At 35.7% G+C, this 72,089-nt stretch overlaps 1 protein-coding gene across 1 annotated transcript; it reads left to right on the top strand.

Annotated features, from left to right (window-relative positions):
* Nucleotides 1-21,808: 21,808 nt before the first annotated feature.
* Nucleotides 21,809-37,496, top strand: LOC149161489 (cinnamoyl-CoA reductase 1-like). Its single transcript, XM_089434897.1, has 7 exons — nucleotides 21,809-22,111; nucleotides 35,919-36,056; nucleotides 36,170-36,388; nucleotides 36,513-36,698; nucleotides 36,774-36,936; nucleotides 37,045-37,241; nucleotides 37,350-37,496. The coding sequence occupies exons 1-7, from the start codon at nucleotides 21,809-21,811 to the stop codon at nucleotides 37,494-37,496; spliced, it is 1,353 nt and encodes a 450-aa protein (XP_089291023.1).
* The last annotated feature ends 34,593 nt before the right edge of the window (nucleotides 37,497-72,089 follow it).

Here is a 72,089-nt window from a genome sequence, read left to right as displayed (position 1 = left end):
AAATTCATTTTCCTTTCTAGAAGCACAATGATGACAAACGGTGAGCAGTAAGCACCGAAGTGAGGAGAGAAACCAAACAAGTCAACAGCATAACAGAGCAAGCCTACGGGAGAAACAAGAGAGCCATAGTAGAAGGAATACCAAGAAAACAAGCTAAAGGTACAGAAACGAATGCTTAACCATTTTCCTTGCAAATTTTTAACAATCGAAACTACTGTATATATATATATATATATATATATATATATATATATATTTGTCAAAGCCGAGTCTCCATAGTTCATTGTTCAGAGACCAACAAATAAAATAGAGTTGACAAAACTATAAACCACCGCGAGGTCATCATAGGACAATATCAATACAACCATGGTTACAATAGTAGAGCCATAAAAATATACAGTAAAGCTACAGGCACAATTAGACCAGGGTGTAGCAAGGCCGAAGCCAAATCTCAACTAACGACCCATAAAACCGTATGAACAGCGAAACCCTCAAACAGTCAAATAAGGAAAAACATCGAGGAGCGACCCTACCCGATTTAGGTGTAGGAGACAAGGCATGAGAACGATGAATGAAGCCCATCACTCACTTGCATTGGTTAACAAGCAGGCCATTAGAACCGAAGAATGAAACCACAATTACAAGAACAAACCAAAAAGCAGAGGAAAGGGTTACTGAGAAACTCATCGAGGAAAAGCTGAGACCGTGCAAACTAGAAGAGAAGCCATGGAATTAAGGTTATAGTCGTAGAGGTGCTTGCTACCCACAAGGAGCTAAAGACTGTCAGCGATGGAGGAAAACAAAGCAGAAAAGATGAGCATGGAGAGAGAACTCACCCTTTGGATGACTGTCGAGTGAGTTGAAAGTGAAGCCACTCCACAACCGCAACCTGTGTCAAAAAACCAAGCAAACAATTAGACTGCAAAGCAAGTGCATTGAAGACAATCGTATACAACCAAAACCTACAACTGGAAACATAACCAGAACTGAGCGAAACTGATAACAGAGACTAAGAGCAAGGGTCCAGACCTAGAGCCTCAAAATCAAGCACGGAACAAGAAGCCTTAAGAGCATACGTAGGTGGAAACCTCACAGAGTTGCACACCCAACCACAGTGAAACAAAACACCATAAAGCTAAAAGAGCAGACCCTCGTTTCGCGAAACCGTAGACCTCGTAGGCAGCATAGTGAAACAACAATGGAATGAACAGTTTAGGGTTTCGGAGGATAGTAAGAGCAGGAAAAAATGAGGCCCAAGGCTGGGACACATGTCCTCATGACAATTAAACTATAGTACAATACCATAAAGGTCAACCAACCACATCATTAATATCATTCAATCAATAGTTAAATATTAACACGCAGATATAAAGGGCTAGTCCCATCAATTTTGGTATCAGAGGAGGTTCACTGAACTATTTTTCTCTATAAAATGGAAGCTGGAAGAAGAGGTCATGGCAGAGCTATTCGAAGAGTAGTAGATGAAGGATTGAGGGAAGATATTATGATCCTGAATGCCCATTTGGCGGCAGTAGAAGCTGGAAGGAGAAGGGATTCGGAGGTAGGGTACGACAGAGATGAAGAAGCTGTAGTTACGATAGATGGATCAGATGAAGAAGGACCTGAAATCAAATTGTTAAGGTTAGTTTTGCTGGCTAGCAATAAGCCAAAGCCTGAAATTCCGAACTATGATGGTAGTTTGTCCACAGAAGTGTTGTTGGACTGGATTAGTGAATTAGACAAATATTTTGAATGTGAGGAGGTCAGCAAAGATAGGAGAGTTAAATTCGCTGCCACCAAGCTAAAAGGACACATGGCCTTATTGTGGGACAATGTCCAAGCATAGAGGAGAAGATTGAATAAGCTACCCATTAAAAAGTGGACTAGAATGGTCACCAAGATGAAGGGTAAGTTTTTGCCCAAAGATTACCAGATTGCTCTGTATCGGCAGGTGCAGAATTTGAAGTAGAGGGGAATGACGGTGAAAGAATATACTGAAGAATTCTATCGGGTGAATTTGAGAGCTGGTTATACTGAAGACACCCCAGAAAATACAGCAAGGTTCGTGAATGGTCTAAGGCTGGAGATATTGGACGAGATAAGTATTCTTTCTCCAAAAACCATAGAGGAAGCATACCAGAGTGCCTTAAAAGTAGAGGAAAAGATCACAAGGAAGAAGAATGTCGGGATAGGACGAGGAACTGGCAGAGGGAAAGGACAATCCTTTGGCAGAGGAAGAACTGCCAACAATAGTGAAGAGGGCAGCAGTTCAAAGACCTCAGGAACAACAGAAAATGAAGGTAGCACTAGGCGACGAAGGCCATACTAGAGAGGAAGGGGAAATGATAGGGACAGAGGAGCTGCCTACCAGTGTTACAAGTGCCACAAGTGGGGGCACAGGTCTTTGACTGTCCTGAAGGAGAACAAGCTGGTAAAAGAGGAGCATATGTTTCTCAGACAGAGGAAGCAGAGGCATCGCCTCAAGAGGTAGAGAATGTACTTGAGATAGGAGAGGCCTTCATCTTGAACAAGGTACTACTGAAACCGGCAAAGAAAACAGCTGAACAAACCCAAAGAAAGGCATTATTCCGAACTGTGTGCAAGTCACATGGAAAATGCTGCAAGCTGATTATAGATAGTGGAAGCACTGATAATCTGGTTGCAACAGAGATGGTGGAGAAATTGGGCTTAAAATGGTTGAAGAGCCCAACTCCCTATAAGGTGTCTTGGTTATAGAAGGGTCACCAACTGCTAGTTGATGAGCAGTGTGAGGTGGAGTTTCATATTGGCAGGTATAGGGACAAAGTGATTTGTGACATCATGCCCATGGGTGTGTGTCATATTCTGCTAGGTAGTCCATGGTAGTATGACTGAAAAGTTGTTCATGACAGGAAAGAAAATTGTTAAACGATTGTCAAGGATGGGATTAAGCATACACTAGTACCCATCAAGGAAGAAGAAACATCAGAAACTAGTGGGAGAAAAGTACTGCTGGTGGGTGGGAAAGAATTTCTAAAACAGATTGAAGATGATGAGGTAAAGTATGTTGTTGTAAGGAGACCGAAAGTAGTGTTGTTGCACATTAAAATTTCTGACTTACCTAAAGAAATCCAAGAAATGTTGCAAGAATTCAGCGACATTGTGGTGGATGATTTACCCGATAAATTACCACCAAAGTAGAGTATCAGTCATCACATAGATTTCATCCCTGGAACTAGTTTACCGAATAAAGCTGCTTACCAGATGAGTCCTAAGGACAATGAAGATATTAGGAAGTAAGTACAGGAATTGTTGGACAAAGGCTTGATATGGGAAAGTTTAAGTCCCTGTGCAGTTCCGACAGTTCTAGCTCCCAAGAAAGGATGCGAGTGGCAGATGTGTACAGATTCACAAGCAATAAACAAAATTATGATCAGATACAAGTTTCCATTGCCACAAATGGATGACATGATGGACTGCTTGAGTGGGGCCGCATATTTTTCGAAGATATATCTAAAGAGTGGATCCACCAGATTAGAATCAGATAAGGGGACGAATGGAAAACAAATTTCAAGACTAATGAAGTGCTGTATGAATGGCTGGTGATGCCATTTGGGTTGAGTAACACCCCTAGTACTTTCATGCGCCTGATGAACGAGATTTTGAAGGAGTTCATTGGGAAATTTCTAATTGTGTATCTTGACGATATACTGATTTTCAGCAAGACCAAGGAAGAACATTTTCGACATGTTCAATATGTTCTAGAGAAGTTGCAGCAAAACAAGTTGCTGATAAATTTGAAAAAATGTACTTTCCTTCAAAAGGAGTTAGTCTATTTAAGTTTTGTGATTGCAGAAAATGAGCTGAAAATGGACCCAGAAATAGTTGCAGCTATACTTAGCTGGTCATACCCTAAGAGTCTGTTCGAAGTTCGAATTTTTCATGGGTTGGCAAGTTTCTATCACAAGTTTATAAAGAATTTTAGTGGAATCTATGCACCTATGTTGGATACAATCAAAAAGGAAAGTCAACCTTTTTAGTGGACTGAAGCTGCAGAGAAGAGCTTCTAGATATTGAAGAAAAAGATCACTAAGAGGCCAATTTTGAGGTTGCTTGATTTCAACAAACTTTTTCAAGTTCGTTGTGATGCCAGTGGTACAAGCATTGGAGCCGTACTCAGCCAGGAAGACAAACCAGTAGCCTATTTCAATGAAAAATTAAATGAAAGCAGGAAAAAGTATACGTCTTATGACAAGGAGTTTTATGTCGTCATCCAAGCCTTGAAGCATTGGAGACATTATCTGTTGGGTAATGAGTTTGTATTGTTTTCTGGTAATTCTGCATTACAATATGTTATGCAACAACATAAGTTGAATCACAAAGAAGAAAAATGGGTGAAGTACTTGCAGAGTTTTACATTCGTATTGAAGCATATCAGTGGTCAAGTGAACAAGGTAACAGATGCACTAAGCAGAAGAGTTCTACTCTTGCAGGAGAGCAGGATACAAATATTGGGATTTGAACACCTGAAGGACTTGTATTAAAGAGATGCATATTTCAAGGAGGCTTATGAAGCTTGCCAGAATCCATTGTTGAGGAACAATAGTCCATGGCTGGGCTATAACTTGCAGGAGGAGCTATTATTCAAGGGACGATAGCTGTGTGTACCAGAATGGTCGATGAGGGAGAACATCATCCGAGAAAAATATAGTGGAGGTCTAGCTGGATGATTTAGCATTGATAAGACCTTGGATCAGCTCAGTCATTTCTATTACTGGCCGAAGATGCAAAGAGACGTGCAACGGTATGTGAGCAAGTGTAATATATGTTAGTTGGCGAAAGGGCAAAGTGAGAACATGGGGTTGTATACACCCTTGCCTATTCGAAATAGACCGTGGGATTCAGTCAGTCTGGGCTTTGTCTTCGGTTTGCGCAAAACACAATGGGGTTTTAATCCCATCATGGTGGTGGGGGACCGATTTTCGAAGATGGCACACTTTATCCCTTGCAGAAAAACCAATGACACTACCCATGTAGCACACTTGTTTTTCACTGAAGTCATCAGACTACATGGCTTACCCAAGTCCATTATTGCCGACAGGGCTATGAAATTCACAGGGAATTTTTGGTGCACCTTGTGGAAAAAGCTGGACACGAAGTTAAATTTCAACTCTGTTTATCACCCACAAACTGATGGGCAGATGGAGGTAGTGATCAGAAGCTTAGGAAACCTGCTATAGAGTCTAGTTGGAGAAAATTCACGAATGTGGGATCGTGTACTTGCTCAAGCGGAATTTGCTTACAATGGTTCACCGAATTGAAGCACAGGAAATAGTCCTTTTCAGATCTTCTATGGAATGCATCCCCGAGGAGTGCATGAGCTACGAGATTTGGGACAGTTAGAAAGAAGAAGTGCTGACGGGGAAGAATTTGCAAGAACAATTAATGACCTAAATGAGCAGGTGAAGATGAAATTACAGGACAACAGTCAAAGGTACAAACAGAAAGCATATTTGAAACAACGAGAGGTACAATTTAATGTAGGGGATCAGGTTCTAGCACAAAGAAAGATTTCCTAAGGGCGAATACAATAAGGTGAAATTCAAAAAAATTGGACCTTGTAAAATTCTACGTAAATTTTCTCTAAATTTCTATGAGCTGCAATTGTCTCCAGGTATAGGAATATTGTCCATCTTTAATGTTGCAAATTAATTCCCATACACTTCCCGTCTGCAAGAGGACAGTTCAGCACAACCGAAGCTGGATACCCAGGAAGAGAGTAGTTCATGGATGAGACAAATGCCTTCAACTCAGCCACTTGAAATCGAAGGAATCCTCGATACGCAGGTGGTCGGGCGGGCTCAGAAAAAGGAGTACCTATAGTACCACATCAAGTGGAAGAATTGCCCTATTGAGGACAATTCGCGGCTTGATACAGGACATATACAACGTGCAAGGTATTCTATCGAGGAGCTCATGGACAGGAGCCATGAATTTTCACCTACCCAGGGAGCCTGATGCAGGAGCATCTAGCTCAAGGAGGTCATGGCTGGGACTTTGTCTCTTCTAACAGTTTGAGTTTCATTAGTTTTTATTTTCATTTACATTTCTAGGAATGGTTGTCTCAGCCACTGTTAGTGTTTTGCTTACATGTTCTTTTTACCTTTTAGTTTTATTTAAAATTTGCTTTTAGTTTACAAAACAAGAAAAGACAGTTATTAAGAAACCACTTAATGTAACCACATAATGTAACTACTGGCATTTTTCTAATTGTCCAGTGTTCTTTATAAAACAAAAAGAGGAAACGACTATTGTAATCTTTTGACCATCATAGAACTGAATGAAGAAAATGCACAATAGCATTCTGAAGAACAACCACATCTAAATCCATTCATATTATAGCTTTAGCACCTTTTCTTCGAAATGCAATTAAAATCATTTTATTTTCTATAAGCACAATGATGACAGGCAGTGAATAGTAAGCATTGAAGTGAGGGGAGCACCCAAACAAGATAGTAGCATAACAAAGCAATCCTACGGGAGAAACAAGAGAGCCACAGTCAGAGGAATACCAAGAAAACAAGCTACAAGTACAGAAACAAATGCATAACAATTTTCCTTGCAAATTTTTAACAATCGAAACTACTGTATAAATAGATATATATATATATATATATATATATATATATATATATATATATATATATATATATATATATATATATATATATATATATATATTTGTCAAAGTCGAGCCTCCATAGTTCACTGTTCAGAGACCAGCAAATAAAACAGAGTTGACAAAACTATAAACCACTGCTAGTTCATCACAGGACCGTATTAATACAACCATGGTTACAATAGTAGAGCCATAAAAATATACAGTAAAGCTACAGGCACAGTGAGGCCAAGGTGCAGCAAGGCCAAAGCCAAATCTCAACTAACGACCCATAAAACCCTATGAATAGCAAAACCCTCAAACAATCAAACATGAAAAACACTGGGGAGCGATCCTACCCAGTTCAGGCATAGGAGACAAGGCATGAGGACGATGAACGAAGCCCATCACTCACCTGCATTGGTCAACAAGCAAGCCATTAGAACCGAAGAATGAAACCACAGTTACAAGAACAAACCAAAACGCAAAGGAAAGGGTTACTGAGAAACTCACCGAGGGAGAGTTGAGCACGTGCAAACCAGAAGAGAAGCCATGGAATTAAGGTTACAGTCGCAGAGGTGCTCGCTGCCCACAAGGAGCCAAAGATTGTTAGCGATGGAGGAAAACAAAGAAGAAAAGACCAGCATGGAGAGAGAACTCACCTTTTGGATGATCGCTGAGTGAGATCCGAAAGCTGAGCCACTCCACAACCACAAACTCTGTCAAAAAACCAAGCAAACAATTAGACTGCAAATCAAGTGCATTGAAGACAATCGTATACAACCAAAGCCTGCAACTAGAAACATAACTAGAACTGAGTGAAACTGATAACAGAGATCGAAACCAAGGGTTCCAGACCTAGAGCCTCAAAACCAAGCACAGAACAGGAAGCCTTGAGAGCATACGCAGGTGGAAACCCAGGCACAGTGAAACGAAACACTAGTAAAGCTAATAGAGCAAACCCTCATTTCGCGAAACCGCAGACCTCGCAAGCAGAATAGTGAAATAACAATGGAATGAACCAGTTTAGGGTTTCAGAGGATAGTAAGAGTGGGAAGGAACGAGGCCCAAGGCTAGGACACATGTCCTTGTCACAATTAAACTGTAGTACGATACCATAAAGGTCAACCAACCACATCATTAATATCATTCAATCAACAGTTAAATATTAACCTGCAGATACAAGGTGTTGGTCCCATCAACTATGTATCATTTAAATGTTGTACAAAATATGCTAAATCATTCTCTACAAAAAATTCAATTAGCTTGGTCAAACCCATTAAATATAATGTATTTTGAAGAGGAAATCAATATTAACTTACAATTTAATGAGTTGGATTTAAAGAGGCCTGAGTAAAAGCTTGTTAATGTGTCTCATTATATGGCAAAAGCAAAAAAGTACTCAAATGAAAAAAGATAAAAAAAATAATATAAAAATATCAATTAAATGAGTTGAGTTTCATACTTGTTAATTATAAAAAATAAATGCTAAATTTGTAACAAAGCTAACTCACAATAAATTTTGGTAAAAGCTATAGTGAACCTATTTATTGGGTTTAGAAAATATAAATAATGTTATAAAAAGTAAATACTAAATTTGCAAATAAGTCAACTGATAGTAAATATTGGTAAAAGCTATGGTTAATCACTCCCAAAATATAAATAACTTTATGTAAAGTTAAATGAAATGCTAAAACTTTTTAAAAATATATATAAAAATAGAAGTAGAATTTCTAAACAAATAATTTTCTATATTATGTTTTGAATAATATAAAATACGTTATTATAATCATAATTAAAAATTTTGTTATAAAAAATATAAAATATATTTTAAAATTTTTCAAAAAATAATTTTAACATTTTGTTATATGTTATTTTCAAATTTCTATTAAAAAAATTTGATTTTATAAACTTGAAAGGGTAGTTTCTTGGGTCGCGGTTTTATATATACGAAAATATGATCATTTTTACTAGTATTTTAATAATAATTAAAAAATATGCTTATTTTTTATTTTTAAATTTGTTTAGCAATCTTTAGAATGTTTACAACACATCTCTTAAAGAAATTGGAATTAAAAAACATAAATCAATAGAGAAATGGGGGGTCGCGTTTTTGTCACTACTTAAAAATATAAGTAAAATATTAATGATACCTTTTAAAGAAAATGAATAAATTAGATAAAAATTATATATTAAATTCTAAAAAAATATGACATGAAATTGAATTTAAATTGACATGTTTTGTCTTCTTTTACCACCACCTAGTTTTTGATGATTTTGTAATTTTAAGAGTAAACATTCCAGCTCCATTTATTTTTATAAAACTTCTTTGCCACAAAAAGGGAAAATGTGATACACATTAACATGCTTTCTATAAATAATAACACAAGATTGAAGCCACTTTTAACTAAGAATTTGGGAGGATTATAGTATTTAAAGCACTAACCAGCATATATCCATTTTAAATATGGATCTTCATGAGCCAAGAAGGATCCAATTTCGTCATGTGAAATTTTTTTAATGAGACGACATTATTTAAATGTTTTGTATAGTTATTTTATTTTTTTAATTTTTAGATTTTTAGATTTTTTTAATTTTTTTATTTTGGTTGACATGAGCGAAATTTCAACTTTGATGATAGATGAACATCCTTACACATCATACTAGATTCTACAATGAGCCTCTCGACTCAATAATATGTAGACATGAATTTTGAAGAAATTCATAATCTTCTGAGGAGGCTAACACCTAAAAGCCTCACCTAAAAGGCACAAACCTAGTTGTGTTTAGATTTAAGTGTGAATGTATTAACATGATAGCCTTAGTAACCACACATTTAAGATTTTAATATCCAACCAAATTTATTTGTCTTTTAATCAAACTAACAAATAGACCCATTTTATAAAAACTGACATCTATCACCAATGTGCCGACACTAAAGAAACTACTAAAACTCTCAAAATCAAACAAAAAGGTAATGTTTCAAGTAAATAAAGAAGGAAAGTGGATTAGTTATTTATATAGAATACCAATGGCCCATGGGTGTGGACATGTCATATAAGTGTCAACCTTTAAGCTTTAGGCGTCAATGTTCATGCTCTATGATTAAGTGTGTACAATGTAGGATCACATGGTGTCACTAAAGATTGAGAAATAATTTTTTAATAAGATCAAAGATCCACTATGAATGAGTCTATGTTTATCTTGAAGTGTCATCTCAAAGTCTTAGTCTTATGGGTGTTGAATAATGTGGTGCCTATCTTGAAATCTCAACCAAAAAAATCATTAACTTTTGTTTTCTACAAATTTATTTGAAATTGATAATATACGAATAATTTTGTCATTAAATAATTTTTTGAAATATAAAAATTAAATAATTCTTTGGAATAAAAAAGTGAATTTAATGTTTGGGAAATTTGTAAAGTGATTAAATTATATAAATATAATATGTTCAAATTATAATTTTTCGGAGTTGTCTATAGATGTTGAGAGATTCCATGGACTATCAAAAGTGGCTGGAACCAGGCAAAAAAATTTCAAAAAATCTTGTAGAGGTAGTCTTTGAATCATGTTTTTGATGGTGGAAATAGATTCATCGTCATCAAAAACTTCTAAGGCACCTAAAATTATGAAGTTTGACAATTTTTACTTAGATTTACAAAAATCCATATTGGATTTTTTCAAAATATGACTGAAATTTCTATAAATTTGAAGGGAAAAAAACCGTCGAGCTTATCTCGATTGCATATTTCTCAACCTAGTTGATGTGGCTAGCGGACCCTATTGTCTTCGTTACTAATTCTGTTAATAGCGTCAATATTCCGACACTCCAAAACTCCACTGATTTCCGGCACCTTTGACAGCTCACTGCCATAAGTGAATACAAGTGGTGGATAAGACATGAAATTAAATTCATTCAATGATACCTCCGCACCAAAGGATTTCAAAATTCAAATGCTTTCTCGCTTGGGATTTTAAATTGAAAAATTGAGCGCTGAATTTCTGCAGGGTGTTGAATAGGTAATAGATGCTTCTTTGCTTCATTTTGAGCCTCTCCAACACCAGTCGAAGCACTGTCCCTCACTATAACAACATCCAAGGTAACTCCATAATGGAAATAAGCAGGAGGCTCCTCATGGCGAGATCTCTTCTCAATATGAAGGTTGCGCCTGCAGGTGCTCTTTCTCGAGTAAGGGGCATGGATATGATTTGAGATCAAATTTTGGCATTCAGGTTATACAAGCTCCCTTCACAATGCCACTAAAATCCCCTCTAATAACATATTATGATTTCTAACACTTGTAAATTAAAGTTTATATTGGGAATAAAATACTAATTTACTTGATTATGTTCTCTTTTAATTGATGTTACTTTGCAGGCTAGGATATGCAGCAGTAGCATTGAAGGAAGAAAGTACAATTAATTTGAGCAGAACCAAAACAAGTTGATGTGGTTATTAAAAAAGGTTTTGGAGGTAGAACACTGTAATGGATTACCATCTCACCGAATATCACTTTGGTGAAGCCGATGTAGCTAAACAAAATATTCTTCGATTTGATTAATTCCAACCAAATACCAAATTAAGGCTATTGAATTCAATTTCAAATATAAAGCTTTCATGATGTGCAAGTACAACAAACATTCTTGGTAGGAAAAGGTGCACTCTCGATGCATTTACATATCATTTGTATCATTTTATTAAGTTGTTGTTTGAGATAAACTATTTTGTGTATGAGTATATTATATTTAATCTATAAAATTAGCCTTAATTTTCAGAAAAATAAGTTCCCATAGGTTTTCTAATAAGTTTTCAGTTAGACTCATTGACTACTATAATCCTAAAAACAAGAGCTAGTCCTGAGTACAAGTCCTGAATACAGCAGGTTATTGATGAATTCTGGAGCCAAGTACAAATGTGTAAATTATTCACAGTCCATTGAAAATTTACTAAATCACTCTCAAGATCAGTTGTACACTATAAGATTCCATTCACATCATATTCTTATGTTGGTGGTAGGAATTTCTCTATTTAGTTGGCAACATTTTTTTGAAATTGTTGGTTCAAATAATGTGTTAATTTTTTTCATCGAGAGAGAATATTTTAATATTCTAAATGTTTTAGTGATTTTTATCAAAATTGAGTTCTTCTGCGGCCCGAGTTCTTCTGCGGCCGAGTTCTTCTGCTCTCTGCGGCTCTCTGCGGCCCGAGTTCTTGGGTCGAGTTCTTCTGCAGCTCTCTGCGGCTCATCTGCGGCCCGAGAGAATCATTTTATGTAATTCCCTCTCAGTATATCTTCTCATCTTCAGATCGGTGGCTTGATATCTTCAGATCTGCGGTGGCTCGAGGTTGTATTTTCCAGCTGTCTTTTTCACATTAAAATTTCTTAAGCCCCTAGATCTGCGATGGCTCGATAGATATGCGGTGGCTCGATATCTTCAGATCTGCGGTGGCTCGAGGTTGTATTTTCCAGCTGTCTTTTTCACGTTAAAATTTCTTAAGCCCCTAGATCTGCGGTGGCTCGATAGATCTGCGGTGGCTCGATATCTTCTCGTCTCTGTGGTGGGCACGATCTGGTGCAGATCTGCATAAAATATGGCTCCGAGCTTCGCAAAAATAACTGGTGGCTCATCCGCCTCTGGAGGGCAATCTCCTGCCCATATCGTGAGTGAAGCCCCATCTCCCATTATCCAAGTGGTCCAGGACTCACTCGATGAAGCTTTGAAGTTCTCCGAAAGTGCCCTAATTTGCCGGTTCAATGGTTTTTGGCTGCGGCTGATAGCACTCCACAATTGGATCTCGGAGGTATGGAAGCCTATAATTTCTGATGAAATTAATATCTACCCCTGTGCTAGAGGTTTCTTTATAGTAGATTTTGAAAATCCTGAAAGCAGACAATATATTCTAGATTCCGGCCCTTGGTTTTGGGAAAAATCAGGCCTATTCATGAAGCCATGGAACCCATCATTCGATCCCTCTACAGCAGTGATAACCTCAGCACCAGTTTGGGTGAGATTGCCAAGCCTACCCTTGCATCTCTGGAATCTCTCCTCGCTAAAAGCCATCGGAAATGCAATTGGGAAATTTTACTACAGGTGCCCAGAAACAGAGGAATATGCCAGAACCACCTATGCACGCATCTGTGTGGAAATGGATTTCAGTGCCGGATTCCCAGCTGAAATAAACCTAACAAGTAAAGACTATGTGTGGAACCAGAAGCTTGATTATGAAAGTGTCCTCTTTAGATGTCGATCATGCTTTGAGACGGGGCATCTAGCCAAAAATTGCCCAAAAGCCTCTCAGAAAAATTTTGCTAGAAAAAACCACCACAGATCTACATGGTGGGAAGGAGCACAAAAAGAACACTACACTGTCATCAAAGAAGAATATTCTAGAGAAAACTCTGAGTCACAAGAAATCAAGGAAGAAGGAAACAACTCTCAAAGCAAGCAAGGAGAAAGCCCGCCCCAACAAATCAACAGTTATGAGGATTTGAATACCGCAGAAAATAAATCTTCATTTAACAGCAAAGCAGATCTCCTGAACCAAACTTCTCCGACTATAGATCACGAAGCTAAGACACCAATGTCCCAAGAACCAGAAGAGATGAAGGAGATGCAAGACAAAGGAAGTTGGAAGACCGTAGAGAAAAGAAAGAAAGCTACAACACCAATCTCGCCAAGAAAGACGAGGAGCCAGACAAGTAAAAATTAAGAAAATTGTAGGTCCGATAGACCAATTTGGTCTCAGTGGACGTTAACCATCATCATCATCATCATCATCATCAAGAACCTAGCCTTCTTGATTCCAGAACTTCAAAGTAATATTTTTGACAAATTAAATATACAATAAAAAAAATATTCATTTACTACCAAAACTAACTTAACTTTGATTCCATAACTTCAAAGTAATGTTTTTGACACATTGAATATGCAATAAAAAAACTATTCATTTACTTTTATGGCAAGAACTACGACCAATAAATGAATAAAACTCAATCCACCTGTGATCAATAAATGAACATTAATGAATGAATAAAAGGAACGAATCCAAAATGCGAAAGTTCTCTTTTTCTTGAAATTTGTAAGACCTTTGGGAGGGTAAATAAAACAAGGGAAATTTTTTTTTACTACAAAATTGAAAAAACCAAGATGAATATTTCTTATATTAAATAATTTATTTATTGTTTATCTGTCATATATATTATTTTGAAATTGTCTTTTGAAATTAAACATTTTTTTAAAGATCCTATTACATTATACATAGTCATAAGAATATGCTTAGTTAAATTTATTTAGCCTCCCAATATGTTTAGTTATAAGATTTACATTATATCTAGTTATAAGAATATATTAGACAAGGCTTTTCAATAAATAAGATAAATGAGAAAATAGTTTAACTATTAAAGGAGGGTAAAATATTTAAGGATTTTTAATTGAAATATGCCAAGTCATTCTATAATACTCAATTTATTTTTGTTAGTTTGACTTTAGAAAAAAAGACATAAATTCAAAATAAAAATAAAAATTGTTAATACATTGTTGTATGGCAAGGTTCTATGTGGTGATAGGAATGTAAAGATCTTGTTTGGTAATTACAAACTCTTCAACCTGATTGGTATTTAAAATAGTGAAGTATTTAAATCGTGTCTGCCATATTGTGAACTATAATTGTTTTAATTGATGAGTTTAAAATTTGTAAAAAGCTTTATAGTAATTCAAATTAGTATAAAACTTAGATAGCAACAAATTTTCTTGTTGAAAACTTACCATTAGAGGTAAAATAATTAAGAAAGAAAAAAACTCATATAAATTTAAATAATTTAATAAATGTCTTGCAAAATAAAGATAACTTATCAATTAAGTATATAATAAGGATATAATATTTTCTTTTCAGTTTTTCCTTACTATTCTATATTTCTCTATGTGTGGGGCCCTAGTCATGGAGATAGACTCCATTATGTTTAATTGGGCATGTGGTATTTACATGCCATGGTATTGTAAAAAAAGTTATTTACAAATTAAGAATTTTTATAATAAAGTAGAATAAATACTTATGGATGAAAATAATATTACATGTTTTAAAATGCATATATGATTAACTAATATATTAATTCTTTTTATAACTAATAATAGTAATAATTTAAAATAAATTTATATTTTAGCTAAATTTTAGGAATTAAATATTGAAAATGTGAGATTTATCATAGTATAAGTGTTTCGATATCTATATTGTAAAAAGATCTACTTACAAATTAACAATTTCTATTATAAAATGAGGTGAATCTCCATGGATAACAATAGCATTACATGTTTTATAATGTGTATATGATTAGATCATATATTAATTCTTTTTATAATTAATAATAATAATTTAAAGTAAATTTATAATTGTTAAACACACATGGGCAACAATAGAATATGAAAGATAAAACATGAGAGTACGATTTTATTTAACAAGAGATATACATTTATAGTACATAGTTTGACCATTGGGTTTCACATCCTAGGGTCTCTTGGACTTCTTTTTGTCTATTCGGCTTCCACACTAACCCATTGAGGATTAGGTGTCCAACATTCCCCCTTTAATCCGAAGGGTTATGTATGAGTCTAAGAAGAGAGCTGTAATACAAAATGTGCAAAAATGCATGGCAGCACTAGGCTGAATGTGCTCTCTAAAATGTTGGTATAAAGGGTGGTGGTTTAAGGATGACCACTAACACTGGAACACTTAGTGTAGTTCCCGGAACTCTTCCAAAACTGGCAAGAAGCTGAAGTCTTCTGCTAGAGGAAGTGCTCCTATTGTTTTCAAGAGGGAAACCTTCAATCATGGAAGGGAGGTATCACCCCGCATAAAAGGGAGAACTTCAACCTGAAAAGGCAAGTCTCAACATGTGATGGTTTAAGGATGATCAACAACTCTGGAATGCTTAATGCAATTCTTGGAACTCTTCCAAAACTGGCAAGAAGCTAGAGTCTTCTACTAGAGAAAGTGTTCTCAATTTTGTTCCTAGAATTCTTCCGAAACTGGCAAGAAGCTGAAGTCTTCTGCTAGAGGAAGTGTCCCAGATTACCAACTGAAGGCATGTTCACGAGCATCTTTGTCTCTAGCTACAACTCTGAAACTGGTGTGGCAGGTTGTGGCTCAGGCTCGCTTGATGTGACTTTGAAGCTTGTAGATGACCATCATTTCCCGCCTATCAGATACAAGGTGAGACGATGGAGAAAACTCAAGTGCAAGACTGTTCAATACTCTGGAACAAGTTCTGACATGTGACTGGAATATCTTCTTGGCTGTTGATGCCCATTACCAAGAAGCGATCCATCCAAGATGAATCTTTGTTCTTGTAGGACGTTTGTTCCTGAAGCATTTGTGTGAAGAATGGTTGATTTTATGACAGTGCTTACATGGATGAAGATCAAAACAGTGATCTTTTAGATGGCCAACTGGGTCACAGTGTTGGCGTTTTACAATCTGTTGTTGTTGTTGCTGTGGAAGAGGAGCAGAATATGGAATAGTTGGATGTGAACTGTCATGAATGAATCCAACACTCTGAAACTGGATGGGCTTTCAGTAGTTTGGAATATGAAAGGACAAGTCCTTGTCATATCCAAGACCAGTTCTGTGCTTGTTGTGGACAAGTTGTTCCCAATGTCTGATGATGGGCTTGGGAAGTGCAGACTGACTTTCTGCATCTGCATGTACAATTGCTGCTTAATTGGGTACTAAATCTGAACCAACTGTAACATTACTGACTTGCTCCTGATGGGTTGCAGTCTCAATGTTCTAAACAGAAACATGTTCAGAATGACTACTCTGTTTTAGTTCTTCTTACTGTAACTGAGATTCGAGCTGCAAAAAATCAATTTTCTCTTGTGCATTTTGTAGACAGCCCTGAATGTCTGTGAGAGAAACTTTGCTGACTTTTAATGTATCATGATTAGTAGACAATATGAGAGTTTTGAGGAAGTCTAATACTTGACTGATTCTGGCCATTTTTTCTTCAATGCCAGATTTTACACCTTAAAAAATTGATCACAAATACTACTCAATGCAGAAAAGTAATACCCACTCACAGTACATAGCAATATCCTTTATAAATGTCAGCAAATGATCAGTGTGTAACCAGCAAGCACCAAATTTCTCTTATGCAACAGTTGAATCAAGGAATCAATGCATATATATGTAAACAAAAAACTATAATGAGTTTTAAATACAATGCCACAGTGGGGCAGCAGCAATTGCAAACTTCTTCACTCTTCACTGAAATACATGTTCAGAATTTACACAATGATGTAGATGCTAGCTTCAGGCCCTATCGCACATCACAAGTAGTGGCTACATTATTTGGCATAAAATGATCACTCCACATGCATAGTTCTTCCCAGTCGCATGTGTTGTATATGCTGGAAAATTGGATTATCTCCCAACGCATAACAAGGATCGGTGTCAACGATGTAGGAAGTCGGAAGATAACTAGCTAATGTATATGAGAAGAAGGTGGTATTGTGGGGACAATCTCAAACACTGGATGCCACTGGTATGATGCTAGCCACAAGAATAAAACTGTTACCTATCAGAAGGACCATACATGCTACCACGTTTTAGAGATGAACCTGCGTATGTGCCCTCAATAGTGTCACCAAGTGTGAGGTTGTTTTGAGGCGAACATGGGGTGAAAACATAGCTTACGCCAACACTAACAGTAGGAATTTACAGGCTTGTATTATGATAAATGCTCCATCTCTATTTGTCGACGGTCAAATGTTGAGAGGTATTGCATGTACGCGCAAATAATATTAGTAGGAGAGTGCACAACTACGGATTAGTTTGAGGTTTTAGTGTGAAGGAAAAAATCAATCAGGACGACATAAGGAACGACCAGTTAATTCAAGAAGCTGAGGTTGCATATTGCATCCTTCTGTGCGAATCAGTACCAGTTCAACATGCTTAGTTACGTCTTCCTTTCTGGTCATACTCGGTCCGTAATGCCTCTTGATTACCACCAGAACGATGAATATCTTATCTTGCTCGTGCCATGGGAGAAGTGGAATTCGTTACTGGGGTGTTAATCAGGGAGCATGCACAAGATAGCTCGAAGGTGTTTGCGTCTTCCATCCCCAGTACTAATAGTTTGGTCATCGGCCTCTACCAGCCCCTGGAGTAATGGAACATGGCCGAGAACAAGAGTTTGACTAGTCCTACTCTTGAAGGTCCCATTGTTGCATCAGCTACTTCTAAGGTAACAAAGATGGTTATTCCTGCAAGTCACGCCAACAAGTGTGATTATGGGTTGCAGAATCCCATAGATAACTCGAGCAGAGAAACGACATCCCAAGCAGAATCTCAAGGGTTTCATGGATCCGAAATTGAAGGATGAGTATCCGTTGGATGTGACTTTCGCCATGGTAGAGCTAGCTAGGGCATGCATGAATGAGGATTTGACTCACTGGTTTTGTCTACCACAGCGTCATCGACAAAACCCCGGTGGCCATGAAGCAGATTCAGGGTGACGTCTCTCAACAAATTGGGATTCTTCAAAAGCTAAAGCATTTCAATGTGGTGCACCTCTCGGGGTTCTGTGTGACGGAAAGCCATTCATATCTGGTATTCGAGTACGCCGACAATGGCTCACTCGTCGACTATTTACAGAGCAATTTGGTGCAGCATTGATAGACTATTAAGGTAGGCACAGATAAGTAGTAATAATGTACTGCAGATAGTTCTTTGCAAGGAAACTCTATTTTCAGGAAGAGCGAGTGTTTATGAATCAGGAGCAGTTATGAACCAGCTATGAACCAGAAATAAAATGTTCAAGTTTTGCAGAAGGAAACTAAGTTTGGGAAAGAAACATTGTACATAGTCTGTTGGGGCAATAGAAATGTCAGAGGAGTTACATTATATAAAACTAATTTGAGACCTGCACTCTAACCAGAAGAGAATTTGTTGCAATTTCGCTGACAGAGAGAGGAATGTTTGCTGGCTTGATGGGTGATACAATGACACACTAATAATTCTTCTGATTCATGGGCAGAGAACAGTGGGCACGTTTGATGGATAGTAGCAGAACTGACAGGTTGCACCTAAAATTTAGTTGAGAAAACATTCATGAAATGTAGAATTCATGGCAGAAATAACCTACACAGAAATGCCATAAAACAAATGGCTTAAATTAATATTGCAGGGAAGGAATACACCTGCTTTGATAACATGTTAAACACACATGGGCAACAATAGAATATGAAAGATAAAACATGAGAGTACGATTTTTATTAACAAAAGATATACATTTATAGTACATGGTTTGATCGTTGGGTTTCCCATCCCAAGGTCTCTTGGACTTCCTTTTGTCTATTCAACATCCAAACTAACCCATTGAGGACCAAGTTTCCAACATTCCCCCCTTAATCCGAAGGGTTATGTATGAGTCCAAAGGGAGAGATGTAATACAAAATGTGTAAAATTGCATGGCAGCACTAGGCTGAATGTGCTCTCTGAAATGTTGGTATAAAGGGTGGTGGCTTAAGGATGTTCACCAACACTGGAACGCTTAGTGCAGTTCCCGGAACTCTTCCAAAACTGGCAAGAAGTTGAAATCTTCTGCTAGAGGAAGTGCTCCTATTGTTTTGAAGAGGGAAACCTTCAACCATGAAAGGGAGGTCTCACCCCGCATAAAAGGGAGAACTTCGACCTCAAAAGGGAAGTCTCAACCCGTGTTGGTTTAAGGATGACCAACAACTTTGGAATGCTTAATGCAATTCCTGGAACTCTTCCAAAACTGGCAAGAAGTTGGAGTCTTTTGCTAGAGGAAGTGTTCTCAATTTTGTTCCTGGAATTCTTTCGAAACTGGCAAGAAGTTGAAGTATTCTGCTAGAGGAAGTGTCCCATATTACCAACTGAAGGCATGTTCACGGGCATCTTTGTCTCTAGCTACAACTCTGAAACTGGTGTGGCAGGGTGTGGCTCAGGCTCACTTGATGTGACTTTGAAGCTTGTAGATGACCATCATTTCCCCCCTGCCAGATACAAGGTTAGATGATGGCGAAAACTCAACTGCAAGACTGTTCAATACTCTGGAACAAGTTCTGACATGTGACTGGAATATCTTCTTGGCTGTTGATGCCCATTGCCAAGAAGCGATCCATCCAAGATGAATATTTGTTCTTGTAGGACGTTTGTTTCTGAAGCATCTGTGTGAAGAATGGTTGATTTTATGACAGTGCTTAAATGGATGAAGATCAAAACAGTGATATTTCAGATGGCCAACTCGGTCACAGTATTGGAATTTTACAATCTGTTGTTGTTGTTGTTGCTGTGGAAGAGGAGCAAAATCTGGAATAGCTGGATGTGAACTTTCATGAATGAATCCAGCACTCTAAAACTGAATGGGCTTTGAGTAGTCTAGAATATGAAAGGACAAGTCCTTGTCATATCCATGACCAGTTCTGTGCTTGTTGTGGACAAGTTGTTCCCAAGGTCTGATGATGGGCTTGGGAAGTGCAAACTGAGTTTCTGCATCTGCATGTACAACTACTGCTTTATTGGGTACTAAATCTGAACCAACTGTAACATTACTGACTTGCTTCTGATGGGTTGCAGTCTCAATGCTCTGAACAGAAACATGTTCAAAATGACTCCTCTACTTTAGTTCTTCTTGCTGTAGCTGAGATTCGAGCTGCAAAAAGTCAATTTTCTCTTGTGCATTTTATAGACAGACCTGAATGTCTATGAGAGAAACTTTGCTGAATTTTAATGTATCATGATTAGTAGACAATATGAGAGTTTTGAGGAACTCTAATACTTCACTGATTCTGGCCATTTTTTCTTCAATGTCAGATTTTACAACTTAAAAAACTGATCACCACTACTACTCAATGCAGAAAAGTAATACCCACTCACAGTACACAGCAATATCATTTAGAAATGTCAGCAAATAATCAATGTGCAACCAGCAAGCACCAATTATCTCTTATGCAGCAGTTGAATCAAGGAATCAATGCATATATATGTAGACAAAAAACTATAATGAGTTTTAAATACAATGCCACACTGGGGCAGCAACAACTGCAAAATTCTTCACTCTTCACTGAAATACATGTTCAGAATTTACACAATGATGTAGATGCTAGCTTCAGGCCCTATCGCACATCACAAATAGTGGCTACTTTATTTGGCATAAAATGATCACTCCACATGCATAGTTCTTCCCAGTCACATGTGTCGTATATGCTGGAAAATTGGATCATCTCCCAACGCATAACAAGGATCAGTGTCAATGACGTAGGAAGTCGGAAGATAATTAGCTAATGTATATGAGAAGAAGGTGGTATTGTGGGGACAATCTCAAACACTGGATGCCACTGGTATGATTCTAGCCACAAGAATAAAACAACTACCCGTCAGAAGGACCATACATGCTACCACGTTTCAGAGAGGAACCTGCGTATGTGCCCTCAATAGTGTCACCAAGTGCGAGGTTGTTTTGAGGTGAACATGGGGTGAAAACATAGCTTATGCCAACACCGATAGCAGGAATTTACTGGCTTGTATTATGATAATCGCTCCATCTCTATTTTCCAATGATAAAATGTTGAGAGGTATTGCACGTACAAGCAAATAATATTAGTAGGAGAGTGCACAACTACGGATTAGTTTGAAGTTTTAATGTGAAGGAAACAATCAATCAAAACGACATAAGGAACGACCAATTAATTTTAGAAACTGAGGTTGCCTATCACATCCTTTTGTTCAAATCAGTACCAATTCAACATGCTTAGTTACGTCTTCCTTTCTGGTCATACTGGGTCTATAATGCCTCTTGATTACCACCAGAACGATGAATATCTTATCTTGCTCATGCCATGGGAGAAGTGGAATTCATTACTGGGGCTTTAATCAGGGTGCATGCACAAGATACCTCGAAGGTGTTTGTGTCTTCCATCCCCAGTACTAATCGTTTGGTCATCGGCCTCTACCAACCCCTGGAGTAATGGAACAGAACAAGAGTTTGACCAGTCTTGCTCTTGAAGGTCCCATTGTTGCATCAGCTACTTCTAAGGTAGCAAAGATGGTTATTCCTGCAAGTCACGTCAACAAGTGTGATTATGGGTTTCAGAATCCCATAGATAACTCGAGCAGAGCAACGACATCCCAAGCAGAAGCTCAAGGGTTTCATGGATCCGGCATTGAAGGATGAGTATCCGTTTGATGTGGCTTTCGCTATGGCAGAGCTAGCCAGGGCGTGCGTGAATGAGGATTTGAATCATTGGTTCTGTCTACCGCAGTGTAATCGACAAAACCCGGTGGCCGTGAAGCAGATTCAAGGCAACATCTCTCAGCAAATTGGGTTTCTTCAAAAACTGAAGCATTTCAATGTGGTGCACCTCTCGGGGTTCTGTGTGACGGAAAGCCGTTCATATCTGGTATTCGAGTATGCCGAAAATGGCTCACTCGCCGACTATTTACAGAGAAATTCGGTGCGGCATTGATAGACTGTTAAGGTAGGCGCAGATAAGCAGTAATAATGTACCGCATATGGTTCTTTGCAAGGAAACTCTATTTTCAGGAAGAGCGGGTGTTTATGAATTAGGAGCAGTTATGAACCAGCTATGAAACAGAAATAAAACGTTCAAGTTTTGCAGAAAGAAACTAAATTTGGGAAAGAAACATTGTACACAGTCTGTTGGGGAATTTGAAATGTCAGAGGAGTTACATTATATAAAACTAATTTGAGACCTGTGCTCTGACCAAAAGAGCATTTGCTGCAATTTCACTGACAGAGAGAGGAATGTTTGCTGGCTTGATGGGTGATACGATGACACAATAATAATTCTTCTGATTCATGGGCAGAGAACAGTGGGAAGGTTTGATGGATAGTAGCAGAACTGACAGGTTGCACCTAAAATTTAGCTGAGAAAACATTCATGAAATGCAGAAGTCATGGCAGAAATAACCTACACAGAAAGACCATAAAAAAAATGGCTCAAATTAATTATGCGGGGCAGGAATACGCCTACTCTGATACCATGTTACACACACATGGGCAGCACTAGAATATGAAAGATAAAACATGAGAGTATGATTTTTATTAACAAGAGATATAAATTTATAGTACATGGTTTGACCATTGGATTTCACATCCCAAGGTCTCTTGGACTTCTTTTTGTCTATTCGGCTTCCACACTAACCCATTGAGGATTAGGTGTCCAACAATAATTTAGTTAATTTTTATGATTTAAATTTAGGCAATGTGAGATTTACTATAAAGTAAGTGTTTTGATGTTGATCACATTGATGCCTATCATTGTTTACTAAATTATTACGAAAATATTAATAAAATAAGAAATACTAAAATAAATATGTTTTGGAAATATAGATTTATTTTAAGATATTTTTAGGTTAAAGTTTATTTGATTAATATCATTTGTAAATATACAATTCTTATATGTTCTAGACATTTATATCTTACTTGATACTAATAACTATTATTTCATAGATTAAATCAGAATTGATTCACGATCTCTATTTAAAAAGAGTGAAGGGATAATATATGGGAGGTTGGGGGGGAATCATTTATGTACAATTTTTCTTTTGTACTAATATATTGTTTCAAGTGTTATATTAACTATGGCCATAGATTATTTTCCTCTTAAATATTTTCAATTAAGTATTGTGATATTTGATTTGGCTATGTGAATGGTTGGTTAATACATTCACATTGTGTGGAATACTTTATTAATAAAATGTGTCTTAGGATAAGCTCATTGTTCCATTATGTCAATAAGGTTACTTTTAGTTGTAAATGCTTTGAGATATATTCTTTGAATATGTCATTTAATTTTTTTTTATTAAGATAATATTTTAAATTTTCTATTTTTATTCTTGGTATACAAATGTTGTTTCTCATGTGCTATGTGTGATCTCAACAAATAAAAAATAAAGACAAATTTATGGTCATGATTCTTGTAAAATAAAGTCATAGTTCCTAATTGACAAGGGAACTATGAACAACAAAGGAATGATTTCTGAGTTCATAGTTCATGAGGGTCAAAGTTCTCGAGGTCATAGTTACTATGCGTCATAGTTCCTAAGGGTTAAAGATCTCAAGTTCATAGTTCTTGTATGTCATAGTTACTATGGTCATAGTTCTTGTCGGTCATATTTTCTATTGGTTAGAGATCCCAATGATAAGAAAGCTCATAAAATTTCTTCAATGAGAGTCGATGAAGTGCTCGTTACAAATTGAGAGGGAGGGAAATATAAATAGAGAGAGAGACCAGAAAATGTCTAAATGGGAATAGAGAGATAGAGAGTGTTGGAAATAAATTAGTCATAATGATATAAACAAAAATTACATCGATATGATTCCATTCAATCAAATTCCACAATACGGGGGTTTTCAAATTCCATAAAAGCAATGTTTTCAAATTGCAAAAAAGTAATGTCTTCAAATTTCACTTCAATATACATCCAAAAACATCGCCAACTTGTGATGCATGGTCAATATGGTGTGTTTACTCACATTTTCTAATTATCCACTCAAATTTGAACTCACTATGTTGGAGTTTCCACATTCCACATTGGTAGGGTTTTCAAATTCCACAAAGCTAATTTTTCATAGTGGATAAGACTAAGGTTTTCAAATTGCATAATTATATTTCCTAATTATGCACACACACTTTTGAGCGATGCTAATCAGGTAGCCTCGTTGGGGTCCTAGTTGGTAGCTTGGGCCTTACAGAGCCTAGACAAAAAGGAACATGTGTGAACTCCTAAGAACGAGCACACATTATTGTGGGCATGTTTTCCTCAGATATCCCCTCCTCCAATTCTAGGGTAATCATTCTTGTGCAAGTTCCCTTAGTTGATTCTCACTAGTTTTGTCAATTGGGCATAGTCCTTCTCAAACTTTCATTATAGAACTTCTCACAACATTCCTTCATACACTTCACGCTAAGTGTTTTCTCATTAGTTTACATAGTTTCTTTCTTTTATGACATATGTGATTCTAGAACCACTTGCCACATGCTTATTTACAACATAAAAATAGAGTGCTAAGTTATTTCATCATGACTATTCCCTATTTACAAAAGTCTCCATCATGTTTTGGTTGATTTCTTACACTTGTTTGAGAAACTTCGACATATTTAACTTTATATATCTATATATTACTCTTTTATGTTTATCTCATCATTCTAGATTTGTCATGGTTATGGGCACTGCAATAGGTTATCATCATTCATTTCTTAAAACCCCATTTCTTTATACTATTTTTCTATCTTCTCATAGGTTTGTATTCTTTGAGGGGTAAGTTTGTTCCAATTTTGACTTCATTCACATGTAATTTATGGAATTGCGATACTATTTCTCATTTATAATTTCTCTTACTTCAGATTTAACTATTATATTGTTCTTCATCTATCTTAATTATTTCAGAGTGGAAGAATTAAATGAATCAACTTGTACGGTCTTTTTTATCAATGGGTCCTAATTTCAAATATTTATGTATGAATTCTTCCAAAGCCATTTTGAGGCATTAAACAATTTTGTCTGTGGTAAAAAAAATATTGTTTGTGCAATACCATCTGGTACTTGAAGTATGCAAAATTTATGCCTCTCGCAAGTTGATATACCATACTGACCACCATGGTACAAGTCAATGTCACATTAATCCCTGTTACTCATGCATATGGGGCTAGCCATGTGTGGAATTTAAAAAAGACTCTAGAAGGTCCAAAATCGTAACTTTAGTTGAGGTTTGAGGGAGTCAAACCTTTCATATAGTTAGCTATTGGGTTATGTTAAATACTAGGCCACTAGGAGGAGTAGGGGTTACATTTCATGTTATTATATTATCTTCCATATTTGAGAAAATAAATTGGGAGTGGGATGTTAGAGAGAATAAAAAAGGGCTTGAGATTTTGTAGCAACTTTATAAGCCATAAGTCTTAGGTAACTCTATAGAGAGTACCTCTTTCTTTGTATCTACACATTTTTCCATACTAGAGAATAGAGATCAAATCAACCTCACCTTCTAGCTAGGTTTTTCCCATAAGGATTTCCCAAGGGAAAAAATGTGCTTATTTTGGTTATTGTGTGTATTTATTTTCACTCTATATTTCTTAAATTTCAGATAATTTATATTTAAGCATACAAACAATAAATAAAGAATCTGAGATCTAAAAAGAATTAATATTCGCAGCAAAAAAATTCAATATTTCTTAGATCTATTATGATGAATTCTTCCAATGGAATATCCACGATAATTTTCTGATCATCTCCACATGTTGCTTGAACGACTAGTGTCTTCTTTACTACCACATGTTACATCGATTAGTTTAACATATTATGTGATTGTATGTTACATCATCTTTGATGTCCTTTTCTTAATGTCCATAGTTAGGCTTTTATCTCCATTCCTCCTATCTTCAAAATGCAACTTACCCAAAGCAAGAAAATACAATAACCATTAATTAGGAGTTAGGACCAACAACCATCTTGAATCCATTTTATATTTCAACCCATCATTCATATCAACTCGAATTGTATTTTTAAACTCTGCCATGATCATGAAAAGTAAGAAAATGTTCGATAAAAATCACATCATCAGAGTTATGTCGGCGCGTTTCGAACCAACTAGTGTGGTTTATCTCCAATACAAGATAAAGAACCATATATTGGCATTCAATTAAATAGATGAATAGAAAAAATTTAGTCATTATAATATAACAATTAGATTTGATTGAATAAATAATATTTTAATATAAGGAAATAATTGTTAGAATATAGTTGTTAATATTGGCCACGATTGCCAAGTTGTTACTGTCATTAATCATATAAAAAGATTCTATTATGAGGACAAGTATAAAAGAAAAATAATACATAAAATATTTGCTAAAATTTATTTTCCCACACATTACAACTATTTATTGGTCGTATCTATGTTCCATTGCCCTTGTAGCACTAAATAAGGTTCCAAATTCCTTTATCCCCCATTAATTAACTACATAAACCTCATTGTGTCTAAAATATAATAATAAACCTTTATATTCACATAAAATTACTCATATTCATGAAGTCATATAATTTCAATTTACTTTTGTTTTTTAATGGTTATACACATTTATCAATATTAACCAAATTATCCTCATCATAACTTAGTCGATAATAGTAAAATTAATATTTAAACAAAAATATAAATCACAATAAAGATTAATGTAAAATGTTTCCCAAAAATTTCAAATGAAAACATTAACTTCTTACATATTAACTTGTTGCATGTCTTACTTTTTTTTAACTTGTTATAGAATATTTGAATTCATTTTAATCATTCTTCCGAATTGTGGAATATGCAATTCTATAACTTTAAAATGTTGTTAAAGCCATTACACTAAATTATATCTTAACAAATATCATATAAAGACATTACCAATTAAATAAAAATAGAAATAAAATAAATCTCATTTAAACATATTATTAATTAAATGAAAATAACAATAAAACACAAAAACATTAACAATTATGCTTTACCAAATGTATCATGAAAACATGTAAATCATAATCATTGGAAAATATTAAAAGAACATTACCAAGTCAGAATTTATAACAAGAGATAAATAAAAAGGTACTCGTTCACTTTATAAATAATTTATTTTCCTCTTTTAATTTTGCATCAATACTTTATTTAATCACTAGGTGTCTTATATATAAGAAGAAGTTATACAATATGGATGCAAATGTTGAAAATAACAACAAGAAATGCTAAAAAAAGAAGTGCTAAAAATAGCACTGTTATAAATAGCATTTCGGGATACATTCCAATTTTAGTTAGTCCCTAAAATAAAATTGAGAATTAAAATTCGAATTTGATCTTAGCAGTTGTTTGTAAGATAATTAATTAATTCATCTTGAGTTAATTAGTTGTAGAAAATCAAACATGAAGTCTATGTGAAGACATGCAATAGTTTCCCCTTTGATTGAGGAAGCCATCCCTCGATTAAGGAGATCAAGATGAGTTGTACTTTGAGTTGTAATTAGTTAGCTCATTTAACTGAGTTAGGTCCAGTTAGATTAGTTCCAACAGTTTGTGGAACTGATTTTAAGTTCAGTTAGTTAATGCATGCATGCATGTAACTACTGCACTTCAGATAACTGAATAATCTCTCATAAATAACTCATGCATGTTAGTTCAGTTAGAGACCCAGTTGAGATCAGATGATGGGACAGTGTACTATCATTACAGAAATATTCCATTGAGGATATCTCTTGCATGCAGAAGGAATTCATTCCTTGAGGATTGCGTAGTTGTTTCTGAGTTTTGATGAGTGTGTGATGTGGGAATTCACACAGGTGGCAGCACTGGACCCCAAGAGAAACTGCGCAAGGAAGTAGGAGGCTTGGAGGATTGGAGGAAGGCATGTGTTGTGTCTATTCAGTCTATGAGCAGCATTGAGGGATTGTACTAAGAGCTGGATAGCTTGTGAGCTAAAGCTTTGTGTAATCCGGACATATTTCCACTTGTATGATAATACAAAGATTGGGGTTTTTAGCTGAGGCTTTCCCCAAAGTATTCTTCTGTGTTCATGTGTGATTGATTTATCATTCTCTATTATATATGTTCTAATTGATCTTGCTCAAAATCAATTAAGCTTCCGCAAGTTTGTTTGTAGAAGTAGATTAAGTATTTTGCTTTATTATGTTGCATTATCAGGTGATCTACAGTGGGAAATTCTACATGGTATTAGAGCAAAGGTGATCAAATCGAAGAACAGTATACAAAGAAGGGAGAAGTTCGAAGTTTGAAGTTCCTGATTATAGAATTTGAATTCTTATCACATCTCAAATTTCACCAATGGCATTCAACAGCTTGAGACTCGAGTATGCCCTTGATGGCAGCTCAAATTATATAGCCTAGAAATATTGCATGGAAGCGATATTAGAGGACAACGGTCTAAAGGAATTCATTGATCAAGAAGTCAACAAGCCAACAACAGCTAATGTCCAAGAATTAGCGAAATGGAAGAAATGTGTGGCTAGAGCGAGGAGAATCCTTTTGGAGGGAGTTCGAGACCACATAGTCTCAAGTGTCCATGGGAAGGAGACACCATTTTCAATGTGGAAAACATTGAAGGATCTATATCAGAACAGCAGTGATCAGAGGAAGCTGGCAGTAGACAAACTTCGGAAAATCAAGTGTAAACAGGGCGACACGATATCTACATATCTGAAAAAGCTCACCACCTGCAGGGATGAGCTTGGAAGTGTAGGGATCATGACAACCGATGATGACATGGTGAGTCTTGCTCTCCTCGATCTTCCTAAGAGCTGGCATAGCTACCAAGATTCGATAAATGGAAGAGAGAAACTGCTAGATTGGGAACGACTTTGGTCGGATCTGATGCAGGAGGAGATAAGAAGAAGCACCAGAGATGGATCTTCATCAAAGCAAGATGATGAAGAAAATCTAGCCTTAGTAAGTAAGGCGAGGAAAGGGAAAGGGAAGGTGTCCCATTCCAAATCCAGTTCTTCCCATGGTGGGAAGAAGTTTGACAAATCAAAAGTGAGATGCTTTCATTGTCATGAGGTGGGTCATTATGCTACGAATTGTCCACAGAAGAAATCCAAGAAGGGATCCTCGAAGGGATCAAATGGTGAGGCATTAGCCTCACAGTTCGAATTGGATTTCTTCCTCATCGCATGCATGTTTTCATTGATGGTGGGATGTGTTTGGTACCTGGATAGTGGAGCTTCATTCCACATGACCGGCGACAAGAATATTTTCAATACCTTGGAGGAGAAGGATCTCCAGATGCGGATTGAGATGGGCGATGATGGAAAGTACTATGTTTCAGGTGAAGGTACGGTTGTGTTTCAAAGGGAGCATGGAGCTCCTATCACCTTGACGGATGTAAATTATGTACCGGGTCTGAAGAAGAATCTTGTGTTTGTCGCTATGCTGGAAGACAAAGGCTATGATGTAGTTTTTAGTAAAGGAAAGGTATTCTTGAGGCATATTGGCATTGGATAGATGAAGAGGATTGGGATTCGAGTAAAGAATCTCTACAAGTTGGAGGTAGACGACTGTGCTGCATTGAGTTCCAAAGCAGAGTTGGTGCAGAGCCAAGATGTTTGCGAGCTATGGCATAGAAGATTGGGCAACTTGCACCATGGGGCCTTGAAGATCATGTAGCAGGTTTCTACTGGACTTCCCAAGGGAAAATTGGAGCAGACAGATACATGCAAAGGTTGTACCTTAGGTAAGTATGTGAAATATTCCTTTTAGGATCGAGACAGTAGAGCTGGAACAATCCTGGAGCGAGTTCACATAGATGTGTGTGGACCATTCTCTACAACATCCATCACTAAACAAAAGTACTATGTTATTTTTATTGATGAATTTTCTCGTAGATATTGGACATACTTTATGCAGAAGAAGGATCAAACCTTCTCGAGGTTTTGTGAGTTTAAAGCCTTGGCAGAGAAAGAATCTGGAAATAAAATAAGGTCTTTACGTAGCAACAATGGTGGAGAGTATGTCTCCCAAAAGTTTAAGGACTTTTGCGCAGCAGAAGGAATTAAACAGGAGTTGAAGACACCCCATAACCCACAGCAGAATGGGGTGGCTGAAAGGAAGAATAGATCGATTGTCGGAGCAGCTCGAGCGATGTTGCATGACCAAAGCCTACCACTTCATTTGTGTACTGAGGCATGTAATACAACAGTATACTTGTAGAACAGAAGCCCGCATCATATACTGGGGATGAAGACACCAATGGAAGCCTTTTTCGGGAAGCGACCAGATGTGAGTCACTTCAGTATCTTTGGATCATCGGTTTATTGCCATGTGACTAAAGATGCCCGGAAGAAGCTATATCCAACAGCTGAGTTGGGGATACTTGTGGGGTACACTTATACACCCCACAACTATGGGGTGTTCTTGCCTACCAGTCAGAGGACAGTGGTATGTAGAGATCTGAAGTTCAATGAGCCGAAAGCCATGCGAGTATCACTTGAGAGGGAGCCAAAGTTGCATGGAGAGGAGGAACTTTCAGTTCCTAAGGAGGAGGAGCCTCAGACTGATGTGGAGTAGCCGCTTGCAGAGGATCCGAGAGTGGAGACATCCACTCATGCTGAATCTTCTAGAGATGGGTAGAAACGCTCAAGGGAAGCTGACAGGTTGATGATGGATGCTTGAGAGAATGTGGGACAACCATCTTCTCAGCGCAGACAAAGGAGGTCACTCGAGTGGTACACTGGTTACATGGCCCTAGTAGGGGAGTGTGTAGAGACTGAACCTTCTTCTTTTGAGGAAGCAGTGCCGAAACCAGTTTGGGTTGATGCAATGGTGGAGGATTACGACTCCATCATTTGGAACTGTGTTTGGGATGTTGTCCCAAGACGGAGGACAAGTCAATAGTGAGTTCCCAATGGCTTTACAAGGTAAAGTAGGCAGCTGATGGCAGTGTTGAGAAACATAAGGCAAGGTTTGTTGTTTGTGGTTTCTCACAGGTCGAGGGGATCAACTACGATGAGACTTATTCTCGTGTAGCAAGGTACTCATCTATCAGATTGATGTTGGCACTATCAGCTTAGATGGGTTTGAAGATCCATCAGATGGATGCGAAGATTATGTTCCTCAATGGGAAGATTGAGGAAGAGGTGTACATTGAGCAGCCAGAAGGTTTTGAGACCTTCGATCATGAGTCACATGTGTCCTGACTCAAGAGGGCTTTGTATGGGCTGAAGCAAACACCTTGTGCTTGGTACACCAGGATGGACAGCTATTTCACTGGGTTGGGCTTCACCAAGAGTGAAGTAGATGCGAACCTTTACCACATCATGGTAGAAGGTAAGCCATTGATCATTGTTCTTTATGTGGATGATCTGATTTTAACTGTTGATGATCAGTTGATCAAGTCTTGTAAGGAGGACCTTGCAAGAGAGTTCGAGATGAAAGACATGGGTCTTATGCACTATTTTCTAGGCATGGAAGTGTGGCAGAAAGATGGGGAAGTGTTTGTGTCTCAAGGCAGGTATGCCAATGAGATACTCAGGTGATTCCACATGGAGAAGTATAAGCTCATACATACTCCTCTAGCTGGTAACTGGAGGAAGGAGGATGCTACTTCAAGTGAGGTAGTAGCTTCTACTGTTTATCGCCAGCTTGTGGGTACATTGATGTATCTAGTGAACACATGACCAGATTTGTGCTTTGCGGTGAACCAGCTGAGTCAAGCTATGGTTAAGCCTACCAAGCTGTTTTGGAAGGCAGCAAAGCATGTGCTAAGATACCTTAGAGGCACATCTCAATATGGATTATGGTATAGACGGACAGAGGGAGTGAAGCTTCAGGGCTTCACAGATGCAGATTGGGTAGGGAGTCCATCAGACAGGAAGAGCACTTCAAGAGGAATCTTCAACCTTGGTTCAGCTGCAATTTCTTGGTACAGCAGGAAACAGAGGTCAGTTGCACTTAGCTCAGCAGAGGCTGAATACATGGCTGCCAGTTAGGTAGTATGTGAGGCCATTTGGATGCAAAAGATTCTAGTTGGATTGTTTGGTCAGAGGATGGATCCAACTATGATCTACTGCGGTAATCAGAGTTGTATCAAACTCTCTGAGAATCCAGTATTTCATGACAGGTCCAAGAAAATTGATATCTGGTATCATCATCTTCGAGATTGTGTGGTGAAGAGGATCATGTTGTTGCTGTATGTTTCGACCGAGGAACATGATGTAGATATTTTGACTAAGACATTATCAAAATGCAAATTCGACTTCCATAGAGACAGGATTGGGGTGACTGATAATCCCTTTCTTGTTGAGAGGGAGTGTTGAAAATAGCAACAAGAAATGCTAAAAATAGCACTGCCATAAATAGAATTTTGGGATACATTCCAATTTTAGTTAGTCCTTAAACTAAAATTGAGAATTAAAAATCGAATTTGATCTTAGCAGCTGTTTGTAAAATATTAATTAATTCATCTTGAGTTAATTAGTTGTAGAAAATAAAACATGAAGTCTATGTGAAGACATGCAACAGTTTCCCCTTTGATTGAGGAAGTTATCCCTTGATTAAGGAGATCAGGATGAGTTGTACTTTGAGTTGTAATTAGTTAGCTCAGTTAACTGAGTTAAGTCCAGTTAGATTAGTTCCAATAGTTTGTGGAACTGATTGTGAGTTCAGTTAGTTAATGCATGCATGCATGTAACTACTGCACTTCAGATAACTGAATATTCTCTCATAAATAACTCATGCATGTCAGTTCAATCAGAGACCCAGTTGAGATCAGATGATGGGACAGTGTACTATCAGTTGTAGGAATATTCCATTGAGGATATCTCTTGCATGCAGAAGGAATTCATTCCTTGAGGATTGCATAGTTATTTCTGAGTTTTGATGAGTGTGTGATGTGGGAATTCACACAAGTGGTAGCATTGGACCCCAGGAGAAACTGCGCAAGGAAATAGGAGGCTTGGAGGATTGGAGGAAGGAATATGTTGTGTCTATTCAGTCTATGAGTAGCATTGAGGGATTGTACTAAGAGCTGGATAGCTTGTGAGCTAAAGCTTTGTGTAATCTAGACATATTTCCACTTGTATGATAATACAGAGATCAGGGTTTTTAGCTGAGGCTTTCCCCAGAGTATTCTTCTGTGTTCATGTGTGATTGATTTCTCATTCTCTGTTATATGTGTTCTAATTGATCTTGCTCAAAATCGATTAAGCTTCTGCAAGTTTGTTTGTAGAAGTAGATCAGGTATTTTGCTTTAGTATATTGCATTATCAGGTGATTTACAGTGGGAAATTCTACAACAAATGGGTTTCTTAAAATTTCTTCTAACTTTAGCCAAAACCTCCACCTTCGACTGAAGTGAGGGTGGCATAAGGATGCCCAGTCTTGGCTAGACCATTGGGGAATAAAGAGGAGATCCTCTTGGAGAATTCAGATAATATCAAAAATAACATTTCTTCCAAATTTAAAGAGAAGTCATGGGAAAATAAAGAGTTAGAAGGAAAAAAGGAAAGTGCAATATTATAAGGAGGTGATCAACCCCCATCTGGAAAACCAAAATTATCTCTATGTCTTGACTAGTGTTAAGATGAAAATGAACATTTCCAATATTAGAACTAATTCTCATGAGCTTCATAGTGAAATTAAGCATTGGTGAATTCTCAAAACACCATGGGATGAAAGAGTTTGTCACTTGTGCAAGAATTGGTGATTTATCAAAAGACCTTGGGATGAAAGATTTTGTCACCAATAATAGGAGGGTTGAAGATAAAAAACAATTTCTCTTAGATTTTCCATCTTATATTCACATGAAAGAGTTTGCCACCACGCCTGAGGGTTGAATCTTGTACTCACATTAAAACACTTTCTCTTAGATTGTCCATCTTATAGTCACATTAAATTTTTTTCTCTTAGATTGTCCACCTTATACTCACATTCAATCCCATTCAAACTTATAGGAATTACTAGTCACAGATTTCAACTTGTTCAATTTTTTTCCACACAATCTAACATGTCTTCAAAAATTAGAATTCAGATGGAGGGGGAATTAAACCCGCTAGCTACCACTACAGCTATTTATCTTTAACAACCTTCTTAACATTTTAACTCATAAAATATATGGTGATTTGGGAACCCTTCTCTCACTTCTTTTTAAGCATGTAAATAAAACGTTAAAGAGTCATATTTAAGCTATTACCTTCTTAAGGTCTGATAGACTATATAAGCCTTAGTGGGCATTAATCATCATAGTCATTATCATTATACATCCAAATTATCGTTTCACTCTTCTTAATATTATTATAATAATACCATAATTTTTTACTTTCATTTTTATATATAATAATTCAAAAACTCTATAATTAATCTTTTATTTTTTAAAATTTCATATTACTAGTAATTTATTTGTAGATTATTACTTTAATAATAGTTATCATTAATTTATAATAAATTTACCTAATTTTTAAATCCTAAATTTTCAAGAAATTAAAAACATATAATTTAATTATTAACTAGAAATAATTATATAATATTTATAATTTATTTAAACGAATTTTCAATTTATAATTTATTTAAACAAATTTTCAATTTTTTATATAAGTCAATGGTTATAATGAAAATATTTAAAGTTCAAAATAATCTTTATAAAATAAAATTTATTGAATTACACTTATAAACCACTGGAATAACATTTTTGGTAAAGACAATTATAAATAATAACTAATTATATATTATTAAAAAATTATAATTAAACAATTTAAAATTCAAATATTAAAATAGATATTCATTTCTCTATATTTAATAACAAATAATTAGTTTAATTTATAACATAATAATATATTAATATCAAATAAAATATCAAATCAATTATATATATATAATTAACCAAACTTAAAAATTGTTACAACTATTATTATTATTATAGTCATGAACTTTACTATATCTTAATCACATATTGAAAGTCAATATTTCATACTCACCAACTTATAACTTCTTTAATCCACTCAATATCAATATCAATATGTATATATATGGTTATTTTTTCAAATATGTATATATATATGGTTATTTTTTTCAAATATGTATATATATATGGTTATTTTTTTCAAATATGTATATATATATGGTTATTTTTCCAAGTGGATAGTAGCATATGCATTGAGATTCCCATTTCATAGAAACTTAATTCCATCCCTGAAGCTGTTGGCTAGACGGTGCTTAGACAACGACAGATGTCACACATAACACAAGCTTCTTGTTGCAAAAGTTTTCGAGATAAACAATCCCGATAATGAATATCAATCTGCAATCGGGATAAGGGTTGCCGAAAAAAACATAATAGCTACACTGAGGCTAATTTTTCTAGTTTTCTTATCAAATTTCCAACTAAATCAACCCAAAAAAATCTTAAGAACCCCGGCGATTCACGAGTCACGTCATTAGAGTACTGCCTGACAAATGCTCTCATGAATGTGCCGAGTATATTCGCCAACGAAATCAACCCAAAAAATCTTAAGAACCCGGCGATTCACGAGTCACGTCATTAGAGACTGCCTGACAAATGCTCTCATCAATTTGTCTAAGTATATTCGCGTATTGTCAAGTATATCCACGGACGGCTGAAATTTCATGGCTATTCCTGCGTAGATGTGGCCTACCGAAATTTTCTTTCGCTTACCCCTCCAGGAAGCGTTAAAAAGGGTACATCTCCATTTCATTTCCACGATTCATCGTTCTAGTTATCTGATTCATCTCTGAGTTTCGGACTTCAGCTTCTGACACAAACCATGATATCAGATGAAATGAAGCCGAATGAGAACGAGAAGGGAGATGAAATAGTTTGCGTGACTGGGGCAGGTGGTTTCATTGCATCGTGGCTTATCAAGTCTCTCCTCACCAAGGGCTATATTGTCAGAGGAGCAGTTCGCACCAACCCAGCTGGTATATCCACTAATTACCAGTTTTCCTACCACATCGCATGATTTAATTATATTATTTGTTTTTGCATGGAACATGTATGTAGATATATTCTCTTACATCATATCTGGAAGTAGAGTTTCCGAAGAGATTTGACATGAGCGTAGATGATGGGTGGAAATATGAGCATTTGAGAGAGTTGGAAGGAGCAAAGGAGAGGCTTCAGCTGGTCAGAGCTGATATTCTTGATTACCAGAGCTTGCTTACAGTTATTCGAGGTTGCCATGGTGTCTTTCACATGGCTGCCGTTATCAACGACGACCCTGTAATTACTTCGTCTCTTCTTTCAATTCTCGTCATAATTCCAATTCCATGCCCTTGGTTTCAGCTGAAACGATTCTGATACCATTTGATATTGTTGATCATTGTTTTATAATTAATGAAAGCAGGAGAAAGTTATAGGGCCGGCGACGGAAGGGACGAGGAATGTGATGGAGGCTTGCGCAGAAACAGGGGTCAAGCGCGTTGTCTTTACGTCTTCTATCGGTGCAGTGTACATGGATCCTTACAGAGAACCACTTGCTATAGTCAATGATGACTGCTGGAGCGATTTGGACTACTGCATACAGACCAAGGTATTAATTAACTTATCAATCACTACATATAGAGGTTGAATCGGCTTACTAATTGGCCTCTCTCATGCATTACAGAATTGGTATTGCTATGCAAAAACATTGGCAGAGAAATCCGCATGGGAGATTTCCGAGAGAAGGAATTTAGAGCTTGTAGTGATTAATCCAGGCCTAGTTTTAGGTCCCTTGTTGCAGAACGCCATGAACCCCAGCACTGCTCATATTATGAAATACTTGTCAGGTGGGTATTGCTTAAAATTTATTTATATGTTATACTCAGTTCGTTCGTAATATGCAGAGATGGTTTTTAATGATATAATTGGTATTCATAAATCTGGATGATGATCAGGATCTGCTAAGACGTATGCAAACTTAACACAGGTATATGTAGACGTGAGGGACGTGGCAAAGGCTCACATTTTAGTTTATGAAACGCCCTCAGCCAGTGGGAAAAGATATCTGTGCGCAGAATGCAACCTCCATCGAGCAGACCTGGTCCACATGTTGGCCAGAGAGTGCCCTCGCTGTTCCCACCCTACCAAGTACGTACACACTCAACTCTCACATAAAACATATTTCACTTTGGGTTCTGTCAAACTGTGTTATATTTAGAAACATAGAAGATAAATGAAGCTTGCAACTTCATGCGCGCAGGTGCTCAGACGAGAAAAATCCAAGAAAACAGCCATACAAGTTCTCAATGAAAAGCTGAAGGATCTGGGCCTTTCGTTTACGGCTATGAACCAGTGCTTAGCAGATGCAGTGGCCAGCTTACACAACAGGGGCTTTCTTGAGCATTAAGTTAGAGGATAGGCTGACACCGCTGAAAGCCTTTATATCATCCTGTGGGATGTGAGAATCGGAGTCGTCGTTACCTTTCTTTTGCATTAATAGAAACCGTTAAATAGCAACCAAAAAAACTCCAAAAGTTCTGCAGGCAGAGTCAAAAACTCCAAAAAGTCTCGTGGACAAGGCTTTCTTTTTATATAGATCACTAGACAGCCAGATAAGTTAAATATTTGATTAAATTGCATGGTTGTATTATATTTATGTAGTTGATTAAATTGCATGGTTATATCATAATATATAATTACAGTGTGAACTTCTTAGACTAAGGGTTTCTTCTGCTAATTTTACATTTTATTTTTCAATTGTGTGTTATTTTAACTTTTTAAAGTTTAGAGTATTTTTTTTTTGTTTTTAAAAGTTATATGTATATAAATAAAATAATTAAAAAATTGTTTAATTAAATGAAATGTTTTTAGTTATAAAAAAAATAATCAAAATTAAACATATAATTAAGAATATATTTTCTTTATTAAATTTCATTCTATAATTTTTTTCAAATCTATTCAAAGGTGGTGGTGGTGGTGGTGGTGGTGGTGGTGGATCGGATCTAAAGAAACGAATTATTTAGTTTGATTTCAGATTTTATTCCTATGCTCAAAAAGCTTGGAGAGAAGCCTTCCGAGCTCACTATGATTTTGACATCGTAAAAGGCTAGGAAGGTCAGTGTTGCAATAGAAATTTTGAAACTGAGATCTAATGTGATTGCAAGCGGGGCACTCTAAGAGGAAGTGATTTTCATTCTCGATGTTCTTATTCTCACAGAGATGGCAGACCTTTCCATCCATGGTGTTTTAGAAACTGTCCAACCACCCGTTTCCCTATGGAGCTCATGAGATTGCGTTAAAACAGAAAGATACTTTTGATCTTCTAGGGTGGGGTTGATGACCTCCTTATAATATCTTAATTTTCTTTTAGCTCCTAAATCTTTCTCACACCACATTTTTCTTTGAACTTAGAAGTAATAATATTTTTAATGTTATTAATGTTTTGCAATGCAACATTCTTGTCGATCTCCCAAGCAATGCAACATTCTCTCGATCTCCCAATGGTTTAACCAGGCCTTGGTGTCTTCATACCACCCTCGCTTGAGCCTTAGGTGGTTTTGGCTGGAATTTAAAGCTAGTTTATGAAGTCTATAGCCTCCCATGTTATTGAGTTTGTGCTTGTACAACAGAAGCCAAGTCATAGCTAAGCTCCCCATAGGATAATGACCCACTTCTATAAGGAGAATACATCTCTCCCATAATTTATATATGTATATAATGAAAAAAATAAGATTGATCCTAACATAACTTAAATGTTTACCATGAGAAACAATGCACATTTCTTATCACTTTTTCAGTCTCTACTTGTAATTTATTTAATGATTGTTATCCTATTTTAATATATTTGAAAGAAATACAATTTTAATTAAATAAAAAATAAATCGAAGAAATATATAAAATATATATAATTTTATTTATATATTTGTAAATTTTAATAATTAATTTAAAATGATTTTTTTTTAATTTAATTTATTATATTTAAAACCGTGGCACTTGATAAATGATAAATATTATCACAAAAAAATAATAAATATATACAAATTTATTTAATAACATTTAAATATCTAAATTAATTAGATTTAAAAATATTAAATCTTGAAATATCAAATACTATGAGAGATTAAATTTGTTCATTTATAACCCTTTTTTTTTTTACTCTTTCAAAAAAAGAGATTACTTAAATATTTTCTTTAATTAAAGAAGGAATTGTCTCAAAATCATATAAAAATTTTAAATATAAAAACAAATCATTTCAAAATTGAATATATAATTTATTAATTTTATGTTGATTATAATTCAGAGAAATCATTCCTACTTTATCCAAAAGCCAATATAATAATGTTATAAAGCAAAATTAAAACAAAAATATAAATCTATATAGCATATAACAACCATTCTAGATATCCCCATTTAACATATTCATCTCTCACGGATATATATCCTTTCGATGTCATTATCATTATAAAAAAAAGTATATTATTTTTCCATATTCGAAAACACACTCTAATGAAATCATTTTACTTTTAAAAATAAAAATGATATTAAATTATTTTAATCAATAAAGAAATATTTTAATGGCAAAATAACTCTATAAAAAAGAAAAATCTCAGCATTCTTCCTGCGGACAGTGTCGGGACAATGTCGGGACAGTGTTTGTGTACCTTGTTATTTTGAGCACCAAGTATATGTTTTTTTTCACGGGTCAGAAACTATTAGAAATATTTTAATACATTTAGGTTAATTTTAATTTTGTATCAAGAGCGAAGTGTTTGGTTTTTGTTTTTGGTCTTATCCTAAGATTATTAATAAAAATAATTGTACATTTTTTTCTATTAATCAATTCATTATTAAAATATTTTAATATAATTTTTTTCCTCTATATTAAAATTTGATATTAAATTGTTTTACTCAATTTAAATATCAAAAAATTTAATTTATTATGTATATATAAAAAAAATTATTATGATTTTATTTTTAGATATTATATATTAATTTCATATTAAACATATTTATATTGGAAATTTTCTATATACAGGTAATATGAAATTATTTTAATTAAAGTAAAAATTAAAATATTTTACTTATGATCAATATTAAAAGATTAAAAAAAAAAAAAAAAATTATTATTATTTTTTTTAATGCTATTTATTAACTCATGTTGAGTATGAAAAAAATTACACAAATTTCTTATTCTGAATTATAAAATGTTTCTTTGAGACCTATTAAAAACTCATGCAAAAATTAGAATATTTGTTAATTAACTTTATAAATATTGCAATATCAATGATGTTTGTACAAGAAAAGTTGTTTTATTGATTAATAATTAATATATGATTTATATGAAGGCTTAATATTTGATGTTTTGTAATTATATTATAATAATAATTTAAAGTTCACTATGTCTGGTATCTCATTGTAAGATGATCACATATGATTTAGAGTGTGGTCATGTGACACATCCTAAAATTATAGATGAAAATAATAGTTTTTCAAAATGGAGTGTTCTAACACCCCAAGCTAAGTGAAAATAACTACACTAAGTGATTACTGTAGTTATTGAGTTTTAATTTTTATGTTTTACTGCATTAAATTCTTAATTTGTGTTGTTAAAATAACAATGACTCAAGCTGGAAGGCCAATGTACATTTGGTTACCTAATTAATGGGGAGTTCAGATATGTTAATAAAAATAAAATTGTTTCCAGTAGTTAAAAGAAACAATTGTCAAGAAACAGTTATCATCTACCCTGGAAAGGGAAATATAGATGGGGAAAGAATCCAGTGAGAGATCCTAGAGCTAGGTGGAATAAACCAGTGGGAAAACACTCAAGGATTGTCTCGAAAGGTACAGGACTTGAGGCTGGACAGTGAAGTCCTGAGGCCCAAGGTACTGTAGCTGGATATATTTACTGACTGTAAAGAAACGAAAGTGCTCGGGGGAGAGAGTTTGGACATAATTGCCACACTTGCGGCTGGGAGGAGAGACTTTCCAAACAAAATTGGAGTTATATGTTTACAAGCAGTAAGAAAATAAGTAACATAGAATTCTTTCATAAATGATAGTGAATTATAGGAATTATCCATTAAAGTACTGGAAAAAATTAAGGGAGAAACTTCTCGAAAGTATATCAGAAGAGAGAACATAGTTGAAGATACTAATGAGGAATAAACAGTAATGGCTAAAAGATAACCAATATACAAGCATTGCATGAAGAGTGTTTCCCTATATTGAGTGTTTCCCTATATTAAATAGTTATAGTACATAATCTTAGACTACAGATAAATCCTTTCGGTTAAACTGTGTGAACAATTCCTTAGATAAATTATAACAGAGTAAAGAACAATCTTGGTAATAGTAGTACCAGATTTTTTGAACTAATAGCATAAGAAACCATGCATAACATTTATAAAGTGATTATCTATCTAGCTTCTAATATGTTGCTCGAAATAACAAAGAAACGAGAATAAACATTGAAGTCTTTTGAAAGAACGGACAACAAAATAGAAGCATGTACATCGACGGTAGCAACCCGCATAACTTAAGTACTCCACAAGTAATTACTCAATAGCCTGAATGTGTTAATATTAAAACAAAAAGAAAACTATCAAATTCATAACCCTATCGGGATATTTATCAACAAAGAAACCCTATTCAACTTCGATTCTCAAAAATAAAAAGGCAGCCATGTAAACTGGTTTCTCAGACTCATATACATTGAAACCCCTGTGCATGCCGAGTAAGCCGAATTTAACTTTTATACACAAAATCTAAATAAAACATGGGTTTGACAAGTTCAAGCATGAGCCTTTGTCGACAATCAAATCATCCACTTAGTATTTCACAGCACAATCATATATGGAACCAGAGGAGATGTTTCCGAACCTGAAAGCAACCACGAAGCAGACAAGCCTTAAGAACTTCAGCATATGTTGTTATAACCACGAAGAGAGTCAGGTCTTGGTGGTAGCTTACTTGCAAAACAATACCATCGATCACCGAGTAGTTAGGAGTGAAAAACTTGCTAAGAAAGCCAGAAAAATTAATGACCAAATGGCGGTAGTATTACCTAAGCTTAGAGGGCTTCCATCGATGGCGGTATGCCTTCCTTGTAGCAAAAGTTATTAATCAGTCAGAGCTAGAATCTAGACTATAAAAGACGACTAGAGGAAACAAAAAAAAATGTATGCTTACCTTCATTAAACCAGCATCGATCCCGGTCACCTTCCGTAGAGCCAGAGCATCTTCGAACCACTCCTGAATGGTGACAGCCATTAGTTAGCCACCAAACCAGTCGAAAGATGGAAGAAGAAACTAAAATCAAGTCGCATGGGGAACCTAAAAAATGTGAAGGTAGGTGTTTAGGGATACCTTGAGGTGACAAGTTAATTGATGTTGCCATAGCCAGCCTGAAACCCGTAGGCCAAACTAGTTGCAAAGCAGCAAGAACCTCTAACATACAACAACAAATGACCTCCCATCTGGCTCGACGGAGTGAAGTGGGTAGCTAGGTAAACCCTAAACCCTTCTCACCATCGTATCGCCTCCCATAAATCAACGGATGAGAGTTAAGCTAACTGTCGCAGACAATGTTTTCTCGTTGACAAATGCAGGTATTAGGACAAGCCTTAGTTATGTCGCGGGTCCCGGCATACAGTGATATTTAATCGTAAGTTATGTTACGGGTTCAACATTCGGGGCTACATGTGACCTTTTAATGCCAAGCATGCCCATATTTAACAACTATGTAACATATTAAGTGTTTTAATTAGAAATGAAAACTTTAAACCCCATATTCGCCACCCTGTGTAAATTTAATATGTTTTAGGTTTTCTTTTATTACTGCAATGATTTCTTATTTTCCATTTAATAGGTGTACAATAGGTGTTTAGGTTGTTACAAATGGTATTAGATCTCAGGTTCGTACACTGAGACTCTTTAGGAATTATATGTACATGAAATGAATGTGATTTCTTAAAATTAACTAAGTAAATATGTATGTGAACACAGAGACCCGCAACAATACAAAAAGGGTCAAAATGCAGAGGAGCCTGGGACCACCAAACCCGCCATAAACAACTTATGTGAATGCTAACCCTGATATTTTGGATACATTTGGGAGAAGAATCGAGTCAAGCTAATCTTGTTTTACTCGAAACCGTTCTGCAACTACGTGCTGAAATGACTAATTTAAGAAGAGACAATGAATGACTACGACTAGAATATGAGAGAATTCTTAGAAGTTTATCCAATCGACAGAACCAACGAGATCTAGACCCCATTGCTAAAGACAGAGAGAAGACCCCAACGGCTCAGCATGGAGAAGAAAATGCTAAGTTAGCTAGAAAACATGGGGAAGACGAAGAAGGTCACTCAGACAATGTTTCCGACCAGCACAAGACAAAAAGAAAGAAATCTGAATTACAAGGAGAATTTAAAAAAATTAAACTGTCACTCTTTGAGGGGAATCTGAAGAAGTAGTTGAAGCTTGGAAAACAGTAAGGAAAATTGATGAAGAATGTGTTACTTGGAAAGAGTTTCAAAATAATTTCCAGGATAAGTATCTGACTGAACGTTATTATGACGAAAAAACAAAGGAATTTCACAAGTTAAGATCAGGAACCTTAACCATGGATGAATATGTAAAACGATTCACCTCCCTATTGTACTATGTGCCTTATATGCAAGAGGAAAAGGCCAAAATTCAGCGTTTCATCAGTATCCTGCCCAATTTTATGAAGGAGAAGCTTGAGTTCGATTAGCTGAGTAAAATGGATGATGTAGTGCGGAAAGCCCGCATCTGCTACCATCAAATGAAATAGAAAAATGAGGGACCAGAAGGAGGAGTGAACAAAAAGGGAAGGAACTTGATCCCAAATAGGCAAGCAAAATTTGTTAATGGCAGAAATGTACAGCAAAAACGTCTGAGTAAATTCCCAGTAAGGAACCAGACCAAAGTTGCATATTCTGAAAATAGACAGTCAGAAGGAGCTAATAAATCAGTTAATGACCAACAACTAAAGCCATCACTGCAATGCTGGGGATGCAGAGAACCCCACTATTATAAAAACTGTCTACATAAAGCAAGAACGGAACAACTATCAAATATGCAGGAAGCATCCACTGTCAGAGAAGTGGCAAGGAGCATGCGCAGAATTAATGTTGCATTGGATGATCATCAAGTAGAATATCATCCCAACATGATCGAATGTGAAGGTACAATTGCTAAGAAACCTGTGCCTGTTTTGTTTGATCTCGGTGCTAGCCTAAGCTATGTTAGTCCTAAGGTGGTAGAAAAATGTCAACTTTAGAGCAGTAAGATTCCAAAACCTTGGTTAGTACAGTTATCCATCAGGACAAAAAGATGGGTAGTTGCAAAAACAGAATGTTGTCCTATAACAATCTTAGGACAACCCATTCACATTAGACTCAATATACTTCCTTTGGGTTCATACGACACTTTAATCGGGATGGATTGATTAAAAAAATGTTGGTCCCTAGTTGACTGCAAGCAGAAAACCATCACTTTTATCACTGAATTAGGACAAAGGAAGGAACTTCAAGGAATCAAGACAAATACCAAATTGCGTCCTATTAATGCTAGTTAGCTAGGAAGATGTATTAGGAAGGGTTGTCAGATATATGCTGTCCAGGTGGGATTTATGAGCACCAAAAACAAAATGACCTCCTTCGAAAACATTCCAGTCATTCAGGAATTTTCTAATGTATTTCCTAAATCCATTCCTGGATTACCACCCAAGCATGATATTGATTTCACCATTGAACTAATTCTGGGTGTAGCCCCTGTATCCAGGGCCCCTTATCGCATGAGCATACCTGAGTTAGCAGAACTCTAAATGTAGCTCCAAGAGCTTTTGGAGCCTACATATAATAAAATTTCAAAGTAGATTAGTGGGGTTGACTCTCTTGTCTTAGCTAAGATGGATCCCCCTGTAGCATGGTGCAAGCTCATAAATTTTCCAAAGAATGTGGATTGAAAATGTGAAGCAAAAATTGAAAATTATTTGCTTCAAGTAGAGAAGGTACAAAAATACACATGTAGAGTTTCGTTTTTGTTTTAATTTTTTTTCATTTATCAAACATTTTGTTAGATAATTATGAAATTTATGTAGCACACAAATCCTTCTCCTCTATTGTACCTTGACATACAATAATGTAGAAATCAACAACTTATGTGCATGTAGAATGTAAAAGACTACAAAATTGTGATGAGTGAGACAATTCAATATTGAAAAATGGTTAGAAACAACTATGAGAGGAGAAAGAAATATGCACCAAATCGGCATGGAAGGAAATAGTCTCAACATCAAATGTACACTTCACAATGTTTTTCCACTTTTTGAGAGTAGAGTCCGAGGCATGAAAATCCTTTTGTGTTTATTTATAGGCCCCTACCTGGTAAAATACATAGCCAAAATATCATGGTGAATAAAGGAAAGCTCATGACTGCTACCATAAGAGTTCACCATGGTACCTCTGAATATTGAATTAAAGTTGCTATGTCAGCTAAAAGAATTATTTAATCAATTCTCAACAAAAGATATACTTCTCTCCTATCAAAAAATGTAATGTTATGTAGCAATTAGCTTTATTGATATATCTAGCTCTGCTTTAAACTAGTTCTTCCAATGGTAAATTTTGAATTTGTCATTTTTAGAAAAACTAGGCGAAATGCGCAAAAGAAGTTCAAGAAGGACAAGCAAAGGCTAATCCAATCACCTTAAGGGAAAGATTGTAAGCATTTCGTCAAATGAGACACTTCAATATCGAAAAAGAGCATATTTTTAATCAAATATTTGCTATTGGAACTTGAAAGAATATCTTTGAAGATTGAGAGACAATCTATTTTGGAAAGGTTATAGAATCTGTAAATTTGGCATAATGTAAGTGATTCCTCTTTATCCTTTAACTCTAAATGACATGTAAATTTGGCATAATGTAAGTGGTTCCTCTTTATCCTTTAACTATAAATGACATTTTCTTTACTGATTTTTATATTCATTGATCTTGTATATGTCACATAAAATTTATACTTTAGGACATTTCTTTTACGACATCTATTACAATTGCAATTATATAAAAAAAGAAACAAAATTTATTTTTAGATACCATGTATATTATTTTGAAATTAAATGTAACTATCAGCCATTAAATAATAATAATAGATGTTTTTTCAACTAACAAAAGGTGTAACAATCAGTCGCTAAATAGTAATTTAAAATTTTAAAAATTTTAAATTAAATAAAGGAAATGTCCGTCAATAAATAGTAGATTCTTTCTCAACGAACAAAAGGCGTAACAATCAGTCGCTAAATAGTAATGGCTCTTTCATTTAGAATCACATACTCAAAAAATTTAAAAGCGTTTTCAAGCTTACTAAAATTTATATCAAAATCGTGAGGCTTTTGAGTCAAATGAAATTAACTAATAGGTAGCCGTACTTGAACTTGTGACCAAAGATATTTTTTTGAGGACCATTGTTTAGTTTACAATTTTTGTGACTATCTTCCAGCTTACAATTTGATAAGTAGGATTTAAAGAGGATTTTATAAATAATAATACAAGATTGAAGCAATTTTAATTAATAATTTCGGACCATTTTAGTATTTAAAACACTAATTAGTGTAAATTCGTATTAAATATGGATCTAACATGAGCAGAGAGGGATCCAATTTCTTCACATGATTTTTTTTTATGAGCTAACATTATTTAAATGTTTTTTATAATTATTTAATTTTTTTTTATTTTTAGACTTTTTATTTTTTTATTATTTTTATTTTTTTGGCTCACATGAGCAAAAGTTCAACTTTGATGAGTATGGACATCCTTAATGAGCCTCTCCGCTCAATGAGCCACTCGACTCAATAATATGTAGACATGGATTTTGAAGAAATTGATAATCTTATGAGGCAAGACACAAACCCAGTGGTGTTTAGATTTAAGTGTGAATGTATTAACATCATAGCCTTAGTAATTACACATTTGAGATTTTCATTTTCAATCACAAAATATATTTGTTTTCTAATCAAACTAACAAATAGATCCATTTTATAAAAAATGAGATCTATCATCAATGCGCCTACCCTTAAAAAGTACATAAAACTGTCAAAATCAAACAAAAATTTAATGTTTCAAGTACATAAAGATGGAAGTATATTAGTGTTTTATGTAGAATACCAATGGCCCATGGATGTAGACATGTCATGTGAGTGTCAACCTTTAAGCCTTAGCCATCAATTTTCATGCTCTATGCTTAAATGTGTAGAATGTAGGAGATCACATGGTGTGGCTAAAGACCCAACAAGGACAACGATTTTTTTAATGAGTTCAAAGATCCACTACGAATGAGTCTATGTTTATTTTGAAATGCCATCTCAAAGTCTTAGTCTTATCCGTGTTGGATAATACAATTCCTATCTTGAAATCTCAACCAACAAAATCATTAAATTTTTTGTTTTCTACAAATTTATTTAAAATGGTTTAGATCCGAATAATTTTGTTATTAAATATTTTTTTGAAATATAAAAATTAAATAATCCTTTGAAATATAAAAATGAATTTAATGTTTGGGAGATTTGTAAAGTCATTAAGTTATATAAATATAATATGTTCAAATTATATTTTTTAGAGTTGGCACGCGTCATAATAATAATACAATGACGCTTTTTTCGCCCTGAAAAGTGGTCACGAGTCACGTCATTAGGGTACTGCACAAATGCTCTCACGAAGTATATTCGCGTATTTTAGCGTTTGGGCGCGTCACAATTTGTCTACATTCGCGTCACAATTTGTAGACAATTTACTAACCAATGGAGCATGATCATTAGAGTACTGCCTGACAAATGCTCTCATGAATTTGCCAAGTATATTCGCGTATTTTCTAGCGTTTGGGCGCGTCACAATTTGTCTACGCTTCTATTCGAGTCAACACAATTTACTAACCAATGGGATCTAGGTTTCTTGCCGACACTTTTCAAGATGTCGAGTCTCAGCGAGAAAATGGGCCTTCAGCTTATGACACATTAAACATAATTATATTGGAAACTTTCTCTCTTTTATATATAGGTTTAATATGAAATTATTATAGGTTTAATATGAAATTATTTTAGTTAGAGTAGAAATTAAAATATTTTATTTATGATTAATATTAAAAGATGAAAATAAAAATAATTATTATTATTTTTTTAATGTAATTTATTAATTTATGTTGAGCATGAAAAAAATTACACAAATTTCTTATTCTGAATTATAAAATGTTTTTTTGAGACCAATTAAAAGCTCATGCAAAAATTAGAATATTTGTTAATTAACTTTATAAATATTGCAATATCAATGATGTTTATACAAGAAAAGTTGCGTTATTGATTAATAATTAATATATGATTTATATGAAGGTTTAATATTTTATGTTTTGTAATTATATAATAATAATTTGAAGTTCACTATATGTGGTATTTGGTTACTTAATTAATGGATACTTAGGAGTTCAGATATGTTAATAAAAATAAAATTGTTTCTAGTAATTAAAAGAAAAAGTTATCAAGACGCAGTTATCATCTGCCCTGGAAAGGGATATATAGATGGGGAAAGAATCCAGTGACAGATCCTAGAGCTAGGTGGAATAAACTAGTGGGAAAACGCTCAAGGACAGTCTGAAAACATACAGGACTTGAGGCTAGACAGTGAAGTCTTGAGGCCTAAGGTACCTGACTGTAGCTAGATATATTTACTTACTGTAAAGAAATGAAAGTGCTCGGGGGATACAGGACTTGAGGTAGATAGTGAAGTCCTGAGGCACAAGGTACCTGATTATAGCTGGATATATTTACTGACTGTAAAGAAATGAAAGTGGTCGGGGGAGAGTCTGGACGTAATTTCCAGACTCGTGACCGGGAGGAGAGACCTTCCAGAAAGAATTGGAGTTATATGTTTACAAGCTGTACGCAGATAAGTAACATAGAATTCTTTCATAAATGATAGTGAATTATAGGAATTATTCATTAAAGTATTGGAACTAATTTAGGGAGAAACTTCTCGAAAGTATATCAGAACATAAAATAGAGTTGTAGATACTAATCAGGAATAAACAATAAACATTACAATAATGCCTAAAAGATAAACAATATGCAAGCATTGCATGAAGAGTGTTTCCCTATATTAAATAGTTACAGTACATAATCTTAGACTTTTAAGAAATCCCTTCTGTTAAACTGTGTGAACAATTCCTTAGATAAATTATAATAGAGAAAAGAAGGATCTTGGTACAACCTGAAGTAGACAAGCCTTAAGAACTTTAGCATATGCTATCATAACAACAAACAAAGCTGGGTGTTGGTGGTAGCTTACCTGCAAACCAATACCATCGATCACCGAGTGGTTAGGAGTGCATCAAAACTTGCTAAGAAATCCAGACAAATTAATGGCCAAAGGGTAGTAGTATTACCTAAACTTGGAGGGCTTCCATCAATGGCATTCTGCCTTGCAGCAAAAGTTATTAATGAGTTAGAGCTAAAATCTAGATTGTAAAGCACTCTAAAAGATGACCACAGGAAACAAAAAAAAAAGGTATGCTTACCTTCATTAAACCAGCGTCGGTCCCAGTCACCTTTCGTAGAGCCAACGCATCCTCAGATCACTCCTAAATGGTGAAATCCATCAGTTAGCCACCAAACGAGTTGAAAGATGGAACAAGAAACTAAACTCAAGTCGCATGGGAAACTTGAACAATAAGAAGGTAGGTGGTTAGGGATACCTTGTGGCGACAAGTTAATTGATGTTGTCATAGCTCACAGTAGCAGAGGTTGTGAGAAAGCCTGAAACCCGTAGGCCAAACTAGTTGCAGAGCGGCAAGAACCTCCAACTTACAACAACAAATGACCTCCCATCCGGCCCGATGCAGTGAAGTGGGTAGTTGGGTAAACCCTAAACCCTTATCGTTGTCAGATCGCCACCCGCAAATCAATGGATGAGAGTTAAGCCAAATGTCGTAGGCAGTCTTGTCTCACTAACAAATGCATGTAATAGGACAAGCCTTGGTTATGCCGCATGTGTCGGCTTACAGTGGATATTTAATCGTAAGTCGTGTTACGGGTTCAACATTCCAAGCTCCATGTGACCTTTTAATGTTAAGCACGCCCATATTTAACAGTTGTGTAACATATTAAGTGTTTTAATTAGAAATGAAAACTTTAAACCTTGTATCTACCACCCTGTGTATATTAATATATTTTGGGTTTCCTTTTATTACTTCAATGATTTCTTATTTTCCATTCAGTAGGTGTACAATAGGTGTGTAGGGTGTTACAAATGGTATAAGAGCTCAGGTTCGTACACTGAGACTCTTTGGGAATTATATGTACATGAAATGAATGTGATTTCTTAAAGTAACTAAGTAAATATGTGTGTGAATATAGAGACCCATAGAAATACAAAAAGGGTCAGAATGCAGAGGAGCTCGGGACCACCAAACCCACTAGAAACAACTTATGTGAATGCTAAGTCTAATATTTGGATAGAGCTGGGAGAAGAATCGAGTCAAGCTAATGTTGTTTTACTCGAAACCGTTTAGCAGCTACGTGCTAAAATGACTAATTTAAGAAGATACAATGAACGAATATGACTAGAACAAGAGAGAATTCTTAGAGGTTTTTCTAATTGACAGAACCAACGAGATCTAGACCCCAGTGCTAAAGATAGAGAGAAGACCCCAACGGCTAAACCTCAAGAAAAAAATGTTGAGTCAACTAAAAAACACGGGAAAGATAGAGAAGGACACTCAAAAAATGTTTCCGACCAGTGCAAGACAAAAAGAAAGAGAACTAAATTGCAAGGAGAATTTAAAAAAATTAAACCGTCACTCTTTGAGGGGGAATCTGAAAAAGCAACTGAAGCTTGGTTAATTGATATGAGCAAATAATTCTAGATTTATGATTACCTGATAAACTGAAAGCATGTTTGGTAGTTTATCAGTTAAGGGGTAAGGCTACCCTTTGGTGGGAAGAAATCAAAACAGTAAGGAAAACTGATGAAGAAAGGGTTACTTGGAAAGAGTTTCAAAAGAATTTCAAAGGTAAGTATCTGACTAAACGTTATTATGACAAAAAAGCAAAGGAATTTCACGAGTTAAGATCAGGAACATTAACCATAGATGAATATGTAAAACGATTCACCTCTATACTGCGCTATGTGTCTTATATGCAAGAGGAAAAGGCCAAAATTCAGTGTTTCATCAGTAGCCTACCCAATTTTATGAAGGAGAACCTTGATTTCAATTACCCAAGGACAATGGATGATTCAGTGTGGAAAGCCCGCATCTGCTACCATCAAATGAAACAGAAAAATGAGGGACCTAAAGGAGGAGTAAACGAAAAGGGAAGGAACCTAATCCAAAACAGGCAAGAAAAATTTGCTAATGGCAGAAATGTAAAGCAAAAACCTCTCAGTAAATTCTCAGTAAGGAACTGGACTAAAGTTGCATATTCTAAAAATAGACAGTCACAAGGAGCTAATAAATCAGTTAATGACTAGCAGTCAGAGCTACCACTGCAATGATGGGGATGCGGAGAACCCCACTATTACAAAAATTGTCCACATAAAACAAGAAAGGAACAACTATAAAATATGTAGGAAGCATCCACAGTTGGAGAAGTGGCAAGGAGAATGCCCAGAATTAATGTTGCATTAGATAATCATCAAGTAGAATAACAACCCACCATGATCGAATATGAAGGTACGATTGTTAAGTGACCTATCTCTATTTTGTTTGATCCGAGTGCTAGCCTAAGCTAAGTTATTTCTAAGGTGGTATAAAAATGTCAACTACAAAGGAGTAAGATTCCAAAACTTTGGTTAGTACAGTTAGCCACCGGGACAAAAAGAAGGGTAGTTGCAAAAACAGAAGGTTTTCCTATAACAATCTCAAGACAAGCCATTCACGTTGATATTAATATAATTCCTTTGGGTTCATACAAAATTTTAATTGGGATGGATTGGTTGGAAAAATTTTGGTCCCTAGTTGACTGCAAGCAGAAAACCATCAGTTTTATCACTGAATTACGAAAAAAGAAGGAACTTCAAGGAATCAAGAAAAATACCAAATTGTGTCCTATTACTGCTAGTTAGCTAGGAAGATGTATTAGGAAGGGTTGTCAGACATATGTTGTCTAGGTGGGATTTACGAACACCAAAAACAAAATCACCTCCTTGGAAAACATTCCAGTCATTCAGGAATTTGCTGATGTATTTCTTGAATCCATTCCTGGATTACCACCTAAGTGTGATATCGATTTCACCATTGAACTAATTCCGGGTGCAGCCCCTGTATCCAGGGCCCTTATCGCATGAGCATACTTGAGTTAAGAGAACTCAAAATGCAGCTCCAAGAGCTTTTGGATAAAAAGTATACCTTCCCCAACGTGTCCCCTTGCAGAGCCCCAAGATAACCATCAAGAATAAATACTCCTTGCCACGTATTGATGATCTTTTTGATCAAGTACAAGGACCCAAACTATTCTCAAAGATCGATTTAAGGTCTGGCTACCACCAAATAAGGATAAAGGAGGAGGACATGTAGAAGAATGCATCCAGAACTCGTTATGGTCATTACGAGTTCATGGTGTTGCCTTTTGGTCTCACAAATGCCCCAACTATTTTTGTGACTTTGATGCACGGTATTTTCCAACCTTATCTCAATAAATTCATACTGATTTTTATCTACGACATCTTAATATACTCCAAGAATTAATAGGAGCATAAAGAGAATCTAAGGATAGTGTGGCAAACTCTATGGGAAAATCAATTATATGATAAATATACAAAGTGTGACTTTTTCAAACAGTAGATTCAATACTTGGGTCATGTTATATCAATAGATGGAATAGCAGTAGACCCAGAAAAGATCAAAACCATTATGGAATGCACCACTCCAAAGAATGTTGCTGATATCAGGTCATTACTAGGTTTGGTTGGGTACTACCGTTAGTTCATCGAAGGATTTTCAAAAATAACTTTTCCAATGACATCTTTAGAGAAAAAGGGATGTGCTTTCTAATGGACAATCGAATGTTAGGAAAGATTTAAAAAATTAAAACATCTAGTTACCACTACACGTGTTAAAGGTAGCAGATCCAAAAATATATTTTGTGGTTTGCACAAATGCCAGTAAAGAGGGTGTTGGCGGAGTGTTAACATAAGAAGGGAAAGTTATTGCTTACGAATAATGGAAATTGAAGGAATATGATCAACGATATTCAACTTACGATTTTGAATTAACAGCGGTAGTGCATGCACTTGAAATGTGGCGATACTACCTGTTGGGGAAGAAATTTATGCTATTAACGGATCATAACAGCCTTACCAATTTCTTCAACCAGTCTAACTTAAATGCTCGGTAGGCCAAATGGACAACATTTTTAAGTGAATTCTATTTCTAAATGAAACATCTCAAAGGGAAGCAAAATCAAGTGGCTGACACATTGAGCAGGAAAGTGCATTGTATTTATGACATCCAAATCAGCCAGGTAGACTTAAACATCCCTAAAATCTTAAAGGAAGCCTCCCTCAAAGATCCGGAATACACTTTCCTTTTGTAGCAAACAAAGGTAGATCTGTTAAAAGAGGAAATATGAGATTTTGACATAAGCTCTGACAACCTCCTTACCTTCAAGAACAAAATATATGCTCCTAACCAAAACATGGTTAAACAAATGATATTTGATGAGTTTCACAGAAAACCATGTGCTGGTCACCCAGGTTACCAAAAATTGTTTTCAACCATCAAGAAAAGGTATTTTTGGCCCGGGTTAAGGAAGGTTGTCACTGAGTACTTGTCCAAATGTTTGGAATGTCAGTTGGTGAAGGTAGAACATCAACAACCTGCTAGTCTGTTGCAACCATTGCCCATTTCGGAATGGAAATGGGAGACCATATATCTAGACTTCATCACCAGCTTACCTCTCACCAAGAAGAAGCAAGACTCAATTATGGTGGTGGTAGATAAATGGAGCAAAACAACTCCCTTCATAAATGTGAAATCCACTTACAAAACGATGGAAATTGCAAACATATTTATAAAGGAAATATTCTGTTTGCATGAAATACCTAGGGTGCTAATTTCTGATAGGGATGTAAAATTTACATCCACATCTTGGAAGACCCTCTTTTTAGGAATGGGTACCCAGATTCAATTTAGCACAACTTACCATCCTCAAATGGATGGACAAACTGAACGGGTAATGCTAGAGGAAATGTTACGTACTATGTTTATGATGCAACAACCATGTAAGTGGGAAGACTACCTCCACTTAATGGAATTTTCTTATAAAAACAGACATCATGATTCACTGGGCATGAGCCCCTTTGAGGTGTTGTATGGGAGAAGGTGCAGAGTGCCCATAGATTGGAATAACTCAGTTAATAAGTTAGCCTTGGGTCCTAACATGCTAGTAGAAATGGAGGAGATGGTTAAGAAGGTTCGAAAAAATCTAAGGGTTGCCTAAGATAGGTAGAAAATGTACGTAGATAAAAAGCGGACCTACAAAGAAATTCAACAAGGAGACCATGCTTATCTAAGAGTAAAGCCTCGCAAAAGTTCCTTACAATGGAGGGGTTCTGCTAAGTTAGCAGCCGAGTATTATGGACCCTTTCAAGTTTTGGAACGGATTGGACTGGTAGCGTATAAGCTTGCATTACCAATCCATATATGGGTCCACAATGTTTTCCATGTCTCTTTGCTAAAAAAATATGTGTACAATCCACAACATATAACTAGCTCGGAAAATATTCAGGTAATCAATTAAGGAGGATATTTAACTTTTGGATAAACAAATTTGATGAAATTATGACTATGAAATGTGTATGTGCAGGTTGAACCAAAACGAGAGTTTCTAGCAGAACCTCTTCATATTCTTGATCGGAGAGAAACCACCTTGCGGAAGCGGGCCATCACCCAGGTTAAAGTGTAGTGGAAGCACTTTGGCCTAGATGAGGCCACATGGGAAGAGGAGGGCTTTATGCGGGAATCTTACCTGATGTTATTTTCCTAAATCAGAAGAACACCAAGGACACTGTTCCTCATATGGGGGAGAGATATAACACCCCAGACTATGTGAAAATTATTGTAGTTACTAAGTTTTAATTTGTATGTTTTACTGCATTAAATTCTCAATTTGTGTCGTTAAAATAACAATGACTGAGGTTGGAAGGCCAATATACATTTGGTTACCTAATTAATGGATAATTAGGAGTTTATATATGTTAATAAAAATAAAATTGTTTCCAGTATTTAAAAGAAACAATTATCAAGAAACATTTACCATCTACTGTGGAAAGGGAAATATAGATGGGGAAATAATCCAGTGAGAGATCCTAAGGGGTTAGCACCATGAATGGAATTGTAACAAGTAGAGTAGATGACAAATGAGTTGATGATGAAGCAAAAGCCTGTGTTAAAGGAGAAGTATACGAGGCAGGGTCGTGTCACATTGAAGAGCCCCACTGGTATGTGGACAGTTGTACAATTTGAAGAAGGGTCGGGTCCCCAATCAAAGGTGCATCACGTTCAAGAACTTCGAGTTCAATAACCTGGAGAGTCTTGAAAAGAAGGAAAGAAAGATAAAATCAACTCGACATTAGTCAGAGTGACAATGGCACAAGGAGGGAAGGAACATAAAAACATGATGGGTATGGTGAAGAGTGGACATACACGTAGTTTTGAAAAAACATGCAAGTGACTTATTTGAGAATGACAACCGACCCCAACTCAAGGGCACTAGAGATGACATGGTCATTGTAAGCATACGGAAGAAAATTTCTGTGCTGAGAGGTATCGTCGTAGAGGGAAATTCAGTAGTGTTGGGACGTTGTCTTTGTGGATGCAATAAGGGTGAGTTCAGCTATTTGGAGAAATGGTTGGATCCGTGTAGAGCCAACAAGCAAGAAAGTGATGGCAGTCGTTGTCAAGGTAACTTCCATAATAAGCAGCAAAGGAAGTGTCTTGAATGGTGAAATTCCATGAAATGTTGTCAACATTGGAAAAGAAACAAAAATAAAGAAGATAGCACAAATGAAAGAAGAACAATTCACAATCTAGATCGCTGCCAATAGTTAAGGGCAACGGAGAAGTAAGTTTGAAATGTCTAAGCATAGAAAGTTGGATCTCTATATATGACATTTCATAAACTCTACAGGTGTGTGTTTTGCATGCTGTGACAACATGAAGTATGAAGTATGAAAACATTGATACTTGCCATTTTAGTGTACAAGGCGATACGGTTAGTAGGTTTTCGATTCTCACCTGTTTGTGAAATTATGGGACAATTATTCTATTGAAGGAAGTAGCATGATGTGCAATAGAAAGAGCAAGAGCAATAACAAGAGACCAACAATAGCATAACAACAACAACAAAAACTGCAACTTGAAAAAGAAGCAGAATAGTGCGAGGTGAAGAGGCTAAATAGAGCACACACCCATCTACCAACTAAGAAGAGGAAGCAATAAATGAGAGTCAGGACACGTCACAGAGATCATGGGGCTACCAATGAAAAAGAAAATGAGATAGATGCTCGTCTGAGCGAAAGTAAAGTGAGAATAAATGCACATAGTAGGGTCATTAATTATTGATTAAGTATATACAGGAGTTTCTGGGCTTTGAAACTTTGACACGAGAAGAATCCTTTTGGAAATATTGGAAGTAGAAAATCCAATCCAGCATATCAATGTGGTTCATTTCAATAAACACATACTATAAAGTGGCCAGGGCATAATACATATCAATTTCATGCAAGCGAGAACAAAGTGAAAATAAATGGAGATAGTCAGTCCATTAGTTACATTAATGAATGGAATAGCCACTGAGACCAAGATGCGTTTATAGGTTTTAAGTTGGAATCGTTAAACAATGTGGCATATTGATTAAACATATATTGAATTTTCCGTGTATTGAAACCTTGACATCAGAATAAATATTTTGGAAATCTCTTAAAGCAAAAGTTTAATTCATCCTATTAATGTGGTTCCGCATAAGGGCATAAAGCATACGATCCTCATATGAGGGAGAATAAAATGATGTTAAATTCACATAGTCGGTTAATCAGGCTTAATTAATGAATATAATATACAGTGAAAGTAAGATACATGCATAGATAGTGGATCTTATCGAAGCTCGTATTCCAAAAGTTTTGATAAGGGGGAGATCCGATTTTACATTCAAGTTTGATATGATTTAACAATCGGGTATACATATTGGTGGTTCGAGGTCCATAACACAGTTCAGAGTTTCAAAGTTTAGATATTTGGTTATTATTATATAGGACCAATGTTATATGTATGGGAAATTTCTAAAAGAATTTTTGTGATGTTATAATTCCAATATAACTCTAGTAGATTCGCTATTCCATTAAATTATTTTCGATTACTGTATCGGGTCTAGAACCAAATCCACAGTCAGAAGATTAATCCATATCGGCAATTTAACATATGTGGTATGTCAAATTTTTCTATATGACAGTGGATGTGATATTCCGATTGCATTGCATGTAGTAAGAGGTCCATATTGCATATTAGAAATCAACGAACCAAAGGGGTGACAACTATCAAATTCTGCGATATTGCAAAGTTGCAATATAAAATTACCGAGAATGTTAAACCGTTGGGAAAATGGTGAAACAAAATAACGAAGGATTTTCATTTCAAAATCAAAGATGGACGTGCCTTTTCTCTCTCTTCCAAATGAACATGTGGCACAATATGATTGGTTTTGATAAGGGACGCGTGGTGGACAAAGATTGGTTCTGATAAAGCCACATGGCATATGAAGTTAGCATGGTGTGGGAGGACTATGCACACATGGGAGAGAGTTTCAACATTTTCAAGGCCCCAAAGGGGGGACAGGGTGACACGTGTCACCAATTACAAGGTACCATGTGGCGGTGAATGATGTATTATATCAGATGTCGACATTCGAAGGTTGATGCATGTTGTTGCATGAAATTAAAGTCTTGGAGTGAAATCCTTCGATTAAGGGGCTCCGATATGGGGGTTGGCCCATGGTCACAAACAAGAAAAGACACGAGGCTGAGAACCAAGGTCGATTGCAATCACCGATCACATATCAGTGCTTTACAACATGTTCCTTTTCGAAAGTTCCGATAGAGGGGCTATGATATTGGGTTGGTGCACAGTTATTAAGACTTAAAGGACCTTGGGCTTAAAGCATTTAATAAAGGAAGGTAGCGCCTGTTGTGATATGCGATGTTTTTAAAGAATATGTTATATGTATCAGAAATTTCTAAAGGAATTCTTGTGATGTTATAACTTCGATATAAATCTGGCGGATTCATTATTTCATTAAATTATTTCTGATTACTATATCGGGTTTGAAACCAAATTGGCAATAAGATAATTAAGCCATATCGACAATTTAACATATGTGGCATTTCAAAATTTTCGATATGATAGTGGATACGATATTCTGATTTCCCTGCGTGTAGTCGTAGGTCCATATCGCATATTGGAAATCAACGAATCAGAGGGGTGATAACTTTCGAATTTTGCGATATTGCAAATTTGCGATATAAATGTACCGAAAATTTTAAATCGCCAAGAAAACAGTGAAACAAAATAACAAAGGATTTTCGTTGAAAAATCAAATATGGATGTGCCTTTTCTATCTCTTACAAATGGGCGTGTGGTGCAATATGATTGGTTTAGATAAGGGACATGTGGTGGACCTAGTTTGGTTCTGATAAAGCACATGGCATATCACGTCAACATGGCATGGCGGGACAATGGGCACGTGGAAAGAATTTTATGCATTATCAGGGCCCCAAAGAGGGGGACGACAGGGTGACATGTGTCACCATTTACAAGGTGCCACGTGGAAGTGAATGATGTAATAGATTGGAGATCATCATTCAGAGGTTGAGGCATGTTGTTGCATGAAAGTAAAGTCTTGGATTGAAATCCTTTAATTAAGGGAATCCAATATGGGTGCTGGCCCATGGTCACAAAGAAGGAAAGATGTGAGGTTCAGAACCAAGGGAAATTGCAATCGCCAATTGCATATCGACGTTTTGCAAAATCTACCATTTCAAAAGTTCCAATAAAGCGGCTACGATATTAAGCTAGCACGCGATTATTAAGACTCAAAGAACCTTGTGTTTAAAGCATTTAACAAAGGAAAATAACGCCCGTTGGGATATGTGATATTGTGAAAGATACTAGTGTTAAAGTGGCGAGGAGGGGCAATTACAGGTTACCAATGAAATTCTCAACAAAACCAGCGAAGGACAAGGTCGTTTCTCTCTCCTCAGTGGAACACATGGTGGATAAAGGTTAGTTCCGATAAAGGATAAGTGTTTAAAAGCGATAAGCTACATGGCATAGGGTGAACTTCCTGCAAAACCATTAAAAAAAGGTTTAATTATTATAACAACAACCCCATATGGAAGTGACAAGTGGTAAGCATCATGTTGTATGAAGAGAAATGTGATAGGGCCAAGCAATAAAGAGCTCATCCTATGAGAGATCGGCAATCATAACCTATGAACATCACACTGTCGAAATGGTATATTCCTTGAAGGTCGACGAATCTGCTACAATGTCATGAGGAAGAACCTCACAATAAAAATCCCATCGTCTTAAATATTGGAATGAGTTGATATATGGGTTGTTTTTTGTCACATGGGATTAGTTTGAAGGATTGGAAATTTGTTGGTGATCTTCTCCACCCGGATTCTATTTTGGTAAAGTGGCATGTTTGGTAGATATCATAGGTCTTGTTTAGCCATATGTTTTTAACCAAATTTTAACATATACTTCTACTTGTGTTCAATATTCTCAATTTTTATTTCGCTATAAGTTTCATAATTTTTTCTCAGATTTATTATTAGAAAATTGTTTTTAAAACATTTTTTCTAGTTGAATTTATAGCTGTAGGATTTGCCCAGATGGTCAAAAGTGGCTTGAAAAAAAAAATTCAACAAATAGTGCAGAATCAATGTTTAAATCATGCTTTTTATGGTCGAAATGGGTTGAGCACCATCAAAAACCTCTTGGTACCCAAAATCTTGAAGTTTGACAACTATAACCTAGATTTACAAAAATCTCTACTAGAATTTATCAAAGCATTATCATAAATCTATGATTTTCATAGCAAAAAAAACCGCGTAATACTGCAATTATTTTTATGAGCACCAACTTTTTAATGTGACTTTGTTTCTTTCTTTTAAAATGTATATCTTTTTTCTTAGGGTGACTGTTTCTGTCTTTTAAAAATGTAGGTCTTCGTATGGAATATGTACAATTATAATTGTAATTAATTTTTATGTCACTAAATTTTAAATTATAATTTGTTTTTTAATTTAAAAATAAAAAATCTTAATATTTTTTTAATGTGAAAAAATACAATAAATATTATTCAAGAGAGATAATCTTATTTTACTATATATCAATATAAATCATATTTACAATAAAATTACTTTACTATATATCAATATAGATCTTATTACTTTACTATATATCAATATAAATCATATTTACAATCAAATTAATATTGTTAATGATAATTTTTTTTTTAATAATAATAATTATAATTAGAATTGTGAACTAATAATAAATATAATAATCTCTTACTTAATAATAACAACTACATCTTTTAGCATTAACATCATAACTTTAGTAACCACACAATTGAGATTTCCATATCCAACCACAAAATATATTTATTTTCAACCGTGAAATCATAAGTGAGAAACATCATTGCCACAGGCAAGTTGTCTATACTCATATTTTTTGAAATTTAATGTTAATAAGCTGATAAATTGCGTGTTGATTATAAATCGCATGATTAATCTAATTAATTACATGTTTTTATTTCGGGGTTGTTACATATGGTATTAGAGCAGGTTCAACTCTTAGGGCCTATAGACATTTTAAAGTAGAAAACTTCAATCTAAATGATTTAACGAAAAAAAAAATTACAGTCAGAATTCAGGGAATAATTGTTTGCTTTTTAATAACTAGGAAATTGTGAATAATTGTTTGCTTTTTAATAACTAGGAAATTGTTTGGTTGAGAATCTTCATAATATCTAAATAATATTCAACTCGTTTCATTCTTATTTTTTTGGTAAGGGAACAAAGTTGTCCCCTAGATTTGTTGGGCCATTCACAATCCTAGAGAGGATTGGACCAGTTGCTTATAAGCTCGAGCTTCCATTCCATCTAAGAAGGATGCATAATGTGTTTCATGTTTCTATGCTTAGAAAATATGTACCCGACCCATCCCATGTTTTGAAATTTGAAAAATTACAGGTTTCCAATGAGGGAGTTCTTTAGGTCGAACCATTATGTATACTAGATCGCCGGGTTCGTCGACTCAGGAACCGTGAGTTTGAGCAAATCAAGGTCCAATGGGACCAATATAGCCCAGGGTCAGCTACCTAGAAAGATGCAGACATTATTTTTAATGACTTTCCTTATTTACTTGATTAAAATGTGCGGTGAACTAATTAGGAGTGCTTGCTTACCTAAGACAGATACTTTTATGGAGCATCTCAATCATTTTTTATTGTTTAAACTTTATGATACATCTAAATCATACACTATGATTTCAGTTGAGTTTAATTAACTATTATGATGTTCAGTATAATGTTACATGAGGTTTCGTGATATAATGGTAGGAGGATAATGATGCACATGTGGTTCTTATAGTGATGTTGTATCCTTATGATGATGATGATAGACATAGGCATTATGATGTTATGTCGAGGTATATTGACATATTGTTTACTACATGATGATAGGTATTTAATGCTGAATAGTCATGATGGATATGATATGCATAATGTGGCATAGGAATTATGATCCTATAATATGAGGTTTATTGACATGTGGTTCATTTATTATGTGAAGTCATGATATGTCTTTGATGCAAATATGTTGATGTTATAACTTATGATGGTATTTCATGAGGTTAAGCATGTGATAGTTGCATACAAATTTATGACATGCATGAGCATGTAGTTCGTTATTATTCATAATGTTGCGATTAGCAATGATGAATGTTCTCATGATGACATGCAAGACTTGGCATGTGGATTACTTTCTATGATACTATGATGGTATAGCTAATGCATTGGTTGCATGTTGAGGTGTGATGATTGACAGGACTCCACAAATGGGTTGAGAGAGCCAGTTTATTTGATGATCTTGTGCAAGCCCATACACACTAGGGAGAATAAGTAACACCATATGGGCTGAGGAAAAAGTCAATCAACACTACATATGCCAGTGGTTCCTTTGTCTTGTATAGCTCTTGATGGATAACTCTTGAGGGCTATGGGACCATCTTGAGGAGGCCAAGTCCCTGATATTGAAGGCTAGGTGCCTAGTATTGTATTGGGATGCCGAAGTCTGGTAGGGGTGTAAGGACTTCGATGCCTGGGGTTGTGCACCTTAGTGAGTTGTGGAGGGAGTGGGCCAAACTTGCGAGATGCCCAGAGACATTGAGCACTATACCGGATGCCTGCCTTGGCACAGATGAGGTCTAAGTCCAGCGCGAGCCTTGGGGCCAGCCTTGGACTAGGATATAGACCGAGGAGGCTTATGCCTGGTTCCAAAAGTGGGAAAAAGGACAGAGATTCCTTGGGATTTCCCGGGTGTTGTGAAACTTTCGATGCCTGCTGGTTATACTAGTTCGGTAGTGGGTGTCATCGAACATGAAGTAATAAATAACAAAATAAAATGTTGAATAATTCAACTTAACTTCGGGACGAAGTTCTTTAAAGTGGGGGAGTATGTGATGTCCCTTCATAACAAATAATAAATAATAAATAATAAACATAATAAATAATAAATAATATAATATAATATTAAATAAATAATAAACAATAAATAAAAAATCGTAATCGTAAATAAATAATAAATAATAATAAAATAATAAATAACAATATTAAAGCTCTAAATAAATATAAATAAAAATAAACATAAAAATAGTAAAAATCAGTAAAGCTATCAAAAAGTAAAAACAAAAGAAATAAAACAAGAAAGCAGTAAAGTTGCATGTTGACACATGAAGTGTGTGCATGTGGTTCCCCTTCCAATGTTTGCTCTATTTAATAGATGGTGAGGAAGATGAGAGGCATTCCATCATCCGTTCTCTTGGGAGAATAGTGTTGTGAGACAAAGGATTCCCTGGCAGTAGTATGTTGATTGAGGGCTCGGGGGTGGCCAGTTGTAGCAAGATTTTGTGCAATTGAGCGTACGGTTGGGTGGAGATTCATCCCCAAGACTTTGTTGCAGTTAGCAGAATTCAACTAGCATTCAACCCTGAAATGATAAGTGAGAAACATCATCGCCACAGGTAAGTTGTCTCTACTCATATTTTTTGAAATTTAATGTTAATTAGTTGATAAATTGCATGCTGATTATAAATTGCATGATTAATCTAATTAATTACATGTTTTTATTACAGGGTTATTACATATGGTATCAGAGCAGGTTCAACTCTTAGGGCCTATAGACATTTTAATGTAGAAAACTTCGATCTAAATGATTTAACGAAGAAAAAAAATTACAGTCACATCCCAATGATTCTATCCACTTAAAAGGGAATATTACAGTCACAATATATATACCTAGAAGAGAGTTTGAATGCTATAACCTGTTGCAAGGAAAGCGAAGACTGTCGACTTTCATTGAATTCTATCGCATTCGACTGAGTAAGCCATAAGAATTCAAGGAATAATTGTTTGCTTTTTAATATCTAGGAAATGCTTTGGTTCAAAATCTTCATAATATCTAAATAATATTCAACTCGTTTCATTTTTTTTTTTTTTGTGAATCTATCTGGCTTTTGGGTTGATTTTTGAGAGGAAAGGTTTTAAAGAAAACACTGGGTCATTATAAAATTAACTAAAGGATAAAATGGAACTCTAATTTTTTATATGATTTCTATAATTCTAACTAGATTTAGACAAAGCAGAACTCTAATTTTCAATATAATTTTTATAATTCTTTCTAGATTTAGAGTTGCTTTTACCTGGAAAAACAGGACGATATGAGTCACCCTTGTCCCACAAGTTTGGGTCAATAACCTTAATTTCTGGGAATCAGCTTAGATGTTGATAATGTGGCATTTTTAATATTCAGGGAATGTGCAGAGCAATTTCTAGAAATCTCTTCAGCTTGTCAATACTTTCGACTTACTAGAAATTGACTTAGATTCAGGGTAAACTAGCATTTGTCCAATTTTTTTTGAATCTGTTGACGTTTTGGTTTTAGATATACTGCCATAATCCATATGATAAATTTAGGTTTATTTTTAAAGTTAGAAATCTAGTATTGTTCCTGGAATTTTCCTTCGCATAAAATCCGCCGATGGGTATCGATTTAAATTTAGGGCATTTCTCTACCGTTCATTTTACTCATTTGACCCGCCTGTGCATATTTTGTTGCATTTGAATGACTTTTCCAATTATTTTCTATTTGAATTGATGCCTCTTTTGACCCTATTCACTTCATTATGTGTGGATAATATCAAATTCTTATTTGTTCGATTGTGTCTTTGGCTACGTGATCAATTCAATGTGTGTGGGAGGACAGTATAACTGACTGCGCTACACACATATTTCAGATCGTATGTGCTATTAGCAGTTCGTAATAATATTTTTAGCATCTGATTAGACCTGTGCATCATTCTCCATACCATCTCATCTTGACAGCTTTGTTACGCTTCAGGTATGAGTTCCCATCCTTTCCAAGTAAAATCCAGAAGTAAAATGACACTGGTGTTTGGCTTTGTCTTTCCTCTAGCCTATTTGTCTAGGGTAGTCTTTCCACTGCCCTGTTCATTAAGATGTGACGCCTTATGAAGTTAATATTGACATCAAGGAGGGTTATGGTATTGTGAAAGCTCACCATACGGTCCTTGCGAGCAACCAAATTTTATAGCAGATTCTGTATCTATTCAGCTTAGCGTATATGAGGATATTAGTGAATATGATAAGAAACTTCCTTTCATATACATGATCCCCTCCCCTTCCTTCAAAGGGGAAACCCTTTGAGCACTGAATGAGTTGTAATCCCATTAATTATGAATTCTAGATAGATGCAAGTATATCCTGTATATTGTGATTTTATGCATTAAGTAAACAAATTGCAGTATATATATATAAACCACATGATGGTATATTTTAGTCTCAGTGGCAAAATTGTGCACATTTGGAATAGTTTTTTTGATTAAATGTCTGATTTGCATTAGAATAATTTAGTGCTGGTTGCATGTATTTTCTTCAACTGAAATCGGTTCTTTAAATAGAGTTTCGTGGTGTCTATGTACCTCATCTATCATTACTGATTTAGAAACCCAAACACAGTCTCGTAATTAATTGAGTTAAATATTTCACCCTTATGACCATTTGAGACTTGGCGCCATTTAACTTTGCAAACAATTTATAGAGGAACAAATAGTTTTACGTAGATGCTAAATAAATGAGCACGGATTTTCTTGAGTTCGCTTTTAGCTGTTAACGTGCACATGATGAATGGATAATTTACATTTAATGGCATGGGATTGTTAGCATTATTCTAATTTGGTAATCCCACTTGCTGATACAATTTATTGGCCCGTTGCTGGTATCTAAATACAAGGAATCATAGCCTAAGTAGTTGGGCACTAGAAACTATTGAATATACTTTAATTTACATGAGCTCTACGGTTTACATTGTAGGGTAGTTTGTGATAAGTTTATTTATGGAAATATGGCTTAAATCTAATGCATTTCACTGTAACAATAAATTAAAACATTTGTTGATTTCCATAAATACCAAAAATAGTTGTTACAACAGTGCTAAGAACCATCGACCTCTAAGTTATTTATTTAAGGGCACATAATAACTAGATACTCAAAATATTTCACTCTACAGCACGAAATTTCAATCTATCCTAGCACATATGGCTCATGAATCTGTAGACTTAATATTGTGATGGTCCATCAAATTTATATGTGAATGGTGTGACATATAATTTTAAAAGTCAGTTGGTGAATAAATTTTCTTTTCAGGATTCAAGTACCCTATTAAAACAATAATCATACCTATTAAAAAAAATCTCCGTTCCTATAATTCCACCAATATTCTAAAGCTTTATTTTCACAAGCATTTGAATTTCGATTTTATGTTGAGACAACCTTCTAAGTTTTATTCGGACATTATTGTTACCTTCCAACTCATGTTTTCCGTGGTATAAATAATATAATATAATACTACAAAATTAGTGGTTATTGATAATTTATGGTTTAAGTATTATGATAAATAAATTTGGATGAATGGAAAATAAATTGTGTGTTGAATATGTTGATGTAACTAATTGAATATTCTAAAATCAGGGTATATTCTAGATTTATTTTAGCTTTTGGCACACGAGTAAGTATAACATTGGAAGTGATGTAAAATTCAACTTTATTAAACACAGGGGAGATCATGGCTCCTAAACATCAAAGACAAACCCAAAGCAACCCTTAGGTGGAAACCCCACCTCCCACTACTACAGATATTGGAACCCTAGCTGAGCAAGCTATATTACATTCCCTTGGGGAAATGACAAATATATTTAAGGATTGGGTCACAAGCCAAGGACAAGATCAAGGAAATGATCAAGGTAAAGGAAGGGAGTTGGAACGAAAATAGAGGCAAGACCTAAATTCTCAATTCAATGCTAAAGATGGACAAACAACCCTCGATATTATGAAATAAGTCCAAAAATTTTAAATTACCAGAGTTTATGGGTTAAGAGGGGGGTTCAAAAACAGAAGCGTGGGTAATTGGTGTCAAAAGAGCACTTAGATTTAAGGCATACACTTCAAGGGAAAAGGCCCAAATATCAATAAGTATACTAAAAGGAGACACTCTATTATGGTGGTAGATGAAGAAACGAAGATGCAAGTCACCCCATTGCAAGTCACTTGGGAAATGCTCGAGGAAGCCTTCCAAACTAGGTACCTATCAGAGGAGTACAAACACCAACAAGCAGGGGCTTTCCATATAGTATGACAGAATGGTTGATCTATCGAGGACTATGAAGCTGAATTCTATGCGTTGGTCCATCATGTAGACTATATGGCTGATGATCAACATCAAGCTGAAAGATTCTTTCATGGACTCGATCCCTTGGTCCGAGCGGAAGCCGCCATGTGGAAACCCACCACTATGGTAGCAACGACTAGTTTATCCAAACAAGTCTTGAGGACGATAAATATGAAAAAGCGAATGGTGGTTGATGAAAATACAGGGACGGAACATCCCACAATGAGGGTAAACAAACCAAGAGGGCAACCATATAGATTCAAGGGAAGACAAAACAATGTTTCTTGAATCGCTAGTGCAACTTCTCAGCTGCCTCCAGGAGGACGTAGGGGTCATCCCTACTTGAGAAACACTAATGGTGGGGTAGAAGATTTGGTGGCCAAGGACAGGTACAACACAAGAATCGAGAACAAGTAGAATGTTGGCAATGTGGAGGTCCACATTATAGAAGGGACTGTCGAGGGTATCAAACCGGGATTAAACAATAGGGACACAAAGAAAAAGGAGGAAGATCACAAAACCCACACCGAATTCATGCAACCACAAACCATCCCCAGGCTGAGCACCAAGCCACAGTGGTGGAGTCTGCAGGTGTGATTAATAACATTCCTCTATCTATGTTAATTGATCTAGGTGCCACTGATAGTTTTATTTCACTTTCAACAATACTTAGATGTGGATTGACAGCTCATGAGCAAAGTAACTTTAGAATGGTAGAAATGGCATCAGGCTCTCAACAATCAGTAGGGTCAATGGTAAGAGATTGCAGTGTTAACATTGGGGGGTGTGATACCAAGATGAACCTATATAGCATGACTCTAGGGACCTATGACTTAATTGTAGGAATGGATTGGCTTGAATCTCATCAAGCTATACTGGATTGCTATAATAAGAAAATTCTCCTAAAAAATGACCAAGGAGAAACCATAGTAATAAAAGGCACTAGACATGATGTTACGTTGCAGCTCATATCAGCTAAGAAGGTTAATAAGTGTATGAGGAAAGGGTGCAAGATTTATGTGGTAGAGATGGTTCGTGCCAACGAGAAGTCCTCAAATAAGTTGCACCCACTACTTTCCTAATTTGCAGATGTATTCCCTCCAGAGCTACTAGGTTTGCCTCGAGTTCAAGAAATCGATTTCTCCATTTCTTTGAAGCCAAGAACAGAACCCATATCCAAAACACCTTATCGAATGACTATCCCAGAGCTTAATGAGTTGAGTATATAGCTTAAAGAACTTCTTGATCAAGGATTTATCTGACCTAGTGTGTCACCTTGGGGTGCACCAGTGATCTTTGTAAAGAAGAAGGATGGAACTCTTAGGTTATGTATTGATTACCGTGATCTAAACAAGGCCACCATTCGGAACATGCACCCCATGCCTTGAATAGTTAACCTCTTTGACCAACTAAAAGGAGTTTCAATATTTTCCAAGATAGACTTACGGTGAGGTTATCATCAACTAAGAATCAGGGAGGAAGACATACCTAAGACGACATTCAGAACGCGTTATGGACACTATGAGTTTACTGTTATGCCATTTGGTTTGAGTAATGCCCTGATAGCCTTCATGAACTTGATGAATAGTGTATTCCGAAAATATCTTGACCACTTTATCCCAGTGTTCTTGAATGACATCATCATTTATTCCCGCAATGAGAAGGAGCATCTAGAACACTTGAGATTGGTACTTCAATGCCTTAGAGAACATAAGCTATATGGGAAACTTACTAAGTGTTCCTTCTTGGAGAAAGAAATTCAATATCTAGGTCATACCATTAGTGGGAAAGGCATCGTAGTGGATTACATTAAGATTGAAACTATAACGGATTGGTCTACTCCTCGGAATGTCAAGGAAGTACGTAGCTTTATGGGGTTGGCAGGCTATTATAGATGATTTGTAGAAGGATTCTCATAGATATCTAATCCCATCACCAACCTCCAAAGGAAAGGGGTTAAGTTTGAATGGACAAGTGAGTGTGAGAAAGCATTTAATGAGCTAAAACATCGACTAACAACTGCTCCAATATTAAAGGTACCCGAGATGGACAAGGACTTTCGTGTATGCACGAATGCATCAGGAGAAGGATTAGGTGCAGTCTTGATGCAAGATGAAGGGTTTATCACTTATGCTTCACATAAACTGACAAGACCCGTGAAATCAATTATGCTACCCATGATCTGGAGTTAGCGGCAGTTGTAGTGGCCTTCAGACTATGGAGACATTATCTGATGGGGGTCAATTTGAATTAAGAACAGATCATAAAAGTGAGTATATGTTCACCCAACAGGACCTTAATGCTTGACAATGACGCTGGAGTGAGCTATTTAATGATTACGATTTCAATATATCCTACATCAAGGGGAAAGAAAATAAAGTTGCAGATGCTTTAAGCAGGAAACCTAGACTTCATTTAATATCTTCATTAAAGATAGACTTGAGAAGACAAATTCTAAACCACCTAGTAGGGGACCCGCAATACCAACAAATAAAATTTGCCTTACAAGAAGAGGTACCTATGGCGATCAGGTGGAAAGGATACACCTTAGATAATGATGGATTGCTATGATATAAGGGTAGGATGTACGTCCCAGGTGATGATGAACTTCAAAAATTAATAATGAAGGAAGCCCACCAAGCTCCATATGATGCACATCCAGGACTCCAGAAAATGTATGTGGATTTAAAACAACTATTTTTCTGCACAAGAATGAAAAAGAATATAACAAATTTTGTGGCCCGATGTTTAGAATGTCAACAGGTTAAAGCTGAACATCATCACCCAGTAGGTCTTTTACAACCCCATGATATACTCGAAACTAAGTGGGAAGTTGTTTCGCTGGATTTTGTTGGAGGCTTACCTATGACATTCCAAAGACATGACTGCATTAGGGTTGTTGTTGATAAATTAACTAAGAGTGCTCACTTCTCCAGTTATGACCATCTTTTAAGCATCAACTATCACTCAAATTTTCCTAAAAGAAATAATTTGTCTTCATGGAGTGCCTCGAAAGATAATATCTGACAGAGACGCACATTTTACTTCCAGATTTTGGAAAAGCCTATTACAATCTATGGGAACACAACCAAACTTCATTACAGCATATCACCCAGAGACAGATGGGCAACATAAAGAGTAAACCAAGTATTATAGGACATGCTAAGAATGTATGTCATGGATCAACAAAACCAATGGGAGAAATACCTTCCCTTAGTGGAATTTGCATACAACAATAGTTATCACAATTCAATTCAGGCATCGCACTTCGAAATCTTGTCTGGAAGACCATGTCGTACTCCATTAAGTTGGGATCGATTAGAGGATCAAGTCATGTTGGGACCTAAAATACTCCAAGAAATGGAAGAACAAATGGCCACAATTAAAAAGAGACTAAAAGAAGCCAGGGATCGCCAAAAAAGTTATGTTGATGCAAAGAGAGTTGACAGAAACTTTGAGGAAGGAAGCCAAGTTTTTATTAGAATCAAACCCTTTAAAAGTCTCTTTAGGATTGGTAAGGGAACAAAGTTGTCCGCTAGATTTGTTGGGCCATTCATGATCCTAGAGAGGATTGGACTAGTTGCTTATAAGCTTGAGCTGCCATTCCATCTAAGAAGGATGCATAATGTGTTTCATGTTTATGTGCTTAGAAAATATGTAACCGACCCATCCCATGTTTTGAAATTTGAAAAAATGCAAGTTTCTGAGGAGGGAGTCCTTCAGGTCAAACCATTATGTATATTGGACTGCCGGGTTCATCGACTTAGGAACCGTGAGTTTGAGCAAGTCAAGTTCGAGTGGGACCAATATAGCCCAGGGTCAGCTACTTGGGAAGATGTAGACGTTATTTTAATGACTTTCCTTATTTACTTGATTAAAATGTGTGGTGAACTAATTAGGAGTGCTTACTTAGCTAAGACAGATACTTTTATGGAGCATATAAATCATTTTTTATTGTTTAAACTTTATGATACATCTAAATCGTACACTATGATTTCAATTTAGTTTAAATAACTGTTATGATGTTGAGTATAATGTTACATGAGGTTTCGTGATATAATGGTAGGAGGATAATGATGCACATGTGGTTCTTATAATGATCATGTATCCTTATGATGATGATGATATGCATAGGCATTATTATGTTATGTCGAGGTATATTAACATATTCATTTAATACGTGATGATAGATATTTAATGTTGAATACTCATGATGGATATGATATGCATAACGTGGCATAGGCATTATGATGCTATAATATGAAGTTTATTGACATGTGGTTCATTTATTATGTGAAGTCATGATATGTCTTTGATGGAAATATGTTGATGTTATAACTTATGATGGTATTTCATGAGGTAAAGCATGTGATGGTTGCATACAAATTTATGACATGCATGAGCATATAATTCGTTATTATTCATAATGTTGCGATTAACAATGATGAATGTTCTCATGATGAAATGCAAGACTTGGCATGTGGATTATTTTCTATGATACTATGATGGTATAGCTAATGCATTGGTTGCATGTTGAGGTGTGATGATTGACAGGACTCCACAAATGGGCCGAGAGGGCCAGTTTATTTGATGATATCGTGTTAGCCCATACCCACGAGGGAGAATAAGTAACATCACATGGGCTAGGGACAAACTCAATCAACACTACATATGCCAGTGGTTCCTTTGTCTTATATGGCTCTTGAGGGCTATGGGACCATCTTGAGGAGGCCAAGTGCCTGATATTGAAGGCTATGTGCCTAGTATTGTATTGGGATGCTGAAGTCTAGTAGGGGAGTAAGGACTTCGATGCCTGGGGTTGTGCACCTTAGTGAGTTGTGGAGGGAGTGGGCTAACCTTGCGAGATGCCTGGAGACATTGAGCACTATACTGGATGCCT

This window comes from Pinus tabuliformis, chromosome 5_2 (assembly GCF_031772625.1).
Source record: "Pinus tabuliformis cultivar Carrire ecotype Pingquan chromosome 5_2, CPIR1, whole genome shotgun sequence".
In the NCBI taxonomy this organism is placed as follows: domain Eukaryota; kingdom Viridiplantae; phylum Streptophyta; class Pinopsida; order Pinales; family Pinaceae; genus Pinus; species Pinus tabuliformis.
This window is presented reverse-complemented; position numbering and strand designations above follow the sequence as displayed.

Excerpts from the sequence above, each read along its gene's own strand:
- LOC149161489 (XM_089434897.1), top strand. The coding sequence starts at position 21,809 with ATGGATCCGGCATTGAAGGATGAGTATCCGTTTGATGTGGCTTTCGCT. Across the intron at positions 22,112-35,918 it reads ACTATTTACAGAGAAATTCG|CTTCTGACACAAACCATGAT; the intron begins GTGCGGCATTGA and ends TTCGGACTTCAG. Across the intron at positions 36,389-36,512 it reads CCGTTATCAACGACGACCCT|GAGAAAGTTATAGGGCCGGC; the intron begins GTAATTACTTCG and ends TAATGAAAGCAG.